Source organism: Gavia stellata, unplaced genomic scaffold (genome assembly GCF_030936135.1).
Source record: "Gavia stellata isolate bGavSte3 unplaced genomic scaffold, bGavSte3.hap2 HAP2_SCAFFOLD_34, whole genome shotgun sequence".
Lineage (NCBI taxonomy): Eukaryota > Metazoa > Chordata > Aves > Gaviiformes > Gaviidae > Gavia > Gavia stellata.
Window position 1 is genome coordinate 5220847 of NW_026776320.1, and position 71862 is coordinate 5292708.

Sequence of the window (71862 nt, forward strand, 5' to 3'; positions counted from 1 at the left end):
AAATCATCAGAAATTGAGACATATTTGGGGCATCATGAGTCATAAAAGGTATACAGTCGAGGTTGGGAGCAAATTTGGGGAGTGCGTGAGAGGTTTTTTACCTATTACCTCGCATTTGGCACAGCTGGATGGGTCATATGGCAGCTGATGCAGTCACCATGCACATTACCTTTTAAAAACTTGACAGCTACGATGTGGTTACCCTTAAAAAGCATTCCTCTCCTTTTCCTCTTCCCCCTCCCTCTGCATCTGTGCTCCTGAAACAGCTACCTGGATCTGCCAGAAGGACGGAGAAATTCAGTCAAGGTCTTGTTTGCAGGGAAAATTCCGTGTCCAAACCCCAGTATCCCTTCATGCAAATGGCAAACAGACAAGAACAAGATAGTACTCCTCTTTGATCTTCTACAAATGTACCCCTTTGATTCATATCTAAAGACAGAATAATAGAATATTGTGCTCTAGGTACAGGGCTCTTCTCTTTTTCAGGATAGGTCTTTTTTAGTTTTTCTGCACCTAGACAACAAGTTTCTGAGGAACTTACTAACTTGGGCACCTTCCGCCGTTTGAGATTGTCTTGCACATTCTGCTTCCTGTCATTTTGAGTTCCTCCTGTTCCTATTCTGGTCATTGCACTGTGTTTTGGCAGCTGTTTTCTGACAATCTCCTTTGCCTCAGGAGCAGCAGAGGTATGCCGGTCTTTAAAAAAAAAAAAAAAAACAGTCTTACCTTCCTTGCACATTAGACTTCACGTAGGGTAGACCTCAAACAAATGCTTCTCCCATATTTTTCCCTATCTTTCTGTGTACTTTAAAAGCATTTGTTTGGATACAGACTCAAATAAGTGGGAGCGCTGAGCATTGCATTTGCAGTGAGCTCAGTAAATGGTTTAGATCAAAGTAATCTTCTCAAAAAATATGTGCACCTTTGCTCTGGAACAATTTTTGAGTTTTATGCTATTGATCCTGGGAGAAGCACCTGAAAATCCAATGGCTAACGACATGTATGAGTGTTCACCTTGTATTGCGGCAGCCACCACGATGACAGTCTCGGGAACCTACCTGAGCTGGTGTGGTAGGACCCAATTTCTGTCAGTTGAAATGTTTTTGCTGTAATTAAGCCTATGTTCAGAAGCAGTCTCAAGTACGTGACATGCTGAGGAAGAACGTGCAGCTTCTTTCAGGTTCTTGTTTCCACCAGGTCGGTTCCCCGTTCGGGTTCCCTGTGTGGCGTTGCAATGGCTGTGTCAGTGTGGTGGAGGGAGGTGCGTGGGGTAGAGAGAAGGCGGGAGTAAGGGCTCTTAAACCCAGCTTCTGCAGAGCTGTTGCTGTATGTGTAAGTGCATCCACCTCCCAGAGGTGACGTGTTGTACTCAGCAGTGGTGGGGTCAGCCCAGGGGAATCTGTACGAGAATTTGGCTTCTAGCCCCAGAAGCCCCATTTCTGAGCAACAGAGCTTATTGTTGTTCTGATTCAAAACAAAAGGTCATGTTGAGCAAATACAAATATTTTCATTCAGGTTATCCTTATCTGCAAGGAAGTATTGTGGCAAAAAATCTTTCCTCCCTTTCATAGTGAGCTGAAAAATAATACCAGTTTGTTACAAATCTGCAATATAAAAACTCATGTATACACTGCATGTAGGTGAGCAGGCACTTCTTTATTGCAGCGCTGGACGCACAGGGGATCACTCCACCACGTGTGCGTGCCTAGTTTCTCTGCTACAAAAGTTATACACAATCAAAGTATACATATTCATCATATTTCCAGGAAACAATTAACATATTCATACGATTTCCGAGAACTCGTTAATATATGTAAAAGCTCGTGAGGCATGGGCCTTCAGGTACACAGGTGGTCGTCTAAGGTCCTCTGGTGGTCGTCCATAGTCTTCCTCATGGTGTCCTTTAGTTGAACGCCATCTTTGCTCAGGTTGGTTGCAAAATTCCATTCTTGGAATCTTCTTAAGTTTTCCTCGGTTTCCTGACCAGGTCTACAACTTATCATTCTCTTGACAAGCAAATCCTGCCTATTCACAGTGCTACATTGTTCAGCAGTTAGTTTATGATGAAATCACAGATAAGTCATACCTCGTTACCTTCATACAGAATATATAAAATTTAATTTTTATTAATCGCTCTCTGGATTATACTATTCTATCAATATCCATCCTTAAAATAATCAATGGTTACTTCTATGAATATCTATTGATTGGCATTCTTGATATTTGAATCAAGATGGGAAAGGTAAGGAATTTTCCAAGCAGCATCATTGGTGCATATCAGGTCACATTGTCACGGGACTCAAACCAGACTTTTCTATTCAGTTCTTCATCGTTCCATCTCATTACTGTTAGTTCCTTAGTATGGAACAGCGACTCCCTGGTGAGGTTCCTATGGTTATTGTTTCTAACGGAACAATCCTAACATATGCATTTGTATTTTATTATTTTATTGATTAATCAAATTTAACCTTTCTATATGATTAATTCTTGATTATTTTTTTTAAAAATCAGAGTATTTACAAAAGTTCCCCCCTGTGAAAGTTTTGAAAATTATTTCAATACGTTCATTTTAATCAGTTAAGCTGATTATGTGCATCAAGTATAGATGCCAAACGAGTTAATCGATTCATCATCCTCCAATTTATGATATGTAGTATTACTGAGAAAACAAGACTGATCAAAATCAGTATCAGGAGAATAACGATGGGGTGGCATAACTTATTTAGGATGCCTGTAGCAGTAGGTGACCATCCGAAAAGAGTGTCCCACCATTTATGTTCTGCACCTTTTCCACCCTCTCTAAAACACAGTGTATTTCTTCCACATTGTGATGAACAGTTATTAAAGTTCTGTGTCTGTTTCCCTTGACCTTTTTCAAAATTTTGATTAAATCCTGGTTGTTGTAGCAATTGTTTCACTAAAGTGAGATTCATTCCAATGGGTGCAGGCAACAGTTCCTGAGTTAATGTATAATTCGATTGCAAGAGCTGGTGAGATGTGACTGGAGCCAAGTAAGAAAAATCACATCCCGTGATTTCAGTGAAATTGCAAACACAAAAATTGGAGTGATTCCTAGTATGTATAACTACATCATCTACGGATATAAAATCACAAGCTGTTCTCAAACATACACAGCCCTTACCCATACATCTATATAAGCAGTGTTTCAGGGTTTTCGTCAGGGCGAGTTTCAAAATGACTCAAAATGATTTTGTTCAGTATCTAAACAGATATCCTGACCTCTGATTGCATTACCTTCACAGATGAACCCTTGTTGTTCTCGTACAATACAAGAATCCAAATCCACAGTTTGCCATTTCTGTCCCACTTCTTGGGCCCATACTCTATGTTCAAATGGATAGAGTATGGTTCCATTGTGATTCAATCCTAATGCAATAACAGGGTAGATGGAATATATTGAAGCATTATGTCTAGTTAATACAAAAGTTGTGGCTGTACTTGTGATGGGATCGTGGGTAAAGTTTACCAAATTCCACCAGGACTGGAGTTTTTTCTCTAAATCAGTGGCACTATCTCAAATTATTTTCCGAATCTCGGTGGGGAGATTGCCTTCTTCACCCTCTCTTATGATTGAAGCGGCCACTGATTGCGCCCACAGTTGAGCCTGGATACAACTGAGAACCAAAGATAGGTTATCTTGGGCCACACCGAGTGCATCTACAACGAAATTCATGGTCTTCCACATTGACCTTTTCCCATGTTGGTAATATGTTTGACAACAGCCACTGGTTAGTTTCTAAAGCCAATAGGGAAGATTGCAAAGGCCGTTGTAATTTAGCCAATTCACTAGATGGAGTAGCCAATTTGTCTCCTGACATATTTTCCTAATTTGCCTTTTTAATGTCAGAATGTTTTTAAACAAGGCCTTTTTGTTCAAGCTTTAGACATCTAAAAAGTGTCTACATGATTCACACCTGCATGAAGCTTTGCAAATCACACAGTAGTCACCAAACAGCTATATTGCACAAAGATCCACACAATACCACACCATTCTTAGCTTAGTCTACATTGTAAAGTGCTGTTTCGTAGGAAGAAACTTGTTCTGGAAAAATAAGTATCTGGACAGGCAAGTACTGTTGAACTGTATTTCTGAAAGGTGACACTTCCATCGTAGCGGAAAAAATCTGACAGTGTGTTGTCAGTGCCTCTGACAGTGTGTGTTTTTATTTAATAAGCTGGACTAAGCACCATAGAGTACTGTAATGAATGCATCCTAAGTATTCAGGTGACACCAAAAGCCAAATCAATTTTTAAACTCAGAATGAGATAGATACAAACAGACATATCAAAAGGTAGGTAAATGTTTAAAGTGGCGTCAGTCTCTGTCCAGGAGAATAAGTAATTGCATAGCAGAGCACATCTTAAAGTAATGTAAGATAAAGCTATAGCAGAAAAAAAACCCTCAATCTTTAATTTTTTACTTCTATATTGTCAAACCAGTAAAATTTAATCTTTTTAAAATAAATGAGTCTGAGAGACTGTCATCATAGCTAAGATAGTGTTCAGTTTATGAGTATTTCCATGAAAGAATGAAAGGCCAAAGCCTGGTGGTATTGGTCCAGATGCTTATAAAGAATCCAAATGTGGAACTGTGGCGTGCTAACCATGACATAAACCCTTAATTTAGACCGGTTTCTGAAGCTGAGGAATCAAAAATTATATATTTGTCTGTGGAAAGAGATTTGGTCTGGGAACAACAAATGAGAAAGTTCAACCCTATCATCTATAGCTTTAAGCCAATACTAAGTGACCAGGTAAACGAGCAGATGAAACTCAGTATTAACAAATGCAAAATAACACACCAGGTGGGGAAACCCTGTATGTGCACAGCTTGTTTACAACTCACCATCAGGATTGTGTGGAAAACACTGCAGAAGAAACTTGGTAAATGTCAGCTTAATACTCGGTATTGACCAAAAAGGCAAATACGGTTTCAGGACTATGGAAAGAAGGAAAACCCAGCATTTTGTCATCCTTCACAACAACAGAGTGTCTGTATGGAGGGCTCCTTCAGTCAGTCTCAGAAGGCAAGAGGAGAGAGAGGGGCAGCAGGATGCTCGCCAGTACAGAATGGCTTCCATCCAGCAAGAGGAAACATGAAGGGGAGGGCATAATAGGAAAGAAAGGCTATGACAACCATCTATTACAAAAAGAAATTACCTAAATGGTAACTAGCGAGGGACAATTTGCCATTTCTCCTGCAACAGGAAGTTCCAGAAGATATCCACTGCTTCACAGCTGCTGCCTGGGTCATCAAAGTGTTTCTCACACAAGTGCATAATGAAGCTGTGGAATGTACTTCCACGCAGCCTTACTAAGGCAGAAACATTTGCGGGTGAGACCCAGACAAGAAGTTGCTCTTGCCGGGCCTTTCTAGCCCCAAAAGGGCTGTCAGGCGCACTCTGTCGCAGATGGAACTTCTGCCAATTACCATTTCTGCCAATTTCTTCTGACAGTGGCCACTGGACAGGGGCTTAAGAGAGAGGACACTGGAGGGGAGTACTCCAGGTCAGATCAGTACAACAGTTCAGACAGCAAAGCACACAAAGGTTTTGCATTATGACCTACATTCATTTAAGTGTATTGTGATTTTCAGGTCCCATTTCATAGCTCTACAGCTGTATACACGTACTTAGTAAGCATACTTCACACACATTCATCAAGATGCAACACTATCCCCAAATTAGAAAGCATATCCCCAAATTAGAAAGCACCAAGTATGTATAAGAAACATCCTTCACTTTATAGCCTTATTTTTCCACAACACAAGTTAACAGTGCAAGTACCCAAATGTTTTTTTACGTAGATTTCTATAAACAGATGCAGTCCACCTCCATGCTCAGTAAGATCACCTAACAGATGCTCCTGGAAGATACGTCAAGACATATGGAAGACAGGCAGGTGATTAGAAACAGCCAACATGGGTTCACCAAGGGCAAATCATGCCTGACTCATCTAGTGACCTTCTGTGATGGAGTGACTGCACGAGTGGACAAGGGAAGAGCTACAGATGTCATATACCTGGACTTCTGTAAGGCCTTTGATACGATCCTCCACAACGTTCTTATCTCTAAATTTGAGAGAGATGGGCTTGATGTATGGACTGTTCAATGGATAAGGAATTGGCTGGATGGCCACGTCCAAAGAGTTATAGTCAATAGCTCAATGTCCAAGTGGAAACCAGTAACGAGTGGGGTCCCTCAAGGGTCTGTGCTGGCACCAATATTATTTAGTATCTTCATTAACAACGCAGACAGTGGGATTGAGTGCACCCTCAGCAAGTTTGCAGATGACACCAAGCTGAGCAGTTCATTCGCTAGAGGGAAGGGATGCCATTCAGAGGGACCTTGACAGGCCTGAGGAGCAGGCCCATGTGAACCTCATGAGTGGGCACGGTGGTGTTCTGATTTCTCCCTGCTTTATACTGTATTTTTGCAAATGTTCTTTCGTGCTGAAGGGCCCAACCCCTGGTGCTCAGGGGTTAATTGGAAAGCATTTGACCCCTCAGAGGCATTCAGGCAGATTTCTTGAAAGGAGAATGGCAATCACACGCTGTCAGCTTTGATTTCATTAAATGCAAAACTGACTATGTAAGGATTTACGTTACACAAAAGGTAGATTTCTACCCCCGAAGAGTAATTTTGGTTGCTAGTCAAACTTCTTCCCTGCTTCCCCCTGGGAAGAAAGTCTGTGGAGAAAAGCATTGCATAGATCACAAGAAAGGCAGGAGAGTTCCTGGAAGAACATTTCCCACTAGTGTGGGACGTGTCTGAACCGATTGTTTAAAAAAAGCATGACCCAGAGGCTTGTAAGCAACATGTGGACAGAATGTAATTAATCAGGAGTGAAAACTAAGGTAGAATTCTTCTGCTCTCTCTCGTCTTCCACCTCAGAACAGCAATGGGAAGAGATCACTGCACTAGATGTCGTCGTGGTACTCCCCGTACTTTGCTGTGACAGGTTCCTCAAGATGAACTGCTGCACCACCCATTAAGGCAAATGCTGGGTACATTATGCCAGAGCAGTCCACCTCGCACTCATAAAGGCATTTCATACGGCCTGCGTCGTAGAACCCCACCTTGCCTTTGTCACAGTCGAGGCAGATGCCCAAGCACGATGGCAGGGGAAGGATTCTGTTCGCTGGATCCTTGGGGGCAGCAGGTGTTGTGGGGATAAAGAACTTCTTCATGCCTAAAGTGACCAGTGTGAAAGGCTGTGGTGAGTCAAAGAAGGCATCTTCACTCCCACTGTCATGACCACTGTCTTGCTCGTATCTAGAACAGAAAAACAACCATTTGCTTTTGTCAAATTCTGAAGGGGGATCAGTGATGTGAACTGGAGAAAACATTTTTGTAAGACAAGAAACACCACATGGTCACCTGCAACACCTTGTGGGGTAAAAATATACCTAAGCCAGGAGGGAAGACGCATTTAGTAGGTGGAGAACACTCACTTGGGCCACTTCAGACAATAAATAACAGCTAAACGCTAACGAGGACAAGACCACAGAAGGCTTTACTAAGGAGCGGATGTATCTAAATGTACTCATGCTAGGTAATCATTAATGAACCTACAGGTATAGCAAATTAGTTAACTTGAAAAGTAATTTAGCGACTATGACTAATGATTACAGACAAGGTATGTTTAACTTCATTTACATAATGTTAAATGACACGAGTAAATACATTTAACATGACTGTTGTCCTATGAGTTTTCCTCACCACTGCCGTATTACATTGTCTTTAAAATTCACAACACAAAAAGTAGTGGTTTAAGTTTTTGGTTTGGTGGTTTGGTTTTTTTTAAAGTGCTCTGCCTGGAGGTTTCCATGAACCCCTGTTTCCCAGCTGGTTACTGGGGAAAGTTTGTGGCCAGATTTGTTCAGTCTACATGCTTTTGCCCCCTACTTCTGTCACCAGATGAAGACACACTGGAGAAGCACACACTCTTCTGTGCCGACAATCCCTAGCTAGGTTTGCATTTTTGGGATGTCTGGGGGGAGATTGGATTTGTGTCAGCCAAAGTTTTCCAGGTATTTGTGTGGATAAGGAAAAAGAAATCAGGAAATCAGGATCTAATTTCTCACTTTGCAAAAAGCCTCCGTCTGGCTTTAAGCAGCTCAAGACACAGGCGTTCTTACACTTTCAGTATGTTACACAGGAGGAAGCTGATACATTTTTTACATTCCTGAAAAAGTTAAGAGTCCTCAGGAGATAGCTTCCCAGCCTGCAGTTCCTAGACACATCCAGGCTTACTACAACCATACTTCAGAGCTGAAATCTTTTTATTGGTTTGTCCACTGTACTTTGGCTTGGGAACAGTAGCACTCCAGTACCATATGCAAGTGTATAGCCTGGGATAAGCCAGTGACTTGGAATCCACCGTGACGCAAGCTACAGCAAAGATACACAGATACACACAGTGAACATTGTACCTCTGAATGGCTGCCAAACCTAGTATGCTAAGGAAATTAAGGCAGAGTCTTACTATTGACAATTAAACATTGCTTCAGTCTTGCAAGTGATGCTTTTTTTTTACCTTCTTGCTTTAACTGGCACATCTTGACATCTATAGGAACCTCATTTCTTTCCCAAAAAGAATGAAAATAGGACTCTGGATAATTACAACACCTTTCTGCTAATAGCAGGGGATGAACAGGACAACCTGCTTACAGCATATCCTTCAAGCTACTTTCCACTAGTTAGGTTCACCTTGTGTACTAATTGCGACCAGACTCACTCTTAACTTATTTTTTAAAAAGCCATCTCCTTATATAAAACATGTATTGAGCAAGAGTCTGCAATTTACCTTGGGCTGGTCACATCATGGGTATTATGGAACAATTTCTGTATCTGGTTGCTAGAAACAACTCCCACTTTCACCAGGTATGAATAGGCTTCCACACGAAAAGCCCAGACGTGCTTCCCTTTGGCAATCCCGGTGTCGCCAATGATGTAATCCAGGGTTGTGTAGCATCCGATCTGCATGCGCTCAGATCCCAGCAGTAGAGGAAATCCAGCCCTGCTTTCCACAGAGGTTCTTCCTGGGTTCAGCAGGAGATGTTCGCTGTTGTACCCACATTTGTCATCAAAAAGAAAACTGAAAACTGAAAAACAGTATCCAAAAAAATTTCCTCTTAGTTAAGTATTTGGCCTTCTGTGCTTATAAACTACATTTTAAGTCATGCTGGCATCAGAATTTCTCACTTTTAAAGGCTACCGGGAACGTCATGCAAGCTAAAACGGTCTCAGCATGCCACCTACTTAACCTGTTTGTTAACAGTGCTTCTAAACATTTACGCAACCGGTAACAGTAGAGTAGAAGTCTGGGAACTACTGGAAACCACCTACAGCTCTTAACACCGACAGACACAGATTCAACACCTTGTGGACAGAAGAAAACCCAATACCTGGAGCTGGAGGCATACGCAAAATAACTTCTCGGCTCCAAGGGCTACAGATGGACCCTTTATATCCTCGAACTCTAAAGGCATAGGAGCTGTCATCATCAAGATCAGATATTACTTTGCTCTTGCTGCAAACTTTGATCTCCTGCCACGTCGCACTCTCCTCTTCTCTATTAAGCTTACGATACTCAAGAACATAGATATCAGCTGAGTCTGTCTTCCCAGGGCATTCCCAGCTGATCAGAGCTTTGTTGTACATTCTGCTCTGCTCTTCATTGATTTCTGGTATTTCTAGACCTGGAATGCCAGAGATTCAGGAGAAAAAAACCCTCAAATTTAGATACATGTTGTTTTAGAATTAACCATACAAGCCCTTTGTTGAGTGGCTATAGCACTTGGGGGGGGTGGGGGTGGGGGCAGAAATCTGACTCAATCAGTTAAAGAGTACAGATGAGGATGGTTCCATTCATGCACTTACATAAATCCCTTACTTTCTGTTTTTACTTCGAAAGTTGTATCATTTATTTTTGGTGGCAGCTAAAAAAGCATCTAAAAGCCTATTCTTTTCTGTCATGTTAACAAAAAGCTTCTAGGAAGACCTAGTATTCCTTAACTACAATGTTTTGGAAGCCAATGTAAACTGGTACTGAATGCAACGGCATCTTAGCTTCTTTTTCAAAGCTGAAGCTAGCATTGCTGCCAGGTAATGCCTTGTGGATCACAGAGACAGAAGGGACAATGCAAGTCACAAGACTGAGTTCTGCAGCTGCAGCCCTGCATAAGTTTTGCCTCTTTCCAGAGAAGCCCTTCAAGTCGTAACTTGAGAAAGACCTGATGCTCTCGCAATTTACCATTGGAATGGAAGGACAAGTCACCAAGGATCTCTTCTTGCTTAGCTATGTCCACCACAAAGTCTTCAAAAGTAGTTTCAGCTGCTGGCCTGAAGCTCTTCAGAGATTCAGTAGCTTTTTGGATTCTGAAAGCACAGAAGCAAAGGGATGGCAGAACAGAGAAAAGGGAATTCACATGTGTGCATTCCTTAAACTAAAAATGCTAGGTTTTGCTTTATAAAAAGTGCTGTTTTCATGTACTTACTGATGTCTCCCAGAAATTTCTGTCTCTCTAGACAGAATTCCAATGCAAAATTTAAGGTCTTTTGTACAGCAGTGTAAAGGTATCAGTGTAAAGATAATGAAGAGGTAATCGTTCAGCTGGTAGAGCATTTTAACAATTTGGGGCATTATGTTCAAAGAACACAATAGATGTGAAGCGCTAATGGAGAACAGCTATTAAGATCAAAGACTTTAAAGCCAGAAGAGACCTGTTAGATTAACTTGCAAATACCCGATACAATCTCTGAGCAAAGGAATGTGTCAGTGAGCTGAATGGGCTACCCTTCCAGTGCAGTCCTACTGAACAAGGCCACGTGTTGTCACAGGACAGAGCCCCTCCTGACTGCTGTTTCTTAACGCACACTGTAATGTAGCAATTTCTACTGAACGGTACTGGGACCATCTCTGAGCCTTTGCAATACAAGGTACTGCATTCAGTACTTTGCTAGCAGGTGTCAAAAGAATATGACTGACCAGACATCCTGGAACAGTATCTGTACTTCAAACAGAAGATAATGAAGATACCTGTCATGAAGCTGTTTTGCTGTTTGAACAAAACAAGATGGATCAGTTTCTTTAAGCACCTCTTGAGCATATCCTACAAGGCCATTATTTTCCAGGAGCCCTTGATATTCCTCTGCTTGCGTTTGCAATTTTTCCAGCCTTAAATTCTTAGAAGTTTCAATTGCCCTAAGAGCTGCGGACTTCTTCTCTTCTAGGACATGAGATAATTTCTCAAAGCTCTGAGATGCTTCTTCTTTAGCTCGTTCACTGTTGCACTAGGAGGGAACAAAAGACATTTTAGACAGATTCCACAGCACTGTGGCTGTGTACAGAAACATACCTCAAGTTGTTCAAGGTATCACAGCAATCTAGTCATCCATTTGACAGACAAGACTAATGAGCTTTGTTATGCCCATCAGCACTGAAAATGTGATCAGCACTGCACCCAAGCTAGTAAGCGTTTACTGGATCAACACAGAGAACGAAGAGCAGGAAAGTATTCCTCTGATTATGTCTTGAGTTACGCATAGCACGTGTCTAAACAGCTCATGGAAAAGCACTGTAAAAACAGGTCAGTTTCTGAAGTCTTCATGCCCAAGAGCTAGGTGCTCCTCCACCTTCCCCAACCACACTGAGATGGGGGTCCAGCCCAGCTTCTCACATATGCCCTCAGAACTGTAGGGTCACCTCTAACTAGTGCCCTGGATAAAAGGAACTACAAAGCACAGAGACAATCTTTATCAAGATACAGGCAGGGCCAGGAGCTCCTGCAATTTCTGCCATTGTGTTTTTCAGCTTGTACGTGAGCTCCCAGCTCTGACTCTTCTGCAGGGAGATTTTACTCTTCATTCTGACTTTATTGCAACATCCTCAAGGCGGCAAACAGCCAGTGTAAATTGTGAAGCACCGTTAATACACAAGAGCTGTAAGTCTAACCCACCTCTCTTTGATTAAGGTATCAAACAAGCTTTCTTTCAATTAAATTTACAGCAGCACCCAAAACTTAACTTCCCTCTGTATGTTGCCCATATTTCCAACACTGTCAGGATTAGGTCTTACCATTTGTGATTCAGGACTAACACAAACTGTTCAGAAATTGTTTTACTGGCTAACTGAAAAAAGCCAAAGGATTTGAAACACTTCAGTGAAAACAGTTTGAGTCTCTGCTGTGTCCCTGCAAGGGCTATCCCCAGACAACACGGAAGACACTCTTACCTCTGTTTCTTTCAGCAGCAAATCCAGCTGTGTGATGTGAGCTTTCACCTGGCTCTCCTTACTGATGAGGTACTCAATATCTTTTGAAAGCTTCTCCTGTTAAAACAAAACAGCGAGCTAGCAGAAGAAGGGTATCCCACCCAAACCGACAACCAGCACAGGCAGGTCATCCAGCTAGCACTCGCTTTATCTAGTTACAAGGACAACAGCCTGCCACCAGTTATGAGCAGCACCCCTGCGGAGAATTGCTCAGTGACCCGCAATGACTGCACAGGGACATCAGGCCACTGATGTGGGCAGGACTGGGGGCACAGCCTCTAAGGACAAGAGGTAACAGCCTCTAAGGACAAGAGGTAACAGCCTCAGCTGGCTCAGTCTTCCCCAGCCACAAGTGCCACCTTCTCTTAGGCTAGGAACATGAGGCTTCAGGACGTTACTAAAACTTACAGAAAAGCCACGTTAGTTATTAACTCATTTGTAGTAAGATTTGCTAGAAGAATGAGTGGTTCAAAGCATGAACTTATGAGTGTCTCTGCATTTCCTGACTTGCAAGAGTTAACAGCTGTACAGGAAAAGCCTTGCAAACAGGCAAGGAGGCCAAAGAGCACAAGGCAGGCTGGTCTGGTCTTCCCCCCCCCCCCCCGCCCCCCCCTTTTTTTTTTCTTGTGAGCAAGAGAGGAAGAAAAGGAAGAAGAGGAGGTAGAAGCAATCATTCTTTAACAACAAAGCAATGTTTGCAAGTCTTCCCTCTTGTACTGCGAATTAACAGCTATGCAACTTCAGAAACATACAAGGTCCCAACAGATACTTCCAATGCAAATTTTTCAGGAGTGCTTCTGAAGTATCAGCTAATCCAAGCCACAAGGACACTTACCTGAAAAAAGCTAGATTGTAAAGTATAAACTGCTTAAACCTTTTGCATTGGTCAGTACTGCTATACTTTAGTTGGCTAAAACAAGGTGGAAGCACTTTTAAGAGGTTATGTTTCAAGCCTCATAGAAAATACAGTTTCTCAGAAGTGCGCTATGTCACACTAATATAGATATTAACAGATGTTGCACAACAGCATGCCTCATGACTGGTTCAGTGTCCTCTAAACACACATCCTGGCTTCCTGCCACAGGGAGTTTGCCCTTACACCAGAAGCTCAGTACTTTTCCCCTTCTTAAGGCCAGGTCCAACAATATTTACTTTTACCTTAAGGGTTTTGTAGGCAGTTCTCATGGTTGTTACTCTATGGTTTGCATGACATCCACCCAGTTTACAAAGATGACAAACAGGCCTTCTGCAGATTTCACAGTACATGTTTACCCTCTCCATTTCATGTTCTGGACACATCAAAATCTGAAAAAAAAAGAGAGCAGAGAGAATGCAGGTGTACTTCCAAAAACTGAGGTGGCCAACAAACCATCAAAACACTAAATCACCCCACAGCAGCATCTGATTTCATCAGTGGATTCTTTATATTCAGTTTATCTTCCACCTTTTATTTTTGTCTATGCCAGTGAAAGCCAGCAGATGAACACACACAGTTTCACGAGGTTCACAGTGAGTAAACCTGTAGCGATGTCTGTGTACACATCATGTAGCCTCCATACTGCAATCAACCATTTTGCTAATCCCTGAAGTTGTTTGCGTGCCTCAAGCTCCCTACACTCCTGTTCAGAGCTGTAAATGCAATATATAACACAGCCACGCTGTCAAATTTAACTGTGTCCATGCCAGCATCTCTTGAAACAACTACGAACTGTCTTAAGGCAGGAGTTGACATAATACTGTAATGATTTAAATTTAAGCTAGACTCTGATCAGCCACATAGCCATTGCTCTTGGAGCAACAGATGAAATGCAGCCACACCACCAGTCACAGTCATTTTAAAGATAAAAGGCTCCAGTGTTTCATTTTTTCTGTCTGACTCCAATTACAAGTTGTTCATGCTGAGCGTTAATTCCAGTAGCAGCTTAAACAGCATTGCGAAAAAGCTGGTGTTTGCTAAAAGTAATCTTTCAAAAATTGAACACGTTGAAGTAACTGCTCGAAGAGGCAAAAAAAGTGCTGCTCAACTCCAAGCTCAAGCAACAGATAAAACCGTCTAAAAGGGGGTGGGTGGGGGTGGGTGGGTGTGCTTGTGCACATGTGTGCGCGTGTGTTTTAAAAAAAAAGAAATGCTTTGCCTCATTCCAGAGCACTGAAAGACATTTGGGTCCATCTACTCCATGTTACCAAAGAGAAGCTCTTGAGAAAGCTTTTCAGTGTCATGTCAAGGAGGAGAACACGACATCAGTGCCAACAGTCAAGCTTTAAAAGCATCATCTTTTAACACACGCACACACATACAAGAAAGGACAGGAAAGGGCTCAAAAATAGAAGTGAGTAGCATAAATATGGACACACTAAGCTAAAATTGCAAACCATCTCTGAAACCAACTCTCAAGCCCCAAATGTTATCTTAGTCTATGGTGAAAAGCCCAAAGACACCAGTCTCGCTAGCACCTTGGTACATAAGACTGTCATTCAGCAGAATATGCAATAAGCTATCCCATTGTCATTGACTGCTGGATTCGGGGGGAGGTGCGAGGAGGGAAGGAAACTTTCAGGAGAATCGTCTGTGCAGGCAGACATGTTCAAAACTGCAGTCATGCTGTCAGCAAGAACAAAAGCTTATGGTTCACTCAATGAATAACAGCAATAGTCAAAAAAGGAACAACGGTCCCAAAAAGCAACTACCATTGCACAGATATGTCTGAAGCTATATGCAAATGCTGCAACCCAAATTCTGTAAGATACGGGATACTTACCTTGGGTCTGAAGTTGGTGGTTGGTCCTACATGTTTATGTTGGGCTTTCACAGTTCCCCAAGGATGGTGTATTTTGAAACATTCGTTGCAATAGCTTGCCCTGCAGTCCATGCAGCTCTTTGTGGACTCTTGAGGTGGAGGTTTGCAGAAATCGCACATAATAGCAATGGCTGCCCTGGCTGCCTGTCTGTATCTTTCCACAATGGTTTCCAAAGTAAAGTTGCGAAATAAGCCATTGATGCCACGTTCTCCGAGATCAGTATCCCGCTGGCAACCCGGACAAGGAAACAGACTCGATCTAGGAGTCAGTGAATTACGTTTTCTGCCTGTGTAGACACCAAATCCTGATTTAGGAGGAGTGTAAACAGAAGAGGTTTAGATTTTAAAGGGAGAAGCACAGGAATTTATGAACCAATTTCAAACTATCGTAGCACATCATCCAAACCAGTACAATACCAATTCATATGCACTCTGCCAAGCCAAAGAGAATACATTTGCCATGACAAGGTAGTGTAATGTCTGAGTTCAGGGGGCATTACATTACTCTAAAACTTAATTCTACGGTAAGGTTAATTTAGCTATTCCAATCCTATCTTCTTCGTCTAGTTTTGCATGCACTCAAGCCGCAGCCTTTCAAAAGACTAAACACAAAACCTTCCGGAAACCAGTTGGTTTTAGGCTAACTGGCTGCCCACATAGAGAGCAACAGCTTTGTAACACACTGAAGTGTAAGATGTCTATTCCCAGAGTGAGACTGGTTATTCCCAGACAAATATAGCCAACTTGGAGCTCCCTGAAGTTTGCTTTGGCCGAGTCAAACTTATCTGGCTTACCCCAAGAGGCATCATACAAATCTAAAGAGGAAAACAAGAGAACTAGATATCACCAGTACGAAATCTCAGCCAAATCATTCAGTCAAAATACGTAGAGGCTGACTTGGCCCTTGCTGAACGGCCTTGATAAAGGAGGGCTGCTAAGTAAGCCCCGCACACCAAAGGGGATGCTGAGACGGTTATGTCTGAGAGATTCCTCTACCTTGAACTGGGGAACCACAGATCTGCATGGTTACACAAGGGTACAGCTTATCTCTTTTCATTTCAAAAGGGGACAGTAGAGAAGCTGCCCTCCTACGAAACAGCTATGCACAAATTTCCCCTCTTCTCCAAAATAAAGTGATCCAAGGCTCAAGTCAAGTCGCAAGCCTAGGGATTCTTTGGAGCCTGTTCCAGGGGATGGCTCACACAGACCCAAAAACTATTTACAGGGTAACATTCTTGAGGCTATCAAACAGAGAGTGCATCCCCATGTCTCACTCATGAACCCACAGGGCACAACTATCAAAATTAGTCCTTTATGTATTACTGAAGCAGGTTAAGCCAGTGTTTAGGCTTAACATGTATCCTCTCAGTCTCCCCTTACAAAGAAATAAAAAACCATTCTCTCGAGCTGGAGCATGGTTTTAAGATCCCCTTGAGATGACTGCATGTTGGTATAACTAATTTGTAAATAGAGGTATGACTTCAAGCTGAATTCTTAGTGTTGAAATTGGTTCTTCTTCAGAAAGTGAAATTTGGTCCCATCTGTATTTAGTGAGGATCTTCCCATCAGAAATGTTGATGCTTCATTTCTTTTTGAAGTGTCCTTTGATGCTATCCAAAAGACACTTGCCTTGTGTCACTCTTCTGTGGGTGCTTCACCCAACAATCCAAAACCTCCCTACCTCTCACGCCCTTTCCAGTCTCTTTAAAAAAACAAACCAACACTCCTGTAAGAAACTAGTTCCTTTAAAAAATCTTCAAAATGTACCCCATGGTAGTTATGCATCACTATCAGCTAAGAAGCCACAACCAGAGCATGAATAAATGTCAGTCTCAAACTCAGCTGGTCTCATGCTTTTCTGTAGGTTCTGAGCAGAACAGCTAGACTGCATTAACAGAACAGTATGGGTGACATAAAGCACCGGTATACAATTTTCTGGCTAAAGGAAGCAGAGATTTTTTTTTTTTTCTTTTTTTTTTTTTTAGTACTTACTTGAAGTGAATTAATTACCCAAACTGCACATCCTGCAGTACCTGTAACTTGGCATACACAGCAACACACACATGCAATGCACAGCAACAGCAGTGAAACGCAATCTGTATTTCCAATGTATGCTCCGAGCTAGCACTGCGCACAGGAACACAAAGAGATCTTCTACACAGACTTCTACAATGGCCTAAACAAAAAGCTGATTTTGCATGCAGTGCCATGCAGTCAACAGAAAGGGATTTGCTAAAACTGAGAAAATAATGATACCGTGTCGTATGTACAGGGACTGCCTTCAAGCAGTATGCTATAGCAGAGAGCAAGCAATGACAAAGCAAGATAACAAGAAAGAAAAACATAGTGCAGTGGTCAAGTTTGAAAATACAATCTGAAATTCGTATCCAGTCGCATGCTTTTGAAGTCTGGCCCAAGCGGCTCAAATGTGAAAGGGGTGTTTGTTTAACTCAAAGGTGAGTTCAGCTGCATCCCAATGGAGGCCTTTCATTCTGCCCACGGTGGACCAAAACAAGACCGTCATCATGAGCCATGCTCTGCAAAGACTGGTGACACTCTGCTTACGGAAAGCAATCCAGCGTCAAGGAAGTCCTGCGCACCTTCAGATGTCTCATCCCTTTTCACTGACAGAACTCTAAGAGCCCGGGATTGGTTTTTTCCCCCTGTTTTAAACCCTGGAAGTTTACTTGCTAAGCTTCTTGGCATGCTCTGCCGCTCTAATACTTCAAGTATGGGAACACTTTTTGCCTAGCAAGTGTTACAACACTAACATGCAGTAAGAATTAGCCTGCTTTCTGCTTATAGGATTTCTACACTCGTATTTTAAATAGAAAGCACTGATGAAGTGGTAAATTATTTCGAGCACTATCTTTCCTATCTGTCTTGTGTCCAGTTTGCTAAACCTGAATTCTGCTTACACACAAAAAAAAAACCCAAACCCCAAAAAAACCAAAAAAACCAAAGTCCACAAAAAACCAGCAGCAAAACCCACAGATTTTCTAGTCATAGTAAATGTGCAGCTCAGAGAAACTTAGGTCCTCCCCGTATGCTCTTTTACTCTTTGCCAATCCAGTTTACAACAAACAAGTATGTATTTTGTGAAATATTAGGAATCATCACAAGACATTTTCCACTGTGGTTTGTAAACAGACTGTTCCACTTGCAATGAATAGCTCAATCAGTAACTAAAAAATTAGTGCAACATATGCTCATGCTCACACTCCAAACTCACAAATATTACGATACAGATTGCAAAGAAGCAAGTCAAGGAGCAGTCTTAAGTATGACTTTTAAAGACAATGTTTAAATGCCCTCTTCCCAAGGAGAGGTACCAACACTTAAAATGCTGAAAAACCCAACCTGCAGCTGATGGTGTACAAAGGGATAAGGCATCTTAAAGATAAAATCGTGTTTTCCAAGTAAACAGTATCACCAGAATTCTATGGTTATGGAAGACATGGAAGTTAAATGTGTGAGAGTTTAAAAAAAAAAAAAAAAATTAAAAGTCACCTGGATTCTCATAAAAGTTTTTCAAAAAATATAAATGTATACTGCCACCCCCCCAAACTCAGTTAATGCTTTTGGACAGATTTTTAGGAAGAAAGGAAAGAAAAAAAAATGTGAGAGGAGTCAGTAGCTGCAAAATGTCATTTTCAGATACTTTAATCTTCCCCAAATCAAGGGTGCTTTCTGCAAGAAGGGCAGGTAAGGACAGCTTTCCAAGAGCTCTGACGGTGTCCTACCGTATCTTTGTTTTACGACACTTTCAGTCTGCAACTGAGGCAATTTAAACTTCCCCTTCTGATTAGCTGCTTTGTCCTCCACTGAGTGTGAAATTCAGAATTGTGTTTAGCTCAGTTCATGTCTTTCTTGAAGGACACAATATTCCTACAGATTGCTCATGTGCCTGCCAATATTATGGCAACATGGAGCTTTGGGGGTTTTTTTCCCCATTTTTGACAGAACATCTCATCAAAAAAAGAAATATTTATGTTATCAAGCCCACGCAGTGGCTGAGATGCTCAGATTAGCTCAGTTTTGGAAATTAGATGTACTTAAAACAAAGAGACACTGGCTATCCTTCAACCTGACTGCGTCACTAAGCACGCCAAACATTACAAGTGTATCAATTTAAAATACTTAGTTTTCCTCATATATTCATGTGCTGTGCTAAATTGCCAGATCCAGATCTACCTACTCAGATTAACATGGTGTAAATTTCAATCATCTGCTTCGTTATCAAATTAGGTGAGCTCAGATACAATGAAGAACCGGTATTACCTCCATTTAAAAGTGATGGCCAACCATGACCTCTCAATGTTACAAAGATCAATCTAGTCATTACACTTCACTACGAGTGAGAGAGCAGTTTTACTGAAACTTGAGCATGTAAACTCTTGAAAATTAAAAAGCATGGGGCAGGAGGGTGACTGTTGGGTTTGCCCTTTAAAGGGAAGAGAGAACGTGCGTTTTTGCACCCATCAATGTATGTTCAGTCATGCATACACACAAGAAAAAAATATAATCCAACCCTTAACTGAATTCCAGTCCAGTTGACCTTTAAGTCAGTGTTAAACAGAATGAAAAGCTTTCCTTATAGAAGTTCTTTCCTGTACCTTTGCTCACTGCAAAAGCCATTTTGTGGACTTGACCACCGACAAAAAGCTATATGCTAACCAACAATATTTAACTCGAGATCTAAATGCTAGACTATCTCTAGCCAATACAAGCAGTGAAGCATTTCTACCTCTCCACCCAAAAGACCTCCTCTGTGAGGCTGCGAACAATGAACAGAAAGCCGTTTAGAAATTGAAAAATGAGATATACCATTGGTTTACAATGGTTCAAATGAAAAGCATCAACTGTTTTCTCTCCTGTGGCTGTTAAACTGCTGCAGGGCTGAAAAGCAAGAATGTTTAATTTCCTAGCACAGGAAACAACTGTAGTATTTAAGCAGAACAGAAAAAGGGAGAAAGAAGAGATTTGGAGGGGGCACAGGGAGAAATACTTCAAATATTCAGTTTCTGCATCATCTGTCAGTGGTGCGCAAGTGTCAACATAACCACATTACATGCTTTACTCTAATTACACCAACACTGTAATTTCACTAACATTACAGAAAATGGATTAGCAATAATAAATATCCTTCATTTTAATTTTATATGCAACATTTTTTTAATAAAAAAATAGTTTATATACAACATGAACAGTGGGACTTTTTTAAGCCAACACATTAGATCTTAAGAAGCACACGCACTCCATTTCAACTGAAAAATAAAGAGTTCCGGCCTTTTACAGTAAGATAAATTGTATTTGTAAGCTCTATGTGCACAACAAATACAGAACATGGACCAGTTCCTTCTAGCATCTCAAGAATTTAAATGCCAAAATCATTTTAAATAGATGATACTCCTCATGAAGATAGCAGGGGTTCCTTAAGTGAAAGAAAGATAAAGAAAAAACCCACAGTGGGAGGAAGGAGTCTTACATACTCTCAAATACAACAGTAATGTCTTGACAGTGACATGCCCTGCACAAGGCTACCAGAAATTCCAGTGGTTTTTTGTTATACATGTGAGGCCCCACTTTGGATGTTTTCTTGTATGTTTGTTTCTCCTATGGAGCTGTTCTTTTACAAATTCCTGTAAGGATCACCAAACTACTAAGGCAAGGCAATGCACAGTATGGGTACTTCAGATGCAAGACGAGAATTGTACAAATGTAGCTTGCAAGCCGGTTGAACATTACCGGTACCAGAAGGCTGAGAGCAAATCTCACACCCCACATAGCAGTGGAGCTATAATACCTGTAACATTAGAAGCAAAGACAGTAGAACCTGAATGTCCAAATGTATTCTTTAAAGCTCCCATTTCCATGTGCTTTTCATTTTGCAAATTTGAACTGCCTGAGATGCTGATTTGCCTGTGATGTGCATCTGCCCAGTGCTCTCTGGGGGGAAGCCCATTATTTCCAAGTCTCAACACTATCTTGCTACTCATCAAACACGTGTGAAGTCTATAGGAAAGCATTCATCTCCCTCTACTAGCAGGTCAGATGAGGAGATAACACACATAACTTCCCATCAGTTTGCTGGGATGCTGGCAGACTATTGTGGATTTAAAGATTACAACCCCTGCAACAACTTGTGTGCATGTATCTCAGGGGGGCAGGAGCACGAAGAACGGGTCTTTCTTGCCCTGTCGTCAAGGACATAACGAAGCAGCAATGCTAAACCTTGCAAGCAGGGCAGCCAACAACTGTGGCAGCACTGCGAACTGAACTCTGCAGATCTAGTAGCATCTAAATGTCAGGTTCCCAAGGGAGCTCTGCCTCCTCTGTGCACAGCGTGGACGGTGCCACAGCACTGCCTGCGCACCCCATCATGCTAGATCACTATTTCTACTGCCCGACAGAGAGCAAGCTGGAGGGCAGCTTTCCACGGAAGATTAAGGATTACCTCCTTACTTACACTGCTGAAAGCAGCATGGGGGGCCTGGTCCCCACGCACAGCCTGTCTGATACTGCCACACTTGGCAAGCCACAGTTCTCACAAGGAGGTCAGGTCACCCACGGTGCGCCCACCACTCCTTAGGCACCCAACCTGGTGCCCTGATGTCCACGTTGTAAAACCATGTAGTGGACAGCTGCAGCGGAAACCGGTGACCGCTTCAGTCCATGCATACAATGCCGCGACAGAACATCATGCTTACTGAGGAAAAAAGGGACTAGACTTGGATTTGGGAGATGGCAGTCACCAGTGGGCTCTCTTCATTCAAACTTCACATAACGCTGCAGGTAGAGAGAGCTGAGAAAGCAGCTGAAATGTATGCAGAGCTAAACAGTGATTGTGGGGCTGTGCACCCCATATCCAGAAAACAGGACTGTAATGAAGACAACTAGTTATTTCGTTTGGGGATTCCCTCAAATGATGCAAGTCTCAACCTGCCAAGCTACAGCAAACACAGCATTTGCTTATCAAACTGATCCTGAAAGAGTACCAGTACTAACAACTCAAGAGTTGTTTAAAAGAAGTGGGTGAAATAAAATATTTGAGCTTTGAAAACTGGGAAGGGGATGATGAACGTTAGTAACATACGAAATACAAGACACAGCTTTAGGGTTTGTCTTGTGGGCGACTCTTCCAGATCACTGCGGACTGCGGTTTTAAAGTGGACAGTTACGTCAGAAGGAAGCCTAAAAGCCAAGATGAGGTTTCTTTCAAGAAGTACTTTCGATGTATCTGTGTAAAAGAACAACTCATCTGTGGATTACACAACAGCTGTAAGAATCTTTCTAGTGTGACATCACAAAGAGCATGAGGAGTGCTCCTTAAAGCTTCCAGAGCAGACCACACTGGAAGAGGCGGTTAGCGCAGTCTTCTTACAGTCATCTGTCTCCCAATTCTGCAACCGTGCAATAACCATCGTCTATGGAAAATGATTTATTGTAAGCGTAATGAATTGGGTAGGACAAACCCATCATTTGCAAAGTCTGCAGAGGCTCAGAAGGAAGTCGAACTACTCAATTTAGGCTGGCCGAAACCTGAGAGAACCACCTCAACAGTACCACTGACAGGCAATAAAACTGCTGAAATCTACACCTCAACATCGACGCTATTGAACATGATGCTACTGCATCTCAATGTAACTGAAATACAGGAATAAACAAATACAATGGTTACAAAGATTTACAGGACGCCACAAAGACTGATCTATTATATATGAAATAGAGTGCACTGTCCTTAAAAATATTCCCATTGTTCTTGCCACAGAATGAACAAGACTCGCACTATCCCTAAGTCATCTCTTTAACTGCATCAGGAGTACCGGGAAGACATTTTACCAATGCAGACGCAATTCGGCTCAAGTCAGTCGAACACATAAAATAAGGAAAACACGCAAAAATTCCGATACGTACCTGATCTACTAATCCTGTCCATGCTGGAAGAAGAGCTTTGAATTTGAGGGCTACTCTGATTAGAGGATTCAGAGCCTCCATCAGCGAAAGAGTCTTCAAATGCAGAGAGTATTTCTTTCACACATTTGTGACAGACATTGTGCTGGCAAGGAAGGATCAGTGGATGGGTAAATAATTCCTTGCATGCTGGGCAGATGAGCTCTCTTTCGATACCCTTAATGGTAACCTTCATGACAGAAAGAGGGAAAACCAAGTGTAAGTGCAGAAAACGTGAGCCAGCAAGACTTACTGCACAGCTGTATGTCTGTATGTCACAAAAGCCCAGCTCTCTAGAATAATCGTTCTATTCTAGAATCGCACATTCTAGCTGGTTTGAGGCATTCCGCTGGTTAACGCTGCAAACAAATCTCAATTAACATTTATGAAAGCACTGACAACATTCCTTTCAACTGAAATGAACACCGCCACTAGGCAAACTCGGTTCATCTTTAGGTCATGTCTGCCTTGCAGGGGAGGAAAGGAGAGGAGGGGAGTAGTCTTAATTCCACTCAAGGACCTAGTGAAACGAAAGCAACCATACTTCTTAACAATAGGAATCCATATGTTTAACTCAGCTCGCTCGCTCGCTTTTCAAGAAGGGGGGGTGGGGGAGGGAGAAAAAAGAAATTAAGTGTCAGACTGGTTAAACAACAGGCTTTCCTGCCGTGTAATCCACATTTAAGCACTGGAACTGCCTTGACTTCGTTAGGCTAATAGTTCCAGTCCGGAACATTATCTGTTTGTTTATTTATTTCCTGCACACAGAGCCGCCCGTGGATCTGTGCAGCTCTTCAGTAATTTAATGACCCCACAGCCATCTGGCACTGCGCTCCGAGGCCAGAGTATCTGCCGGGAGAGCCAAGGGCAACCGAAACCCAGCGAAGCATCAAGTGGTGGGCGCGGACACCGGCTGCCCAGCGCCCGCTCGTCCCCTCTCGGGTGGGTTTTCACCGTCCAGCCCGCCGCCAGACCAGACCGACTTTATTTATGCGGTTCCCCCGCCAGCACCGAGCCCCGTCTGAAGATCTAGGGGCCAGCCCTGCCCGCCGCCCCAGCACCTCGGGCTGCCGCCGGTGCCGCTCCCAGCCGGGCAGGGACGAGGCTGCCGGCGCACACCGCGGGGGGCAAACACCCCCCAATCCACCGCCCCCCCCCGCCCCCCCGCAGCACAGGGCGCAACAGCGGAGGGGACGACAAACCCCGACCCGGCGGCCGCGTCCCCAGGCTCCCCCCGGGCACCAGGGGCGTGGCGCCGGGGCGGCCACGCCCGCAGCGGCAGCGGCCACGCCCGTGATGTTTCTGCACGCCTGGTGTTACAAAGAACTAGAGAACACATGTAAAGATGTTATTTCACATCTACTTTAGAAACCACCTTCATAAAAATACAAAACACTGTGCTTGAAATGATTCTGATAATGCCAGTAATGCACAGTCTGTATTCAAACTGAAACATGTTACTTAACCGAGGCGGGGGGAGAACGGACTGGTAAGGACGTGAGTTGTCAGCCTTCCAACTATGTTTTGAGTAATAATTTGCAAGCTTCTGAATAACTCTATTACCCCTTAACCACCTCCGCCATCCCTAAACTTCCCGATGTTACAGGCAGGCTTTAAAGGATGGAGCTCTTCCTAAGCCCTTGTCTACATTGGCACACTACCCATCGCTGACATCGGATGTGGTTTATTTGGGGCCAAATAAACTAGCAGCCGCAGACCAGAACAAAGCCCCTTTGGCTCTGCTGCCACCTTTGAAACAGTGTGAAGAAATTGGTCTTTGGTGGCACAGCAAGGCAAACCATTCTGCACTTCATGCCAGAGGTGTGGATGCCAGCAGAGGTGGGTGTTGCTAGCGTGGACAAACCTAGAGCACACATTTTCCTCCTGTTGTCCCACAGCCTAAATAGCTGTTTTGGAAACTGCCTGTTAGTTACTAGAAGGTGATTGAGGAGAACTTCATGGATACATCACGTAACTTTTTACACACACGCGCGCACACGTGCACGCATGTGTCTATATCCACATCTGTAAGTGTATATGCTGTGAGCTTACAGGTTGAGAGCTTTAGGAAAAAGAGTAGTAAACTGCTGCGTACAGAAGAATGTTTGATTTGGGGCGAGAATTTTATCTAAAAATGTCTTTTACCCTTTAGGATGGCGCCAGAAGTTGCTGCAGTAGGAAGAAAAGGTGCTGCATAAATGCATCATGTTGTCCTGGTAGCATCTCTTAAATGGATGGACTTCTTCCTGCCAACTAAACAATGTCTTCAAAATTCATGTCAGATATGTACTGCCATGTAACCCACAGAAATACTGTTGGATTTTTTAGAGCGCTTCTGCTAATGATGGAAAGCAACTTCCAGCCTCCTGAATTAAAGGACAAAATGAAATGGCAAGTACTTTTCTGTTTCAGTAGATAATGATCATGTAGTTCACTGGGCAATTGATTCTCACGACTACCACTTCCTTTTACAGGTCCAATAGTTTCCATCATTCTGTGAAAATGGTACTTAGAAAAAAATCCTAAAAAAGGACCGACAGCTGAAAAGTTACTACAGGTATAAATTTATGTATGGGATTTTTTTTAAGTTCTAAAATTAAAATATGCTTAATATGAGTGGTTGGAATTTTAATCTGTGTTTTTCCTTCTGTCTTTCAGCATCCTTTTTGTTACCCAGCCATTAAATCCAAGTCTTGCTATTGAACTTTTGGATAAAATGAATAATTCTGAGCATTCCACTTACCGTGATTTTGATGACGATGATCCTGAGGTGGGAATACATTTTAATCACAGGCTCAGATTAAGTTTTCGTTTGCCGACAAAACTAAATGCTTATGATTTCTTGAGCCACAGAATGTTTTGTGATCTGGGAACAGGCTCAAGGGTTGCTTTTACTTTTGGTTGTGCTGCTCTGTCACACGTCCAGGCCCTTAGCAAAACTCATTATATTTGGGGGAGAGACACTCAAAGAGAAAGAGATGAAAACACTTTAAAATTTTGTTTGCGGTTGTCCTTCAACAATTTTGCAGCAGTATGTGTGGACTGCTTCTCCAGTCCTGAGTTCTGGCGTGCATTCTGCTTTCTGTTTCTTTGTGGAATTATGTTTCCCTTCATCTGCAAAGCAAGCATTCATAAAAATCGTGTTCTACCTCTGCAGAACTTGTTCTTTTGTTCCTGATTTGCTTTCTTATGAGAAGGAGAGAACGATCCTGTAGTTGTTTTTGTCAAGCAGTTTGGTATGTGTTTCTTGCAGATTCTATTTTCTCTCTTGGAATACTCTGAAACTCCATTTCACCTACGGTTTTGTCAGAGACAAAGTTTCTGACTTTCTGCTTTAACAGCTGGGAAGAAACAGCACGCTTATGGAAGGTGATAAGCGGTGCAGGACTGAAGTGTTTCATAAACAAGAGAAAACAGATATTCTGTTACTGCATCCTGTCTTCATACTTAACTGTATGTTAGTGAAGACTTTCCAACTATCAATACCGTTAAACTGAGAGGCCAAAAAGGAAATGTTATCTGAGCAAAGACAAATGCCGGCCAGCATTGTCTTTACTTGCTCAAATCCAGTGTTTGAAAAACCCTTGTCTTGAAGTTAAAGACACTCTACAGATAAAATGTCTCCAAATAATTCTAACTTTCATGTACTAAAAAGTACATGCAGTCTTTATTTTTAGCTTCCGCTTGATTTCTGTCTGTCTTTGTTGCTATTATGCTAAAGAAACCTGCTAAAACCCAGGTACACAATACTGGCTTTAAAGTGAATATATTTTGGAATTGAAGTATTTTATTGTTCACTTCTAGCCTCTGCTAGTGCCTCAGAGGATTCATTTGACAAGTAGAAATGGGAGAGGAGAAAAGACACGCTCTGAAATAAACTGTAAGCATGTGTACTATGACAACATTAACTATTCTTAAAATAATCATTGATATTCACTTATTTCAACTCGTATTCTGCATAGCTGACGTATATAGAAACAGTTTTAGTGATATTCAGGAAAAGAAAATCTTACGCTGTTTCACTTACGGATATAGTTTCTAGATGACTATGCAAAAGAAACATTAGTGTAAAACATTTGAATGCCCCTTTTGTCAGCACTTCAGCAAATGTCACTATTGCTTCATCTTAACAGAACAGGACGCAACCTGAGCTCTTCTGAGAGCTGTTTGGTATCCCACTGGTATCCCACTGGTATCCCTGCCACTGCAGCAGGGATATTCGGAGTGATGCCAGATTGTGCTAGGTAGCAGAATGGCAGAGGAAGATTTTTCTGCCTTAATTTAGTCTCTTGTTGTGGTTTTTGCTTTTGAACTGAAACAGTCCTGTAGAAATCAGGAAAGGAGGTGGTTGATCGCTGGCCATTAAAAGCAGACTCCATCCCCCAAACTGTGGTCATTCTTTTGCTTGAATTAAATCAGAGCAATCCTTGGAGCTTTAGTTGTCTTTTCTGAAGCTAAAATTTTGGGAAGGAGTGTTAAAGAGCGTCTGCCAAAGAGCTTTCCTAGAAGATGCGATAAGCTCTCTCCAAACTTCATTCACGGCTCTTTAGTGCTATTGAATCGCCCCAAAGAACGTGTTTTCTCTAAATTACATCTGTATTGGTGCTCTAAAGAGGGCACTTGACGGCCTTGTTTGCTGAATGGTTTTCCTCATCCTTCCTAATGAGCGGGTGGGGCAAGTGGCGATCGTGCTGCCTTTGTGACAGAAGAGTACTTTCTGTGCCCCTTAGTTTCCAGCAGGCACAAGTTGGGGGTGTGCCTGTGTCAGAAGTTTCCATCAGTGGGGCTGCGATGCACTCATTAAACTGGATTTGCCTTTTTGGTTAGCCTTTGGAGCTGAATTGGGTCTAATTACAGTCCAACTTCGATTCTTGTTTTCCTTTTCTCCTCTGTAGTTGGTCAAGTAAAATTTGGTCCACCCTTGAGGGAAGAGACAGAGCCACATCGTGAGTTTGTGAGTTACAAGCAGCGTGGGCTATGCTCTGCACATTATTCCCTGCAAATGTCTGTGGAGGAGGAGAAATCCAAGATGTGTAGCATACCTCCTTAGTGCTACTGAAGTTGGTAGTGATTTTTCTGACAAGTAGCATATTGGTCCTGGATCTTTTGGTGCCATTGCACTATATGCAGCACGACCCCTTATTTGTGGGTCTGCCAGGTGTGATGTATGTGCTAAGCAACAGCCCTTGGTCTTCTGGGTTTCCCCTATGCTTTATACCTCATTGCCAAGTATATCATTCCCTTTAATTATAGAGTTATTTTTTTAATTGTAGAATTACAGTGCATATTCAAATGTTTCTCTCCCTTGTGCTTGTATTGACACTTGAGCCACGCCGAGTCTGGCAGTTGATGTATTCTGTGAAGGTGTGTTGCCAATGTTTTCATCCTACGGACCTGTCAGTGCAAGGGGTGTGAGAACTCAAGCAGTGAGGGAAAAGGTGTCTGTGCTGCCTCACGCACACGATTGCAGCAGCTTCCTCTCTTCTGTGGAGACTGTTGCTTTCCACACTTGTGCACTTGGGCAGTTTCTTCACATTCCTGGATAAAAAAGACACTCCTTTGCTTCCTTACTGCAGACTTCTGTGTTCTCTTTGTTTTTCTAAGGCAGGTGTTGAGGTGAAAAAGTTGGCTTAGTGCATAGGTGGGAGGGACATTGGCTTTGCTCTGAGTTGGTTTTGGGAAGGGTGTGTAGCTGGGAATGTAATTCCTCTTCTGAAGGCTACAAACTACACGTGAGTGGGATTTCTGGCGTAGGTTTCCTTGTACTGCTCTGTCGTTGTACTAGAATCTCCTTCCCGGTGCCTTGTCCTTTGGTAGTGGGTCAGCTGGCTCTGGGTGTATGAGTTTGTACATGATCTTGCTCTTCCTCAGCAATGGCTGGACAGGTAGTCTGCAGGTTCTAGTGCCTGTTTGAGACAGAGGAGAATAGCTTACCACATCTCACGTAGGACTTAGGCAGTTGTTTCAGATATGTTATTTAGACCTTGACATGACTGCATACCATCTTGCCTCATCTCCCTGCCTGTAGGGAAGATCCCTGATTGCTTGTTTGGATCTTTCTGAAGAGGGCAATTAACTGGTCCACTGCTCCTATCAGAATGAAGCATGCAGTCCTGATCTGTCCTTTCCAGATAAAACAGAGCTATGATTTTGAAAATGATGATGTTGGGTCTAGAGACCAAAGAAAAACTGTATTTTGTCATTAGATATAGAACCGATGGACAATTTAAAGTGGCATGTCAAATGCGAACTAGAGCTCTGTTCACAGAATGGCTGCTCCAGCAAAGAGCCTTAGCACAAAGCAGGCTGAGGGAGAAGTTTGTAACAACCTACACGCTCTTTTAAATGCAAGCGGGAGCAAGAGGTGCCTGTCTGTTCCTCCAGCACTAACAGTGTGGATCCCTTTTCCTTACAGCAGTTCTTCTGACCCTTTTGCTTCTGTCTCACTAAAGCATGCTTAAATTTGATGTTTATAAGCCAAAGGACTGGACCGCTGCAGCATGAGGAGTTACTGGTGGTGGTGCCTGGAGATGTGGAACTGGCACATACTTGCCTCTAACTGAGGCAGTTTGTCGCTCATTGTCACAGCTCAGGTGGTGAACAATAATCCATTCTTTTGGTGTGACTCGGTAGTGTCTGGTAATGTGACCGTACCCTTCGCTGTGTTTTACCTCCATCCCCAGAACTGGCTTAACATGGTTTGAGTTTCAACTAACAACTTTTGTTTTAGCAAGAAACTTTCCCTTTGTGTCTACCTGGCTTTCAGTCACAATGTAAATAACTTGAGTGTCTTGATCTCTGTCTAACAAACAGCCTGGTAGGAGTGATTTGTGGACAATTCAGAAGAAAAATACTACACTGCAAGATCTAACCTGGTATTTTTCATCTTATACCTTTCTTTGTCAGTGTTAGTTTTGTCTTTGTTTTCCTTTTTCAAAGCTCATGTTGTGCCCTGTTGTTGTACTGGTGTTTTCATCTGTGTAAAAGCCATTCAGTGTAAGGATGAGTCTAGATGTGTGTTTCTGTAATGTAGGAAGGAATTCTTAGTATGTGCAGTACTGAAAGCATTTCACCCGTATTCATGTTTAGTTGAATCATTTGTATAGAAGGGGCTCAGTATTAGGCACTCATTCTAATTTCTTTATTTAACTGCCTTGCAAAGCATAACTTGTTAATTTTTTGAAAGTGATTAAAAATAGAAGAGACAGTCTCTTTGTATTTTTGTCTGGTAGTTCCTTTAAATAGTCGCATGAAAGACTCTGAAATTATATAAATGTAAGTCTCTGAATTCTCCAGATGGTAATTATGTGACAGAATGAATATACACTGAATAGCAATAACAGAAAGTGGTGTCCTAAGAGTTTTCAGTGGCATTTGGCATCGTTTACAGTCTGATACATTCTCGACATTTACTGCACTGCTAAAAAATTGGTTCCTAGCTTTGCAGTGTAGAAATTACTCTAGAAAGAGAGTTTTCTTATTTCTGTGCTCTTTAGGCACCGTGTAGTTCAAAATGTAATGCTTTTAAGTCTTGGACATCTTCATATACTGTTAAAGAAGTTAAAGAAATATTCTGTACTAGATGAAGAGCATTATTCTGCTAACTTTCTTTGATTTGTGAGATGTTGCATAGAAGTGCAGTGAGGGGAACATGGAAGACTGGGGTGCTTGGGAATGTCTTGGTTTGTTTTCCATGTGGTGTTTTTTGTTTTGGATTTGTTTGGTTGTTTTGGCATGAGTTGGCTTGGTGTGACGTGAATCTGCCAATACCATAGTTACTGAGAGCTTAGACTGTCTTCCCCGTTCGTGGAAGGAATTTCCTGTATTGCTTGATTATGAGAATGTTTCATAAATTGTGTTGAGATGAGTAGCTTAGATTTCTCTGTACGCGGTTGGAGCACCTCCATCGTGTGCAATTGCTCTGGTTTGGGGAGTGTAGTTTTGGTTTTTCGGTTTGGTTTTCTTTTGGTTTCATCTTTTCAGTTTAACACTTTTTAAAACCTGCCTTTTTCAGGATACTTTCAGTGTTTGTCGCATGTCTTGCTAGCCTCGTATCTGGGGGTCTGAGAGACAGCTGAGAACATGTCTCCTAACTGGACTGTCCTTTCCCATCCTTCTTTTGCCCCATGCTGTTCAGTACCCTCTTCAAAAATTATTACTATGACCAAGCTTATAAAGTACTGTTGTTGTCCCATTCGTGGGAGGGTTTTTAAAGTCAATCGACAGCACTTTCTGTGTTTCACTGCTTTCTTCACAACCTCCTGTGCTCATTGTGAATCAAAGAGGAGAATTCTGGTTTCGTGGCAATGCTTCACCCATTTGTGAGGTTTTTCCAGTAAGACCTAATCCTTCTTGAAACTAGGAGAACTATTTAGTAGTTGGTTCCTTCTTCTGTTGTGGACCAGCACACACTGATCAGACTTTCTCTCTCTGTCTCTGTCCTTCCCCACTCCCCGCTCCTGCTCTGACGGTATTGGCTTCGGCTACGTTCAGTGAGAAAAGTGATATGTGGATTTTTCAAACATCATCAAGAGGAAAAAACTACTTTTTCAGAAGCATAATATATCACCTACTACTGTTGGGGTCTTTCCCATGCTATTCTACTGGGTTTATAAAATACCTTATGAGCAGCAACTCTTTTGCTCAGCAACGTGTCTCTAAGATCCTGCCCCCAAAAAATCATCAGAAATTGAGACATATTGGGGGCATCATGAGTCATAAAAGGTATACAGTCGAGGTTGGGAGCAAATCTGGGGAGTGCGTGAGAGTTTTTTTACCTATTACCTCGCATTTGGCACAGCTGGATGGATCATATGGCAGCTTATGCAGTCACCATGCACATTACCTTTTAAAAACTTGACAGCTACGATGTGGTTACCCTTAAAAAGCATTCCTCTCCTTTTCCTCTTCCCCCTCCCTCTGCCGCTGTGCTCCTGAAACAGCTACCTGGATCTGCCAGAAGGATGGAGAAATTCAGTAAAGGTCTTGTTTGCAGGAAATTCCGTGTCCAAACCCCAGTATCCCTTCATGCAAATGGCAAACAGACAAGAACAAGATAGTACTCCTCTTTGATCTTCTACAAATGTACCCCTTTGATTCATATCTAAAGACAGAATAATAGAATATTGTGCTCTAGGTACAGGGCTCTTCTTTTTTCAGGATAGGTCTTTTTTAGTTTTTCTGCACCTAGACAACAAGTTTCTGAGGAACTTACTAACTTGGGCACCTTCCGCCGTTTCAGATTGTCTTGCACATTCTGCTTCCTGTCATTTTGAGTTCCTCCTGTTCCTATTCCGATCATTGCGCTGTGTTTTGGCAGCTGTTTTCTGACAATCTCCTTTGCCTCAGGAGCAGCAGAGGTATTCCGGTCTTTAAAAAAAAAAAAACCAGAAACAGTCTTACCTTCCTTGCACATTAGACTTCACGTAGGGTAGACCTCAAACAAATGCTTCTCCCATATTTTTCCTGTCTTTCTGTGTACTTTAAAAGCATTTGTTTGGATACAGACTCAAATAAGTGGGAGCACTGAGCATTGCATTTGCAGTGAGCTCAGTAAATGGTTTAGATCAAAGTAATCTTCTGCAAAAATATGTGCACCTTTGCTCTGGACAATTTTTGAGTTTTATGCTATTGATCCTGGGAGAAGCACCTGAAAATCCAATGGCTAACGACATGTATGAGTGTTCACCTTGTATTGCGGCAGCCATCACGATGACAGTCTCGGGAACCTACCTGAGCTGGTGTGGTAGGACCCAATTTCTGTCAGTTGAAAGGTTTTTGCTGTAATTAAGCCTATGTTCAGAAGCAGTCTCAAGTACGTGACATGCTGAGGAAGAACGTGCAGCTTCTTTCAGGTTCTTGTTTCCACCAGGTCGGTTCCCCGTTCGGGTTCCCTGTGTGGCGTTGCAATGGCTGTGTCAGTGTGGTGGAGGGAGGTGCGTGGGGTAGAGAGAAGGCGGGAGTAAGGGCTCTTAAACCCAGCTTCTGCAGAGCTGTTGCTGTATGTGTAAGTGCATCCACCTCCCAGAGGTGACGTGTTGTACTCAGCAGTGGTGGGGTCAGCCCAGGGGAATCTGTACGAGAATTTGGCTTCTAGCCCCAGAAGCCCATTTCTGAGCAACAGAGCTTATTGTTGTTCTGATTCAAAACAAAAGGTCATGTTGAGCAAATAAAAATATTTTCATTCAGGTTATCCTTATCTGCAAGGAAGTATTGTGGCAAAAAATCTTTCTTCCCTTTCATAGTGAGCTGATAATAATACCAGTTTGTTACAAATCTGTAATATAAAAACTCATGTATACACTGCATGTGGGTGAGCAGGCACTTCTTTATTGCAGCGCTGGACGCACAGGGGATCACTCCACCACGTGTGCGTGCCTAGTTTCTCTGCTACAAAAGTTATACACAATCAAAGTATACATATTCATCATATTTCCAGGAAACAATTAACATATTCATACGATTTCCGAGAACTCGTTAATATATGTAAAAGCTCGTGAGGCATGGGCCTTCAGGTACACAGGTGGTCGTCTAAGGTCCTCTGGTGGTCGTCCATAGTCTTCCTCATGGTGTCCTTTAGTTGAACGCCATCTTTGCTCAGGTTGGTTGCAAAATCCCATTCTTGGAATCTTCTTAAGTTTTCCTCGGTTTCCTGACCAGGTCTACAACTTATCATTCTCTTGACAAGCAAATCCTGCCTATTCACAGTGCTACATTGTTCAGCAGTTAGTTTATGATGAAATCACAGATAAGTCATACCTCGTTACCTTCATACAGAATATATAAAATTTAATTTTTATTAATCGCTCTCTGGATTATACTATTCTATCAATATCCATCCTTAAAATAATCAATGGTTACTTCTATTAATATCTATTGATTGGCATTCTTGATATTTGAATCAAGATGGGAAAGGTAAGGAATTTTCCAAGCAGCAGCATTGGTGCATATCAGGTCACATTGTCACGGCACTCAAACCAGACTTTTCTATTCAGTTCTTCATCGTTCCATCTCATTACTGTTAGTTCCTTAGTATGAACAGCGACTCCCTGGTGAGGTTCCTATGGTTATTGTTTCTAACGGAACAATCCTAACATATGCATTTGTATTTTATTATTTTATTGATTAATCAAATTTAACCTTTCTATATGATTAATTCTTGATTATTTTTTTTAAAAATCAGAGTATTTACAAAAGTTCCCCCTGTGAAAGTTTTGAAAATTATTTCAATACGTTCATTTTAATCAGTTAAGCTGATTATGTGCATCAAGTATAGATGCCAAACGAGTTAATCGATTCATCATCCTCCAATTTATGATATGTAGTATTACTGAGAAAACAAGACTGATCAAAATCAGTATCAGGAGAATAACGATGGGGTGGCATAACTTATTTAGGATGCCTGTAGCAGTAGGTGACCATCCGAAAAGAGTGTCCCACCATTTATGTTCTGCACCTTTTCCACCCTCTCTAAAACACAGTGTATTTCTTCCACATTGTGATGAACAGTTATTAAAGTTCTGTGTCTGTTTCCCTGACCTTTTTCAAAATTTTGATTAAATCCTGGTTGTTGTAGCAATTGTTTCACTAAAGTGAGATTCATTCCAATGGGTGCAGGCAACAGTTCCTGAGTTAATGTATAATTCGATTGCAAGAGCTGGTGAGATGTGACTGGAGCCAAGTAAGAAAAATCACATCCCGTGATTTCAGTGAAATTGCAAACACAAAAATTGGAGTGATTCCTAGTATGTATAACTACATCATCTACGGATATAAAATCACAAGCTGTTCTCAAACATACACAGCCCTTACCAATACATCTATATAAGCAGTGTTTCAGGGTTTTCGTCAGGGCGAGTTTCAAAATGACTCAAAATGATTTTGTTCAGTATCTAAACAGATATCCTGACCTCTGATTGCATTACCTTCACAGATGAACCCTTGTTGTTCTCGTACAATACAAGAATCCAAATCCACAGTTTGCCATTTCTGTCCCACTTCTTGGGCCCATACTCTATGCTCAAATGGATAGAGTATGGTTCCATTGTGATTCAATCCTAATGCAATAACAGGGTAGATGGAATATATTGAAGCATTATGTCTAGTTAATACAAAAGTTGTGGCTGTACTTGTGATGGGATCGTGGGTAAAGTTTACCAAATTCCACCAGGACTGGAGTTTTTTCTCTAAATCAGTGGCACTATCTCAAATTATTTTCCGAATCTCGGTGGGGAGATTGCCTTCTTCACCCTCTCTTATGATTGAAGCGGCCACTGATTGCGCCCACAGTTGAGCCTGGATACAACTGAGAACCAAAGACAGGTTATCTTGGGCCACACCGAGTGCATCTACAACGAAATTCATGGTCTTCCACATTGACCTTTTCCCATTTTGGTAATATGTTTGACAACAGCCACTGGTTAGTTTCTAAAGCCAATAGGGAAGATTGCAAAGGCCGTTGTAATTTAGCCAATTCACTAGATGGAGTAGCCAATTTGTCTCCTGACATATTTTCCTAATTTGCCTTTTTAATGTCAGAATGTTTTTAAACAAGGCCTTTTTGTTCAAGCTTTAGACATCTAAAAAGTGTCTACATGATTCACACCTGCATGAAGCTTTGCAAATCACACAGTAGTCACCAAACAGCTATATTGCACAAAGATCCACACAATACCACACCATTCTTAGCTTAGTCTACATTGTAAAGTGCTGTTTCGTAGGAAGAAACTTGTTCTGGAAAAATAAGTATCTGGATAGGCAAGTACTGTTGAACTGTATTTCTGAAAGGTGACACTTCCATCGTAGCGGAAAAAATCTGACAGTGTGTTGTCAGTGCCTCTGACAGTGTGTGTTTTTATTTAATAAGCTGGACAAGCACCATAGAGTACTGTAATAAATGCATCCTAAGTATTCAGGTGACACCAAAAGCCAAATCAATTTTTAAACTCAGAATGAGATAGATACAAACAGACATATCAAAAGGTAGGTAAATGTTTAAAGTGGCGTCAGTCTCTGCCCAGGAGAATAAGTAATTGCATAGCAGAGCACATCTTAAAGTAATGTAAGATAAAGCTATAGCAGAAAAAAAACCCCTAAATCTTTAATTTTTTACTTCTATATTGTCAAACCAGTAAAATTTAATCTTTTTAAAATAAATGAGTCTGAGAGACTGTCGTCATAGCTAAGATAGTGTTCAGTTTATGAGTATTTCCATGAAAGAATGAAAGGCCAAAGCCTGGTGGTATTGGTCCAGATGCTTATAAAGAATCCAAATGTGGAACTGTGGCGTGCTAACCATGACATAAACCCTTAATTTAGACCGGTTTCTGAAGCTGAGGAATCAAAAATTATATATTTGTCTGTGGAAAGAGATTTGGTCTGGGAACAACAAATGAGAACGTTCAACCCTATCATCTATAGCTTTAAGCCAATACTAAGTTTGGTAGATGAACAGACAAATGGTGATTATACAATGGGAGAAGTCACAGCTACTGCAGAGAGAATCCTGCCTCCTGGGTCTATTTGACTACTGGGCTCACACACACAAGAACATGACTCATCTACTCAACAGAGTGTACTAACATGTAGAAGTTCTCAGTGCTTGACTTGCTAGTCATGGTTTAATAAATGACTGAGGGGAAAAAAAGTGGAAGAAACGATAAATTTTAACAGCAGAAAGAGATTTGCTGCATCTGACTACAACTGAAGTTGCTCCAAGATCTGGAAAAGCAAGCCAACAAAAGAATGATCACGTTTGTGTTACCTATGAAGCTACTCAGGAACATTCAAGTCTAGAAGTGACTGAAGAGCTGCAGGAGGCCCTCAGGACTAAGTGACCAGGTAAACGAGCAGATGAAACTCAGTATTAACAAATGCAAAAGAACACACCAGGTGGGGAAACCCTGTATGTGCACAGCTTGTTTACAACTCACCATCAGGATTGTGTGGAAAACACTGCAGAAGAAACTTGGTAAATGTCAGCTTAATACTCGGTATTGACCAAAAAGGCAAATACGGTTTCAGGACTACGGAAAGAAGGAAAACCCAGCATTTTGTCATCCTTCACAACAACAGAGTGTCTGTATGGAGGGCTCCTTCAGTCAGTCTCAGAAGGCAAGAGGAGAGAGAGGGGCAGCAGGATGCTCACCAGTACAGAATGGCTTCCATCCAGCAAGAGGAAACATGAAGGGGAGGGCATAATAGGAAAGAAAGGCTATGACAACCATCTATTACAAAAAGAAATTACCTAAATGGTAACTAGCGAGGGACAATTTGCCATTTCTCCTGCAACAGGAAGTTCCAGAAGATATCCACTGCTTCACAGCTGCTGCCTGGGTCATCAAAGTGTTTCTCACACAAGTGCATAATGAAGCTGTGGAATGTACTTCCACGCAGCCTTACTAAGGCAGAAACATTTGCGGGTGAGACCCAGACAAGAAGTTGCTCTTGCCGGGCCTTTCTAGCCCCAAAAGGGCTGTCAGGCGCACTCTGTCGCAGATGGAACTTCTGCCGATTACCATTTCTGCCAATTTCTTCTGACAGTGGCCACTGGACAGGGGCTTAAGAGAGAGGACACTGGAGGGGTGTACTCCAGGTCAGATCAGTACAACAGTTCAGACAGCAAAGCACACAAAGGTTTTGCATTATGACCTACATTCATTTAAGTGTATTGTGATTTTCAGGGCCCATTTCATAGCTCTACAGCTGTATACACGTACTTAGTAAGCATACTTCACACACATTCCTCAAGATGCAACACCATCCCCAAATTAGAAAGCATATCCCCAAATTAGAAAGCACCAAGTATGTATAAGAAACATCCTTCACTTTATATCCTTATTTTTCCACAACACAAGTTAACAGTGCAAGTACCCAAATGTTTTTTTACGTAGATTTCTATAACAGATGCAGTCCACCTCCATGCCCAGTAAGATCACCTAACAGATGCTCCTGGAAGATACGTCAAGACATATGGAAGACAGGCAGGTGATTAGAAACAGCCAACATGGGTTCACCAAGGGCAAATCATGCCTGACTCATCTAGTGACCTTCTGTGATGGAGTGACTGCACGAGTGGACAAGGGAAGAGCTACAGATGTCATATACCTGGACTTGTGTAAGGCCTTTGATACGATCCTCCACAACATTCTTATCTCTAAATTTGAGAGAGATGGGCTTGATGTATGGACTGTTCAATGGATAAGGAATTGGCTGGATGGCCACGTCCAAAGAGTTATAGTCAATAGCTCAATGTCCAAGTGGAAACCAGTAACGAGTGGGGTCCCTCAAGGGTCTGTGCTGGCACCAATATTATTTAGTATCTTCATTAACAACACAGACAGTGGGATTGAGTGCACCCTCAGCAAGTTTGCAGATGACACCAAGCTGAGCAGTTCATTCGCTAGAGGGAAGGGATGCCATTCAGAGGGACCTTGACAGGCCTGAGGAGCAGGCCCATGTGAACCTCATGAGTGGGCACGGTGGTGTTGGTTGATGGTTGGACTTGATGATCTTACAGGTCTTTTCCAACCTTAGTGATTCTGTGATTCTGTGAGATTCACCAAGACCAAGTGCAAGGTCCTGCACTCGGGTCCAGGCAATCCCCAGTATCAGTACAGACTGGGGGATGTAAAATGGGCCACAAAAATGGTCAGAGTGCTGGAACACCTTCCCTGTGAAGAAAGGCTGAGAGGGTTGGGGTTGCTCAGCCTGGAGAAGGCTCCAGGGAAGACTTCATTGCAGCCTTTCAATATATAAAGAGGGCTTAAACAGAAAGAGGGAGATTTAGATTAGATAGAAGGAAGAAATTTCTAATGGTGAGGGTGGTGAGACCCTGGAACAGGTTGCCCAGAGAAGCTGTGGCTGTCCCATCCCTGGAAGTGTTCAAGGTTATGTTGGACAGGGCTTTGAGCAACCTGATCTAGCGAAAGATGTCCCTGCCCATGGCAGGGGGATTGGACTAGATGATCTTTACAGGTCCCTTCCAAACCAAACCATTCTGTGGTTCTATGATTCTACGCAAAACTACTATGTGATACAGTTTTTAAAAGGAGAGGAACAGAAATTTGAGGTGAGACATCCTTTAAGGCAGAAATCGGGTCTCAGAACTTAATCAGTGCATTTTTAACATTCTTACTAAAAAACCAAGCTGCTACTAGATCAAAAAATTAACTTATAGAAACAAGTATTAAAAGAAATACCTGATTTTTTTTTCACATATTATTACTCATGTCAGTAACTCATATGCTTTTGCCTAAATACCAGGTACAATTACTCACACATGCAAACACTTCTGATTTTGGACTCTAAAGTGAGTCTGATGTTTAAGGTAGAATTGCACTTTATATATTTTTATATAGCCTATAGTAAAAGCCTGGAAGAGTCAAGAAACTTACCATTATGCCACCAACTACACGACACCAGGTGTCAGAATTAGAGTTTTAGCTTACAGTCACATTAAAGGTATATGACATGCAATCAGATTCTAGTTCACCCTCCTCTTTCCAAATAAAACCTAAACGTTCAGCTGCAGTTCTGATTTCTCCCTGCTTTATACTGTATTTTTGCAAATGTTATTTCGTGCTGAAGGGCCCAACCCCTGGTGCTCAGGGGTTAATTGGAAAGCATTTGACCCCTCAGAGGCATTCAGGCAGATTTCTTGAAAGGAGAATGGCAGTCACACGCTGTCAGCTTTGATTTCATTAAATGCAAAACTGACTATGTAAGGATTTACGTTACACAAAAGGTAGATTTCTACCCCCGAAGAGTAATTTTGGTTGCTAGTCAAACTTCTTCGCTGCTTCCCCCTGGGAAGAAAGTCTGTGGAGAAAAGCATTGCACAGATCACAAGAAAGGCAGGAGAGTTCCTGGAAGAACATTTCCCACTAGTGTGGGACGTGTCTGAACCGTTTGTTTAAAAAAAGCATGACCCAGAGGCTTGTAAGCAACATGTGGACAGAATGTAATTAATCAGGAGTGAAAACTAAGGTAGAATTCTTCTGCTCTCTCTCGTCTTCCACCTCAGAACAGCAATGGGAAGAGATCACTGCACTAGATGTCGTCGTGGTACTCCCCGTACTTTGCTGTGACAGGTTCCTCAAGATGAACTGCTGCACCACCCATTAAGGCAAATGCTGGGTACATCATGCCAGAGCAGTCCACCTCGCACTCATAAAGGCATTTCATACGGCCTGCGTCGTAGAACCCCACCTTGCCTTTGTCACAGTCGAGGCAGATGCCCAAGCACGATGGCAGGGGAAGGATTCTGCTCGCTGGATCCTTGGGGGCAGCAGGTGTTGTGGGGATAAAGAACTTCTTCATGCCTAAAGTGACCAGTGTGAAAGGCTGTGGTGAGTCAAAGAAGGCATCTTCACTCCCACTGTCATGACCACTGTCTTGCTCGTATCTAGAACAGAAAAACAACCATTTGCTTTTGTCAAATTCTGAAGGGGGATCAGTGATGTGAACTGGAGAAAACATTTTTGTAAGACAAGAAACACCACATGGTCACCTGCAAAACCTTGTGGGGTAAAAATATACCTAAGCCAGGAGGGAAGACGCATTTAGTAGGTGGAGAACACTCACTTGGGCCACTTCAGACAATAAATAACAGCTAAACACTAACGAGGACAAGACCACAGAAGGCTTTACTAAGGAGCGGATGTATCTAAATGTACTCATGCTAGGTAATCATTAATGAACCTACAGGTATAGCAAATTAGTTAACTTGAAAAGTAATTTAGCGACTATGACTAATGATTACAGACAAGGTATGTTTAACTTCATTTACATAATGTTAAATGACACGAGTAAATACATTTAACATGACTGTTGTCCTATGAGTTTTCCTCACCACTGCTGTATTACGTTGTCTTTAAAATTCACAACACAAAAAGTAGTGGTTTAAGTTTTTGGTTTGGTGGTTTGGTTTTTTTTAAAGTGCTCTGCCTGGAGGTTTCCATGAACCCCTGTTTCCCAGCTGGTTACTGGGGAAAGTTTGTGGCCAGATTTGTTCAGTCTACATGCTTTTGCCCCCTACTTCTGTCACCAGATGAAGACACACTGGAGAAGCACACATTCTTCTGTGCCGACAATCCCTAGCTAGGTTTGCATTTTTGGGATGTCTGGGGGGAGATTGGATTTGTGTCAGCCAAAGTTTTCCAGGTATTTGTGTGGATAAGGAAAAAGAAATCAGGAAATCAGGATCTAATTTCTCACTTTGCAAAAAGCCTCCGTCTGGCTTTAAGCAGCTCAAGACACAGGCGTTCTTACACTTTCAGTATGTTACACAGGAGGAAGCTGATACATTTTTTACATTCCTGAAAAAGTTAAGAGTCCTCAGGAGATAGCTTCCCAGCCTGCAGTTCCTAGACACATCCAGGCTTACTACAACCATACTTCAGAGCTGAAATCTTTTTATTGGTTTGTCCACTGTACTTTGGCTTGGGAACAGTAGCACTCCAGTACCATATGCAAGTGCATAGCCTGGGATAAGCCAGTGACTTGGAATCCACCGTGACGCAAGCTACAGCAAAGATACACAGATACACACAGTGAACATTGTACCTCTGAATGGCTGCCAAACCTAGTATGCTAAGGAAATTAAGGCAGAGTCTTACTATTGACAATTAAACATTGCTTCAATCTTGCAAGTGATGCTTTTTTTTTACCTTCTTGCTTTAACTGGCACATCTTGACATCTATAGGAACCTCATTTCTTTCCCAAAAAGAATGAAAATAGGACTCTGGATAATTACAACACCTTTCTGCTAATAGCAGGGGATGAACAGGACAACCTGCTTACAGCATATCCTTCAAGCTACTTTCCACTATTTAGGTTCACCTTGTGTACTAATTGCGACCAGACTCACTCTTAACTTATTTTTTAAAAAGCCATCTCCTTATATAAAACATGTATTGAGCAAGAGTCTGCAATTTACCTTGGGCTGGTCACATCATGGGTATTATGGAACAATTTCTGTATCTGGTTGCTAGAAACAACTCCCACTTTCACCAGGTATGAATAGGCTTCCACACGAAAAGCCCAGACGTGCTTCCCTTTGGCAATCCCGGTGTCGCCAATGATGTAATCCAGGGTTGTGTAGCATCCGACCTGCATGCGCTCAGATCCCAGCAGTAGAGGAAATCCAGCCCTGCTTTCCACAGAGGTTCTTCCTGGGTTCAGCAGGAGATGTTCACTGTTGTACCCACATTTGTCATCAAAAAGAAAACTGAAAACTGAAAAACAGTATCCAAAAAAATTTCCTCTTAGTTAAGTATTTGGCCTTCTGTGCTTATAAACTACATTTTAAGTCATGCTGGCATCAGAATTTCTCACTTTTAAAGGCTACCGGGAACGTCATGCAAGCTAAAACGGTCTCAGCATGCCACCTACTTAACCTGTTTGTTAACAGTGCTTCTAAACATTTACGCAACCGGTAACAGTAGAGTAGAAGTCTGGGAACTACTGGAAACCACCTACAGCTCTTAACACCGACAGACACAGATTCAACACCTTGTGGACAGAAGAAAACCCAATACCTGGAGCTGGAGGCGTACGCAAAATAACTTCTCGGCTCCAAGGGCTACAGATGGACCCTTTATATCCTCGAACTCTAAAGGCATAGGAGCTGTCATCATCAAGATCAGATATTACTTTGCTCTTGCTGCAAACTTTGATCTCCTGCCACGTCGCACTCTCCTCTTCTCTATTAAGCTTACGATACTCAAGAACATAGATATCAGCTGAGTCTGTCTTCCCAGGGCATTCCCAGCTGATCAGAGCTTTGTTGTACATTCTGCTCTGCTCTTCATTGATTTCTGGTATTTCTAGACCTGGAATGCCAGAGATTCAGGAGAAAAAAACCCTCAAATTTAGATATATGTTGTTTTAGAATTAACCATACAAGCCCTTTGTTGAGTGGCTATAGCACTTGGGGGGAGTGGGGGTGGGGGCAGAAATCTGACTCAATCAGTTAAAGAGTACAGATGAGGATGGTTCCATTCATGCACTTACATAAATCCCTTACTTTCTGTTTTTACTTCGAAAGTTGTATTATTTATTTTTGCTGGCAGCTAAAAAAGCATCTAAAAGCCTATTCTTTTCTGTCATGTTAACAAAAAGCTTCTAGGAAGACCTAGTATTACTTAACTACAATGTTTTGGAAGCCAATGTAAACTGGTACTGAATGCAACGGCATCTTAGCTTCTTTTTCAAAGCTGAAGCTACCATTGCTGCCAGGTAATGCCTTGTGGATCACAGAGACAGAAGGGACAATGCAAGTCACAAGACTGAGTTCTGCAGCTGCAGCCCTGCATAAGTTTTGCCTCTTTCCAGAGAAGCCCTTCAAGTCGTAACTTGAGAAAGACCTGATGCTCTCGCAATTTACCATTGGAATGGAAGGACAAGTCACCAAGGATCTCTTCTTGCTTAGCTATGTCCACCACAAAGTCTTCAAAAGTAGTTTCAGCTGCTGGCCTGAAGCTCTTCAGAGATTCAGTAGCTTTTTGGATTCTGAAAGCACAGAAGCAAAGGGATGGCAGAACAGAGAAAAGGGAATTCACATGTGTGCATTCCTTAAACTAAAAATGCTAGGTTTTGCTTTATAAAAAGTGCTGTTTTCATGTACTTACTGATGTCTCCCAGAAATTTCTGTCTCTCTAGACAGAATTCCAATGCAAAATTTAAGGTCTTTTGTACAGCAGTGTAAAGGTATCAGTGTAAAGATAATGAAGAGGTAATCGTTCAGCTGGTAGAGCATTTTAACAATTTGGGGCATTATGTTCAAAGAACACAATAGATGTGAAGCGCTAATGGAGAACAGCTATTAAGATCAAAGACTTTAAAGCCAGAAGAGACCTGTTAGATTAACTTGCAAATACCCGATACAATCTCTGAGCAAAGGAATGTGTCAGTGAGCTGAATGGGCTACCCTTCCAGTGCAGTCCTACTGAACAAGGCCACGTGTTGTCACAGGACAGAGCCCCTCCTGACTGCTGTTTCTTAACGCACACTGTAATGTAGCAATTTCTACTGAACGGTACTGGGACCATCTCTGAGCCTTTGCAATACAAGGTACTGCATTCAGTACTTTGCTAGCAGGTGTCAAAAGAATATGACTGACCAGACATCCTGGAACAGTATCTGTACTTCAAACAGAAGATAATGAAGATACCTGTCATGAAGCTGTTTTGCTGTTTGAACAAAACAAGATGGATCAGTTTCTTTAAGCACCTCTTGAGCATATCCTACAAGGCCATTATTTTCCAGGAGCCCTTGATATTCCTCTGCTTGCGTTTGCAATTTTTCCAGCCTTAAATTCTTAGAAGTTTCAATTGCCCTAAGAGCTGCGGACTTCTTCTCTTCTAGGACATGAGATAATTTCTCAAAGCTCTGAGATGCTTCTTCTTTAGCTCGTTCACTGTTGCACTAGGAGGGAACAAAAGACATTTTAGACAGATTCCACAGCACTGTGGCTGTGTACAGAAACATACCTCAAGTTGCTCAAGGTATCACAGCAATCTAGTCATCCATTTGACAGACAAGACTAATGAGCTTTGTTATGCCCATCAGCACTGAAAATGTGATCAGCACTGCACCCAAGCTAGTGAGCGTTTACTGGATCAACACAGAGAACGAAGAGCAGGAAAGTATTCCTCTGATTATGTCTTGAGTTACGCATAGCACGTGTCTAAACAGCTCATGGAAAAGCACTGTAAAAACAGGTCAGTTTCTGAAGTCTTCATGCCCAAGAGCTAGGTGCTCCTCCACCTTCCCCAACCACACTGCGACGGGGGTCCAGCCCAGCTTCTCACATATGCCCTCAGAACTGTAGGGTCACCTCTAACTAGTGCCCTGGATAAAAGGAACTACAAAGCACAGAGACAATCTTTATCAAGATACAGGCAGGGCCAGGAGCTCCTGCAATTTCTGCCATTGTGTTTTTCAGCTTGTACGTGAGCTCCCAGCTCTGACTCTTCTGCAGGGAGATTTTACTCTTCATTCTGACTTTATTGCAACATCCTCAAGGCGGCAAACAGCCAGTGTAAATTGTGAAGCACCGTTAATACACAAGAGCTGTAAGTCTAACCCACCTCTCTTTGATTAAGGTATCAAACAAGCTTTCTTTCAATTAAATTTACAGCAGCACCCAAAACTTAACTTCCCTCTGTATGTTGCCCATATTTCCAACACTGTCAGGATTAGGTCTTACCATTTGTGATTCAGGACTAACACAAACTGTTCAGAAATTGTTTTACTGGCTAACTGAAAAAAGCCAAAGGATTTGAAACACTTCAGTGAAAACAGTTTGAGTCTCTGCTGTGTCCCTGCAAGGGCTATCCCCAGACAACACGGAAGACACTCTTACCTCTGTTTCTTTCAGCAGCAGATCCAGCTGTGTGATGTGAGCTTTCACCTGGCTCTCCTTACTGATGAGGTACTCAATATCTTTTGAAAGCTTCTCCTGTTAAAACAAAACAGCGAGCTAGCAGAAGAAGGGTATCCCACCCAAACCGACAACCAGCACAGGCAGGTCATCCAGCTAGCACTCGCTTTATCTAGGTACAAGGACAACAGCCTGCCACCAGTTATGAGCAGCACCCCTGCGGAGAATTGCTCAGTGACCCGCAATGACTGCACAGGGACATCAGGCCACTGATGTGGGCAGGACTGGGGGCACAGCCTCTAAGGACAAGAGGTAACAGCCTCTAAGGACAAGAGGTAACAGCCTCAGCTGGCTCAGTCTTCCCCAGCCACAAGTGCCACCTTCTCTTAGGCTAGGAACATGAGGCTTCAGGACGTTACTAAAACTTACAGAAAAGCCACGTTAGTTATTAACTCATTTGTAGTAAGATTTGCTAGAAGAATGAGTGGTTCAAAGCATGAACTTATGAGTGTCTCTGCATTTCCTGACTTGCAAGAGTTAACAGCTGTACAGGAAAAGCCTTGCAAACAGGCAAGGAGGCCAAAGAGCACAAGGCAGGCTGGTCTGGTCTTCCCCCCCCCCCGCCCCCCCTTTTTTTTTCTTCTTGTGAGCAAGAGAGGAAGAAAAGGAAGAAGAGGAGGTAGAAGCAATCATTCTTTAACAACAAAGCAATGTTTGCAAGTCTTCCCTGTTGTACTGCGAATTAACAGCTATGCAACTTCAGAAACATACAAGGTCCCAACAGATACTTCCAATGCAAATTTTTCAGGAGTGCTTCTGAAGTATCAGCTAATCCAAGCCACAAGGACACTTACCTTAAAAAAGCTAGATTGTAAAGTATAAACTGCTTAAACCTTTTGCATTGGTCAGTACTGCTATACTTTAGTTGGCTAAAACAAGGTGGAAGGACTTTTAAGAGGTTATGTTTCAAGTCTCATAGAAAATACAGTTTCTCAGAAGTGCGCTATGTCACACTAATATAGATATTAACAGATGTTGCACAACAGCATGCCTCATGACTAGTTCAGTGTCCTCTAAACACACATCCTGGCTTCCTGCCACAGGGAGTTTGCCCTTACACCAGAAGCTCAGTACTTTTCCCCTTCTTAAGGCCAGGTCCAACAATATTTACTTTTACCTTAAGGGTTTTGTAGGCAGTGCTCATGGTTGTTACTCTATGGTTTGCATGACATCCACCCAGTTTACAAAGATGACAAACAGGCCTTCTGCAGATTTCACAGTACATGTTTACCCTCTCCATTTCATGTTCTGGACACATCAAAATCTGAAAAAAAAAGAGAGCAGAGAGAATGCAGGTGTACTTCCAAAAACTGAGGTGGCCAACAAACCATCAAAACACTAAATCACCCCACAGCAGCATCTGATTTCATCAGTGGATTCTTTATATTCAGTTTATCTTCCACCTTTTATTTTTGTCTATGCCAGTGAAAGCCAGCAGATGAACACACACAGTTTCACGAGGTTCACAGTGAGTAAACCTGTAGCGATGTCTGTGTACACATCATGTAGCCTCCATACTGCAATCAACCATTTTGCTAATCCCTGAAGTTGTTTGCGTGCCTCAAGCTCCCTACACTCCTGTTCAGAGCTGTAAATGCAATATATAACACAGCCACGCTGTCAAATTTAACTGTGTCCATGCCAGCATCTCTTGAAACAACTACGAACTGTCTTAAAGCAGGAGTTGACATAATACTGTAATGATTTAAATTTAAGCTAGACTCTGATCAGCCACATAGCCATTGCTCTTGGAGTAACAGATGAAATGCAGCCACACCACCAGTCACAGTCATTTTAAAGATAAAAGGCTCCAGTGTTTCATTTTTTCTGTCTGACTCCAATTACAAGTTGTTCATGCTGAGCGTTAATTCCAGTAGCAGCTTAAACAGCATTGCGAAAAAGCTGGTGTTTGCTAAAAGTAATCTTTCAAAAATTGAACACGTTGAAGTAACTGCTCGAAGAGGCAAAAAAAGTGCTGCTCAACTCCAAGCGCAAGCAACAGATAAAACCGTCTAAAAGGGGGTGGGTGGGGGTGGGTGGGTGTGCTTGTGCACATGTGTGCGTGTGTGTTTTAAAAAAAAAGAAATGCTTTGCCTCGTTCCAGAGCACTGAAAGACATTTGGGTCCATCTACTCCATGTTACCAAAGAGAAGCTCTTGAGAAAGCTTTTCAGTGTCATGTCAAGGAGGAGAACACGACATCAGTGCCAACAGTCAAGCTTTAAAAGCATCATCTTTTAACACACGCACACACATACAAGAAAGGACAGGAAAGGGCTCAAAAATAGAAGTGAGTAGCATAAATATGGACACACTAAGCTAAAATTGCAAACCATCTCTGAAACCAACTCTCAAGCCCCAAATGTTATCTTAGTCTATGGTGAAAAGCCCAAAGACACCAGTCTCGCTAGCACCTTGGTACATAAGACTGTCATTCAGCAGAATATGCAATAAGCTATCCCATTGTCATTGACTGCTGGATTCGGGGGGAGGTGCGAGGAGAGAAGGAAACTTTCAGGAGAATCGTCTGTGCAGGCAGACATGTTCAAAACTGCAGTCATGCTGTCAGCAAGAACAAAAGCTTATGGTTCACTCAATGAATAACAGCAATAGTCAAAAAAGGAACAACGGTCCCAAAAAGCAACTACCATTGCACAGATATGTCTGAAGCTATATGCAAATGCTGCAACCCAAATTCTGTAAGATACGGGATACTTACCTTGGGTCTGAAGTTGGTGGTTGGTCCTACATGTTTATGTTGGGCTTTCACAGTTCCCCAAGGATGGTGTATTTTGAAACATTCGTTGCAATAGCTTGCCCTGCAGTCCATGCAGCTCTTTGTGGCCTCTTGAGGTGGAGGTTTGCAGAAATCGCACATAATAGCAATGGCTGCCCTGGCTGCCTGTCTGTATCTTTCCACAATGGTTTCCAAAGTAAAGTTGCGAAATAAGCCATTGATGCCACGTTCTCCGAGATCAGTATCCCGCTGGCAACCCGGACAAGGAAACAGACTCGATCTAGGAGTCAGTGAATTACGTTTTCTGCCTGTGTAGACACCAAATCCTGATTTAGGAGGAGTGTAAACAGAAGAGGTTTAGATTTTAAAGGGAGAAGCACAGGAATTTATGAACCAATTTCAAACTATCGTAGCACATCATCCAAACCAGTACAATACCAATTCATATGCACTCTGCCAAGCCAAAGAGAATACATTTGCCATGACAAGGTAGTGTAATGTCTGAGTTCAGGGGGCATTACAAACTACTGCTCTAAAACTTAATTCTATGGTAAGGTTAATTTAGCTATTCCAATCCTATCTTCTTCGTCTAGTTTTGCATGCACTCAAGCCGCAGCCTTTCAAAAGACTAAACACAAAACCTTCCGGAAACCAGTTGGTTTTAGGCTAACTGGCTGCGCACATAGAGAGCAACAGCTTCGTAACACGCTGAAGTGTAAGATGTCTATTCCCAGAGTGAGACTGGTTATTCCCAGACAAATATAGCCAACTTGGAGCTCCCTGAAGTTTGCTTTGGCCGAGTCAAACTTATCTGGCTTACCCCAAGAGGCATCATACAAATCTAAAGAGGAAAACAAGAGAACTAGATATCACCAGTACGAAATCTCAGCCAAATCATTCAGTCAAAATACGTAGAGGCTGACTTGGCCCTTGCTGAACGGCCTTGATAAAGGAGGGCTGCTAAGTAAGCCCCGCACACCAAAGGGGATGCTGAGACGGTTATGTCTGAGAGATTCCTCTACCTTGAACTGGGGAACCACAGATCTGCATGGTTACACAAGGGTACAGCTTATCTCTTTTCATTTCAAAAGGGGACAGTAGAGAAGCTGCCCTCCTACAAAACAGCTATGCACAAATTTCCCCTCTTCTCCAAAATAAAGTGATCCAAGGCTCAAGTCAAGTCGCAAGCCTAGGGATTCTTTGGAGCCTGTTCCAGGGGATGGCTCACACAGACCCAAAAACTATTTACAGGGTAACATTCTTGAGGCTATCAAACAGAGAGTGCATCCCCATGTCTCACTCATGAACCCACAGGGCACAACTATCAAAATTAGTCCTTTATGTATTACTGAAGCAGGTTAAGCCAGTGTTTAGGCTTAACATGTATCCTCTCAGCCTCCCCTTACAAAGAAATAAAAAACCATTCTCTCGAGCTGGAGCATGGTTTTAAGATCCCCTTGAGATGACTGCATGTTGGTATAACTAATTTGTAAATAGAGGTATGACTTCAAGCTGAATTCTTAGTGTTGAAACTGGTTCTTCTTCAGAAAGTGAAATTTGGTCCCATCTGTATTTAGTGAGGATCTTCCCATCAGAAATGTTGATGCTTCATTTCTTTTTGAAGTGTCCTTTGATGCTATCCAAAAGACACTTGCCTTGTGTCACTCTTCTGTGGGTGCTTCACCCAACAATCCAAAACCTCCCTACCTCTCACACCCTTTCCAGTCTCTTTAAAAAAAACAAACCAACACTCCTGTAAGAAACTAGTTCCTTTAAAAATCTTCAAAATGTACCCCATGGTAGTTATGCATCACTATCAGCTAAGAAGCCACAACCAGAGCATGAATAAATGTCAGTCTCAAACTCAGCTGGTCTCATGCTTTTCTCTAGGTTCTGAGCAGAACAGCTAGACTGCATTAACAGAACAGTATGGGTGACATCTAGTAGCATCTAAATGTCAGGTTCCCAAGGGAGCTCTGCCTCCTCTGTGCACAGCGTGGACGGTGCCACAGCACTGCCTGCGCACCCCATCATGCTAGATCACTATTTCTACTGCCCGACAGAGAGCAAGCTGGAGGGCAGCTTTCCACGGAAGATTAAGGATTACCTCCTTACTTACACTGCTGAAAGCAGCATGGGGGGCCTGGTCCCCACGCACAGCCTGTCTGATACTGCCACACTTGGCAAGCCACAGTTCTCACAAGGAGGTCAGGTCACCCACGGTGCGCCCACCACTCCTTAGGCACCCAACCTGGTGCCCTGATGTCCACGTTGTAAAACCATGTAGTGGACAGCTGCAGCGGAAACCGGTGACCGCTTCAGTCCATGCATACAATGCCGCGACAGAACATCATGCTTACTGAGGAAAAAAGGGACTAGACTTGGATTTGGGAGATGGCAGTCACCAGTGGGCTCTCTTCATTCAAACTTCACATAACGCTGCAGGTAGAGAGAGCTGAGAAAGCAGCTGAAATGTATGCAGAGCTAAACAGTGATTGTGGGGCTGTGCACCCCATATCCAGAAAACAGGACTGTAATGAAGACAACTAGTTATTTCGTTTGGGGATTCCCTCAAATGATGCAAGCCTCAACCTGCCAAGCTACAGCAAACACAGCATTTGCTTATCAAACTGATCCTGAAAGAGTACCAGTACTAACAACTCAAGAGTTGTTTAAAAGAAGTGGGTGAAATAAAATATTTGAGCTTTGAAAACTGGGAAGGGGATGATGAATGTTAGTAACATACAAAATACAAGACACAGCTTTAGGGTTTGTCTTGTGGGCGACTCTTCCAGATCACTGCGGACTGCGGTTTTAAAGTGGACAGTTACGTCAGAAGGAAGCCTAAAAGCCAAGATGAGGTTTCTTTCAAGAAGTACTTTCGATGTACCTGTGTAAAAGAACAACTCATCTGTGGATTACACAACAGCTGTAAGAATCTTTCTAGTGTGACATCACAAAGAGCATGAGGAGTGCTCCTTAAAGCTTCCAGAGCAGACCACACTGGAAGAGGCGGTTAGCGCAGTCTTCTTACAGTCATCTGTCTCCCAATTCTGCAACCGTGCAATAACCATCATCTATGGAAAATGATTTATTGTAAGCGTAATGAATTGGGTAGGACAAAACCATCATTTGCAAAGTCTGCAGAGGCTCAGAAGGAAGTCGAACTACTCAATTTAGGCTGGCCGAAACCTGAGAGAACCACCTCAACAGTACCACTGACAGGCAATAAAACTGCTGAAATCTACACCTCAACATCGAAGCTATTGAACATGATGCTACTGCATCTCAATGTAACTGAAATACAGGAATAAACAAATACAATGGTTACAAAGATTTACAGGACGCCACAAAGACTGATCTATTATATATGAAATAGAGTGCACTGTCCTTAAAAATATTCCCATTGTTCTTGCCACAGAATGAACAAGACTCGCACTATCCCTAAGTCATCTCTTTAACTGCATCAGGAGTACCGGGAAGACATTTTACCAATGCAGACGCAATTCGGCTCAAGTCAGTCGAACACATAAAATAAGGAAAACACGCAAAAATTCCGATACGTACCTGATCTACTAATCCTGTCCATGCTGGAAGAAGAGCTTTGAATTCGAGGGCTACTCTGATTAGAGGATTCAGAGCCTCCATCAGCGAAAGAGTCTTCAAATGCAGAGAGTATTTCTTTCACACATTTGTGACAGACATTGTGCTGGCAAGGAAGGATCAGTGGATGGGTAAATAATTCCTTGCATGCTGGGCAGATGAGCTCTCTTTCGATACCCTTAATGGTAACCTTCATGACAGAAAGAGGGAAAAACAAGTGTAAGTGCAGAAAACGTGAGCCAGCAAGACTTACTGCACAGCTGTATGTCTGTATGTCACAAAAGCCCAGCTCTCTAGAATAATCGTTCTATTCTAGAATCGCACATTCTAGCTGGTTTGAGGCATTCCGCTGGTTAACGCTGCAAACAAATCTCAATTAACATTTATGAAAGCACTGACAACATTCCTTTCAACTGAAATGAACACCGCCACTAGGCAAACTCGGTTCATCTTTAGGTCATGTCTGCCTTGCAGGGGAGGAAAGGAGAGGAGGGGAGTAGTCTTAATTCCACTCAAGGACCTAGTGAAACGAAAGCAACCATACTTCTTAACAATAGGAATCCATATGTTTAACTCAGCTCGCTCGCTCGCTTTTCAAGAAGGGGGGGTGGGGGAGGGAGAAAAAAGAAATTAAGTGTCAGACTGGTTAAACAACAGGCTTTCCTGCCGTGTAATCCACATTTAAGCACTGGAACTGCCTTGACTTCGTTAGGCTAATAGTTCCAGTCCGGAACATTATCTGTTTGTTTATTTATTTCCTGCACACAGAGCCGCCCGCGGATCTGTGCAGCTCTTCAGTAATTTAATGACCCCACAGCCATCTGGCACTGCGCTCCGCTCCTGCTCTGACAGTATTGGTTTCGGCTATGTTCACTGAGGGAAGTGTTATATGGATTTTTCAAACATCATCAAGAGGAAAAGACTACTTTTTCAGAAGCATAATATATCACCTACTACTGTTGGGGTCTTTCCCATGCTGTTCTACTGGGTTTATAAAATACCTTACGAGCAGCAACTCTTTTGCGCAGCAACGTGTCTGTAAGATCCTGCCCCAAAAAGTCATCAGAAATTGAGACATATTTGGGGCATCATGAGTCATAAAATGTATACAGTCGAGGTTGGGAGCAAATCTGGGGAGTGAGTGAGACTATTTTTACTTATTACCTCGCATTTGGCACAGCTGGATGGATCATATGGCAGCTTATGCAGTCACCATGCACATTACCTTTTAAAAACTTGACAGCTACGATGTGGTTACCCTTAAAAAGCATTCCTCTCCTTTTCCTCTTCCCCCTCCCTCTGCATCTGTGCTCCTGAAACAGCTACCTGGATCTGCCAGAAGGACGGAGAAATTCAGTAAAGGTCTTGTTTGCAGGGAAAATTCCGTGTCCAAACCCCAGTATCCCTTCATGCAAATGGCAAACAGACAAGAACAAGATAGTACTCCTCTTTGATCTTCTACAAATGTACCCCTTTGATTCGTATCTAAAGACAGAATAATAGAATATTGTGCTCTAGGTACAGGGCTCTTCTCTTTTTCAGGATAGGTCTTTTTTAGTTTTTCTGCACCTAGACAACAAGTTTCTGAGGAACTTACTTGGGCACCTTCCACCGTTTGAGATTGTCTTGCACATTCTGCTTCCTGTCATTTTGAGTTCCTCCTGTTCCTATTCCGGTCATTGCACTGTGTTTTGGCAGCTGTTTTCTGACAATCTCCTTTGCCTCAGGAGCAGCAGAGGTATGCTGGTCTTAAAAAAAAAATAAAAAAATCTTCCCTGCACATTAGACTTCACATAGGGTAGACCTCAAACAAATGCTTCTCCCATATTTTTCCCTATCTTTCTGTGTACTTTAAAAGCATTTGTTTGGATACAGACTCAAATAAGTGGGAGCGCTGAGCATTGCATTTGCAGTGAGCTCAGTAAATGGTTTAGATCAAAGTAATCTTCTGCAAAAATATGTGCACCCTTGCTCTGGAACAATTTTTGAGTTTTATGCTATTGATCCTGGGAGAAGCACCTGAAAATCCAATGGCTAACGACATGTATGAGTGTTCATCTTGTATTGCGGCAGCCATCACGATGACAGTCTCGGGAACCTACCTGAGCTGGTGTGGTAGGACCCAATTTCTGTCAGTTGAAAGGATTTTGCTATAATTAAGCCTATGTTCAGAAGCAGTCTCAAGTACGTGACATGCTGAGGAAGAACGTGCAGCTTCTCCAGATGGTAATTATGTGACAGAATGAATATACACTGAATAGCAATAACAGAAAGTGGTGTCCTAAGTGTTTTCAGTGGCATTTGGCATCGTTTACAGTCTGATACATTCTCGACATTTACTGCACTGCTAAAAAAATTGGTTCCTAGCTTTGCAGTGTAGAAATTACTCTAGAAAGAGAGTTTTCTTATTTCTGTGCTCTTTAGGCACTGTGTAGTTCAAAATGTAATGCTTTTAAGTCTTGGACATGTTCATATACTGTTAAAAAAGTTAAAGAAATATTCTGTACTAGATGAAGAGCATTATTCTGCTAACTTTCTTTGATTTGTGAGATGTTTCATAGAAGTGCAGTGAGGGGAACATGGAAGACTGGGGTGCTTGGGAATGTCTTGGTTTGTTTTTCATGTGGTGTTTTTTGTTTTGGATTTGTTTGGTTTTTTTGGCATGAGTTGGCTTGGTGTGACGTGAATCTGCCAATACCATAGTTACTGAGAGCTTAGACTGTCTTCCCCGTTCGTGGAAGGAATTTCCTGTATTGCTTGATTATAAGAATGTTTCATAAATTGTGTTGAGATGAGTAGCTTAGATTTCTCTGTACGCTTTTTAAAACCTGCCTTTTTCAGGATACTTTCAGTGTTTGTCGCATGTCTTGCTAGCCTCGTATCTGGGGGTCTGAGAGACAGCTGAGAACATGTCTCCTAACTGGACTGTCCTTTCCCATCCTTCTTTTGCCCCATGCTGTTCAGTACCCTCTTCAAAAATTATTACTATGACCAAGCTTATAAAGTACTGTTGTTGTCCCATTCGTGGGAGGGTTTTTAAAGTCAATCGACAGCACTTTCTGTGTTTCACTGCTTTCTTCACAACCTCCTGTGCTCATTGTGAATCAAAGAGGAGAATTCTGGTTTGGTGGCAATGCTTCACCCATTTGTGAGGTCTTTTCCAGTAAGACCTAATCCTTCTGGAAATTAGGAGATCTATTTAGTAGTTGGTTCCTTCTTCTGTTGTGGACCAGCCCACACTGATCAGACTTTCTCTCTCTGTCTCTGTCCTTCCCCCACTCCCCGCTCCTGCTCTGACAGTATTGGCTTCGGCTACGTTCAGTGAGAAAAGTGATATGTGGATTTTTCAAACATCATCAAGAGGAAAAAACTACTTTTTCAGAAGCATAATATATCACCTACTACTGTTGGGGTCTTTCCCATGCTATTCTACTGGGTTTATAAAATACCTTATGAGCAGCAACTCTTTTGCTCAGCAACGTGTCTCTAAGATCCTGCCCCCAAAAAATCATCAGAAATTGAGACATATTTGGGGCATCATGAGTCATAAAAGGTATACAGTCGAGGTTGGGAGCAAATTTGGGGAGTGCGTGAGAGGTTTTTTACCTATTACCTCGCATTTGGCACAGCTGGATGGGTCATATGGCAGCTTATGCAGTCACCATGCACATTACCTTTTAAAAACTTGACAGCTACGATGTGGTTACCCTTAAAAAGCATTCCTCTCCTTTTCCTCTTCCCCCTCCCTCTGCCGCTGTGTTCCTGAAACAGCTACCTGGATCTGCCAGAAGGATGGAGAAATACAGTCAAGGTCTTGTTTGCAGGGAAAATTCCGTGTCCAAACCCCAGTATCCCTTCATGCAAATGGCAAACAGACAAGAACAAGATAGTACTCCTCTTTGATCTTCTACAAATATACCCCTTTGATTCATATCTAAAGACAGAATAATAGAATATTGTGCTCTAGGTACAGGGCTCTTCTTTTTTTCAGGATAGGTCTTTTTTAGTTTTTCTGCACCTAGACAACAAGTTTCTGAGGAACTTACTAACTTGGGCACCTTCCGCCGTTTGAGATTGTCTTGCACATTCTGCTTCCTGTCATTTTGAGTTCCTCCTGTTCCTATTCTGGTCATTGCACTGTGTTTTGGCAGCTGTTTTCTGACAATCTCCTTTGCCTCAGGAGCAGCAGAGGTATGCCGGTCTTTAAAAAAAAAAAAAAAAACAGTCTTACCTTCCTTGCACATTAGACTTCACGTAGGGTAGACCTCAAACAAATGCTTCTCCCATATTTTTCCCTATCTTTCTGTGTACTTTAAAAGCATTTGTTTGGATACAGACTCAAATAAGTGGGAGCGCTGAGCATTGCATTTGCAGTGAGCTCAGTAAATGGTTTAGATCAAAGTAATCTTCTCAAAAAATATGTGCACCTTTTCTCTGGAACAATTTTTGAGTTTTATGCTATTGATCCTGGGAGAAGCACCTGAAAATCCAATGGCTAACGACATGTATGAGTGTTCACCTTGTATTGCGGCAGCCACCACGATGACAGTCTCGGGAACCTACCTGAGCTGGTGTGGTAGGACCCAATTTCTGTCAGTTGAAATGTTTTTGCTGTAATTAAGCCTATGTTCAGAAGCAGTCTCAAGTACGTGACATGCTGAGGAAGAACGTGCAGCTTCTTTCAGGTTCTTGTTTCCACCAGGTCGGTTCCCCGTTCGGGTTCCCTGTGTGGCGTTGCAATGGCTGTGTCAGTGTGGTGGAGGGAGGTGCGTGGGGTAGAGAGAAGGCGGGAGTAAGGGCTCTTAAACCCAGCTTCTGCAGAGCTGTTGCTGTATGTGTAAGTGCATCCACCTCCCAGAGGTGACGTGTTGTACTCAGCAGTGGTGGGGTCAGCCCAGGGGAATCTGTATGAGAATTTGGCTTCTAGCCCCAGAAGCCCCATTTCTGAGCAACAGAGCTTATTGTTGTTCTGATTCAAAACAAAAGGTCATGTTGAGCAAATAAAAATATTTTCATTCAGGTTATCCTTATCTGCAAGGAAGTATTGTGGCAAAAAATCTTTCCTCCCTTTCATAGTGAGCTGAAAAATAATACCAGTTTGTTACAAATCTGCAATATAAAAACTCATGTATACACTGCATGTAGGTGAGCAGGCACTTCTTTATTGCAGCGCTGGACGCACAGGGGATCACTCCACCACGTGTGCGTGCCTAGTTTCTCTGCTACAAAAGTTATATACAATCAAAGTATACATATTCATCATATTTCCAGGAAACAATTAACATATTCATACGATTTCCGAGAACTCGTTAATATATGTAAAAGCTCGTGAGGCATGGGCCTTCAGGTACACAGGTGGTCGTCTAAGGTCCTCTGGTGGTCGTCCATAGTCTTCCTCATGGTGTCCTTTAGTTGAACGCCATCTTTGCTCAGGTTGGTTGCAAAATTCCATTCTTGGAATCTTCTTAAGTTTTCCTCGGTTTCCTGACCAGGTCTACAACTTATCATTCTCTTGACAAGCAAATCCTGCCTATTCACAGTGCTACATTGTTCAGCAGTTAGTTTATGATGAAATCACAGATAAGTCATACCTCGTTACCTTCATACAGAATATATAAAATTTAATTTTTATTAATCGCTCTCTGGATTATACTATTCTATCAATATCCATCCTTAAAATAATCAATGGTTACTTCTATTAATATCTATTGATTGGCATTCTTGATATTTGAATCAAGATGGGAAAGGTAAGGAATTTTCCAAGCAGCAGCATTGGTGCATATCAGGTCACATTGTCACAGGACTCAAACCAGACTTTTCTATTCAGTTCTTCATCGTTCCATCTCATTACTGTTAGTTCCTTAGTATGGAACAGCGACTCCCTGGTGAGGTTCCTATGGTTATTGTTTCTAACGGAACAATCCTAACATATGCATTTGTATTTTATTATTTTATTGATTAATCAAATTTAACCTTTCTATATGATTAATTCTTGATTATTTTTTTTAAAAATCAGAGTATTTACAAAAGTTCCTCCCTGTGAAAGTTTTGAAAATTATTTCAATACGTTCATTTTAATCAGTTAAGCAGATTATGTGCATCAAGTATAGATGCCAAACGAGTTAATCGATTCATCATCCTCCAATTTATGATATGTAGTATTACTGAGAAAACAAGACTGATCAAAATCAGTATCAGGAGAATAACGATGGGGTGGCATAACTTATTTAGGATGCCTGTAGCAGTAGGTGACCATCCGAAAAGAGTGTCCCACCATTTATGTTCCGCACCTTTTCCACCCTCTCCAAAACACAGTGTATTTCTTCCACATTGTGATGAACAGTTATTAAAGTTCTGTGTCTGTTTCCCTTGACCTTTTTCAAAATTTTGATTAAATCCTGGTTGTTGTAGCAATTGTTTCACTAAAGTGAGATTCATTCCAATGGGTGCAGGCAACAGTTCCTGAGTTAATGTATAATTCGATTGCAAGAGCTGGTGAGATGTGACTGGAGCCAAGTAAGAAAAATCACATCCCGTGATTTCAGTGAAATTGCAAACACAAAAATTGGAGTGATTCCTAGTATGTATAACTACATCATCTACAGATATAAAATCACAAGCTGTTCTCAAACATACACAGCCCTTACCCATACATCTATATAAGCAGTGTTTCAGGGTTTTCGTCAGGGCGAGTTTCAGAATGACTCAAAATGATTTTGTTCAGTATCTAAACAGATATCCTGACCTCTGATTGCATTACCTTCACAGATGAACCCTTGTTGTTCTCGTACAATACAAGAATCCAAATCCACAGTTTGCCATTTCTGTCCCACTTCTTGGGCCCATACTCTATGCTCAAATGGATAGAGTATGGTTCCATTGTGATTCAATCCTAATGCAATAACAGGGTAGATGGAATATATTGAAGCATTATGTCTAGTTAATACAAAAGTTGTGGCTGTACTTGTGATGGGATCGTGGGTAAAGTTTACCAAATTCCACCAGGACTGGAGTTTTTTCTCTAAATCAGTGGCACTATCTCAAATTATTTTCCGAATCTCGGTGGGGAGATTGCCTTCTTCACCCTCTCTTATGATTGAAGCGGCCACTGATTGCGCCCACAGTTGAGCCTGGATACAACTGAGAACCAAAGATAGGTTATCTTGGGCCACACCGAGTGCATCTACAACGAAATTCATGGTCTTCCACATTGACCTTTTCCCATGTTGGTAATATGTTTGACAACAGCCACTGGTTAGTTTCTAAAGCCAATAGGGAAGATTGCAAAGGCCGTTGTAATTTAGCCAATTCACTAGATGGAGTAGCCAATTTGTCTCCTGACATATTTTCCTAATTTGCCTTTTTAATGTCAGAATGTGTTTAAACAAGGCCTTTTTGTTCAAGCTTTAGACATCTAAAAAGTGTCTACATGATTCACACCTGCATGAAGCTTTGCAAATCACACAGTAGTCACCAAACAGCTATATTGCACAAAGATCCACACAATACCACACCATTCTTAGCTTAGTCTACATTGTAAAGTGCTGTTTCGTAGGAAGAAACTTGTTCTGGAAAAATAAGTATCTGGATAGGCAAGTACTGTTGAACTGTATTTCTGAAAGGTGACACTTCCATCGTAGCGGAAAAAATCTGACAGTGTGTTGTCAGTGCCTCTGACAGTGTGTGTTTTTATTTAATAAGCTGGACTAAGCACCATAGAGTACTGTAATGAATGCATCCTAAGTATTCAGGTGACACCAAAAGCCAAATCAATTTTTAAACTCAGAATGAGATAGATACAAACAGACATATCAAAAGGTAGGTAAATGTTTAAAGTGGCGTCAGTCTCTGTCCAGGAGAATAAGTAATTGCATAGCAGAGCACATCTTAAAGTAATGTAAGATAAAGCTATAGCAGAAAAAAAACCCTCAATCTTTAATTTTTTACTTCTATATTGTCAAACCAGTAAAATTTAATCTTTTTAAAATAAATGAGTCTGAGAGACTGTCGTCATAGCTAAGATAGTGTTCAGTTTATGAGTATTTCCATGAAATAATGAAAGGCCAAAGCCTGGTGGTATTGGTCCAGATGCTTATAAAGAATCCAAATGTGGAACTGTGGCATGCTAACCATGACATAAACCCTTAATTTAGACCGGTTTCTGAAGCTGAGGAATCAAAAATTATATATTTGTCTGTGGAAAGAGATTTGGTCTGGGAACAACAAATGAGAAAGTTCAACCCTATCATCTATAGCTTTAAGCCAATACTAAGTGACCAGGTAAACGAGCAGATGAAACTCAGTATTAACAAATGCAAAATAACACACCAGGTGGGGAAACCCTGTATGTGCACAGCTTGTTTACAACTCACCATCAGGATTGTGTGGAAAACACTGCAGAAGAAACTTGGTAAATGTCAGCTTAATACTCGGTATTGACCAAAAAGGCAAATACGGTTTCAGGACTATGGAAAGAAGGAAAACCCAGCATTTTGTCATCCTTCACAACAACAGAGTGTCTGTATGGAGGGCTCCTTCAGTCAGTCTCAGAAGGCAAGAGGAGAGAGAGGGGCAGCAGGATGCTCGCCAGTACAGAATGGCTTCCATCCAGCAAGAGGAAACATGAAGGGGAGGGCATAATAGGAAAGAAAGGCTATGACAACCATCTATTACAAAAAGAAATTACCTAAATGGTAACTAGCGAGGGACAATTTGCCATTTCTCCTGCAACAGGAAGTTCCAGAAGATATCCACTGCTTCACAGCTGCTGCCTGGGTCATCAAAGTGTTTCTCACACAAGTGCATAATGAAGCTGTGGAATGTACTTCCACGCAGCCTTACTAAGGCAGAAACATTTGCGGGTGAGACCCAGACAAGAAGTTGCTCTTGCCGGGCCTTTCTAGCCCCAAAAGGGCTGTCAGGCGCACTCTGTCGCAGATGGAACTTCTGCCAATTACCATTTCTGCCAATTTCTTCTGACAGTGGCCACTGGACAGGGGCTTAAGAGAGAGGACACTGGAGGGGTGTACTCCAGGTCAGATCAGTACAACAGTTCAGACAGCAAAGCACACAAAGGTTTTGCATTATGACCTACATTCATTTAAGTGTATTGTGATTTTCAGGTCCCGTTTCATAGCTCTACAGCTGTATACACGTACTTAGTAAGCATACTTCACACACATTCATCAAGATGCAACACTATCCCCAAATTAGAAAGCATATCCCCAAATTAGAAAGCACCAAGTATGTATAAGAAACATCCTTCACTTTATAGCCTTATTTTTCCACAACACAAGTGAACAGTGCAAGTACCCAAATGTTTTTTTACGTAGATTTCTATAAACAGATGCAGTCCACCTCCATGCCCAGTAAGATCACCTAACAGATGCTCCTGGAAGATACGTCAAGACATATGGAAGACAGGCAGGTGATTAGAAACAGCCAACATGGGTTCACCAAGGGCAAATCATGCCTGACTCATCTAGTGACCTTCTGTGATGGAGTGACTGCACGAGTGGACAAGGGAAGAGCTACAGATGTCATATACCTGGACTTGTGTAAGGCCTTTGATACGATCCTCCACAACATTCTTATCTCTAAATTTGAGAGAGATGGGCTTGATGTATGGACTGTTCAATGGATAAGGAATTGGCTGGATGGCCACGTCCAAAGAGTTATAGTCAATAGCTCAATGTCCAAGTGGAAACCAGTAACGAGTGGGGTCCCTCAAGGGTCTGTGCTGGCACCAATATTATTTAGTGTCTTCATTAACAACGCAGACAGTGGGATTGAGTGCACCCTCAGCAAGTTTGCAGATGACACCAAGCTGAGCAGTTCATTCGCTAGAGGGAAGGGATGCCATTCAGAGGGACCTTGACAGGCCTGAGGAGCAGGCCCATGTGAACCTCATGAGTGGGCACGGTGGTGTTGGTTGATGGTTGGACTTGATGATCTTACAGGTCTTTTCCAACCTTAGTGATTCTGTCATTCTGTGAGATTCGCCAAGACCAAGTGCAAGGTCCTGCACTCGGGTCCAGGCAATCCCCAGTATCAGTACAGACTGGGGGATGTAAAATGGGCCACAAAAATGGTCAGAGTGCTGGAACACCTTCCCTGTGAAGAAAGGCTGAGAGGGTTGGGGTTGCTCAGCCTGGAGAAGGCTCCAGGGAAGACTTCATTGCAGCCTTTCAATATATAAAGAGGGCTTAAACAGAAAGAGGGAGATTTAGATTAGATAGAAGGAAGAAATTTCTAATGGTGAGGGTGGTGAGACCCTGGAACAGGTTGCCCAGAGAAGCTGTGGCTGTCCCATCCCTGGAAGTGTTCAAGGTTATGTTGGACAGGGCTTTGAGCAACCTGATCTAGCGAAAGATGTCCCTGCCCATGGCAGGGGGATTGGACTAGATGATCTTTACAGGTCCCTTCCAAACCAAACCATTCTGTGGTTCTATGATTCTACGCAAAACTACTATGTGATACAGTTTTTAAAAGGAGAGGAACAGAAATTTGAGGTGAGACATCCTTTAAGGCAGAAATCGGGTCTCAGAACTTAATCAGTGCATTTTTAACATTCTTACTAAAAAACCAAGCTGCTACTAGATCAAAAAGTTAACTTATAGAAACAAGTATTAAAAGAAATACCTGATTTTTTTTAAAAGTTCACATATTATTACTGATGTCAGTAACTCATATGCTTTTGCCTAAATACCAGGTACAATTACTCACACATGCAAACACTTCTGATTTTGGACTCTAAAGTGAGTCTGATGTTTAAGGTAGAATTGCACTTTATATATTTTTATATAGCCTATAGTAAAAGCCTGGAAGAGTCAAGAAACTTACCATTATGCCACCAACTACACGACACCAGGTGTCAGAATTAGAGTTTTAGCTTACAGTCACATTAAAGGTATATGACATGCAATCAGATTCTAGTTTACCCTCCTCTTTCCAAATAAAACCTAAACGTTCAGCTGCAGTTCTGATTTCTCCCTGCTTTATACTGTATTTTTGCAAATGTTCTTTCGTGCTGAAGGGCCCAACCCCTGGTGCTCAGGGGTTAATTGGAAAGCATTTGACCCCTCAGAGGCATTCAGGCAGATTTCTTGAAAGGAGAATGGCAATCACATGCTGTCAGCTTTGATTTCATTAAATGCAAAACTGACTATGTAAGGATTTACGTTACACAAAAGGTAGATTTCTACCCCCGAAGAGTAATTTTGGTTGCTAGTCAAACTTCTTCCCTGCTTCCCCCTGGGAAGAAAGTCTGTGGAGAAAAGCATTGCACAGATCACAAGAAAGGCAGGAGAGTTCCTGGAAGAACATTTCCCACTAGTGTGGGACGTGTCTGAACCGTTTGTTTAAAAAAAGCATGACCCAGAGGCTTGTAAGCAACATGTGGACAGAATGTAATTAATCAGGAGTGAAAACTAAGGTAGAATTCTTCTGCTCTCTCTCGTCTTCCACCTCAGAACAGCAATGGGAAGAGATCACTGCACTAGATGTCGTCGTGGTACTCCCCGTACTTTGCTGTGACAGGTTCCTCAAGATGAACTGCTGCACCACCCATTAAGGCAAATGCTGGGTACATTATGCCAGAGCAGTCCACCTCGCACTCATAAAGGCATTTCATACGGCCTGCGTCGTAGAACCCCACCTTGCCTTTGTCACAGTCGAGGCAGATGCCCAAGCACGATGGCAGGGGAAGGATTCTGCTCGCTGGATCCTTGGGGGCAGCAGGTGTTGTGGGGATAAAGAACTTCTTCATGCCTAAAGTGACCAGTGTGAAAGGCTGTGGTGAGTCAAAGAAGGCATCTTCACTCCCACTGTCATGACCACTGTCTTGCTCGTATCTAGAACAGAAAACCAACCATTTGCTTTTGTCAAATTCTGAAGGGGGATCAGTGATGTGAACTGGAGAAAACATTTTTGTAAGACAAGAAACACCACATGGTCACCTGCAAAACCTTGTGGGGTAAAAATATACCTAAGCCAGGAGGGAAGACGCATTTAGTAGGTGGAGAACACTCACTTGGGCCACTTCAGACAATAAATAACAGCTAAACACTAACGAGGATGTCTACATCTAAATGTACTCATGCTAGGTAATCATTAATGAACCTACAGGTATAGCAAATTAGTTAACTTGAAAAGTAATTTAGCGACTATGACTAATGATTACAGACAAGGTATGTTTAACTTCATTTACATAATGTTAAATGACACGAGTAAATACATTTAACATGACTGTTGTCCTATGAGTTTTCCTCACCACTGCTGTATTACATTGTCTTTAAAATTCACAACACAAAAAGTAGTGGTTTAAGTTTTTGGTTTGGTGGTTTGGTTTTTTTTAAAGTGTTCTGTCTGGAGGTTTCCATGAACCCCTGTTTCCCAGCTGGTTACTGGGGAAAGTTTGTGGCCAGATTTGTTCAGTCTACATGCTTTTGCCCCCTACTTCTGTCACCAGATGAAGACACACTGGAGAAGCACACATTCTTCTGTGCCGACAATCCCTAGCTAGGTTTGCATTTTTGGGATGTCTGGGGGGAGATTGGATTTGTGTCAGCCAAAGTTTTCCAGGTATTTGTGTGGATAAGGAAAAAGAAATCAGGAAATCAGGATCTAATTTCTCACTTTGCAAAAAGCCTCCGTCTGGCTTTAAGCAGCTCAAGACACAGGCGTTCTTACACTTTCAGTATGTTACACAGGAGGAAGCTGATACATTTTTTACATTCCTGAAAAAGTTAAGAGTCCTCAGGAGATAGCTTCCCAGCCTGCAGTTCCTAGACACATCCAGGCTTACTACAACCATACTTCAGAGCTGAAATCTTTTTATTGGTTTGTCCACTGTACTTTGGCTTGGGAACAGTAGCACTCCAGTACCATATGCAAGTGCATAGCCTGGGATAAGCCAGTGACTTGGAATCCACCGTGACGCAAGCTACAGCAAAGATACACAGATACACACAGTGAACATTGTACCTCTGAATGGCTGCCAAACCTAGTATGCTAAGGAAATTAAGGCAGAGTCTTACTATTGACAATTAAACATTGCTTCAATCTTGCAAGTGATGCTTTTTTTTTACCTTCTTGCTTTAACTGGCACATCTTGACATCTATAGGAACCTCATTTCTTTCCCAAAAAGAATGAAAATAGGACTCTGGATAATTACAACACCTTTCTGCTAATAGCAGGGGATGAACAGGACAACCTGCTTACAGCATATCCTTCAAGCTACTTTCCACTATTTAGGTTCACCTTGTGTACTAATTGCGACCAGACTCACTCTTAACTTATTTTTTAAAAAGCCATCTCCTTATATAAAACATGTATTGAGCAAGAGTCTGCAATTTACCTTGGGCTGGTCACATCATGGGTATTATGGAACAATTTCTGTATCTGGTTGCTAGAAACAACTCCCACTTTCACCAGGTATGAATAGGCTTCCACACGAAAAGCCCAGACGTGCTTCCCTTTGGCAATCCCGGTGTCGCCAATGATGTAATCCAGGGTTGTGTAGCATCCGACCTGCATGTGCTCAGATCCCAGCAGTAGAGGAAATCCAGCCCTGCTTTCCACAGAGGTTCTTCCTGGGTTCAGCAGGAGATGTTCACTGTTGTACCCACATTTGTCATCAAAAAGAAAACTGAAAACTGAAAAACAGTATCCAAAAAAATTTCCTCTTAGTTAAGTATTTGGCCTTCTGTGCTTATAAACTACATTTTAAGTCATGCTGGCATCAGAATTTCTCACTTTTAAAGGCTACCGGGAACGTCATGCAAGCTAAAACGGTCTCAGCATGCCACCTACTTAACCTGTTTGTTAACAGTGCTTCTAAACATTTACGCAACCGGTAACAGTAGAGTAGAAGTCTGGGAACTACTGGAAACCACCTACAGCTCTTAACACCGACAGACACAGATTCAACACCTTGTGGACAGAAGAAAACCCAATACCTGGAGCTGGAGGCGTACGCAAAATAACTTCTCGGCTCCAAGGGCTACAGATGGACCCTTTATATCCTCGAACTCTAAAGGCATAGGAGCTGTCATCATCAAGATCAGATATTACTTTGCTCTTGCTGCAAACTTTGATCTCCTGCCACGTCGCACTCTCCTCTTCTCTATTAAGCTTATGATACTCAAGAACATAGATATCAGCTGAGTCTGTCTTCCCAGGGCATTCCCAGCTGATCAGAGCTTTGTTGTACATTCTGCTCTGCTCTTCATTGATTTCTGGTATTTCTAGACCTGGAATGCCAGAGATTCAGGAGAAAAAAACCCTCAAATTTAGATATATGTTGTTTTAGAATTAACCATACAAGCCCTTTGTTGAGTGGCTATAGCACTTGGGGGGGTGGGGGTGGGGGCAGAAATCTGACTCAATCAGTTAAAGAGTACAGATGAGGATGGTTCCATTCATGCACTTACATAAATCCCTTACTTTCTGTTTTTACTTCGAAAGTTGTATTATTTATTTTTGCTGGCAGCTAAAAAAGCATCTAAAAGCCTATTCTTTTCTGTCATGTTAACAAAAAGCTTCTAGGAAGACCTAGTATTCCTTAACTACAATGTTTTGGAAGCCAATGTAAACTGGTACTGAATGCAACGGCATCTTAGCTTCTTTTTCAAAGCTGAAGCTAGCATTGCTGCCAGGTAATGCCTTGTGGATCACAGAGACAGAAGGGACAATGCAAGTCACAAGACTGAGTTCTGCAGCTGCAGCCCTGCATAAGTTTTGCCTCTTTCCAGAGAAGCCCTTCAAGTCGTAACTTGAGAAAGACCTGATGCTCTCGCAATTTACCATTGGAATGGAAGGACAAGTCACCAAGGATCTCTTCTTGCTTAGCTATGTCCACCACAAAGTCTTCAAAAGTAGTTTCAGCTGCTGGCCTGAAGCTCTTCAGAGATTCAGTAGCTTTTTGGATTCTGAAAGCACAGAAGCAAAGGGATGGCAGAACAGAGAAAAGGGAATTCACATGTGTGCATTCCTTAAACTAAAAATGCTAGGTTTTGCTTTATAAAAAGTGCTGTTTTCATGTACTTACTGATGTCTCCCAGAAATTTCTGTCTCTCTAGACAGAATTCAAATGCAAAATTTAAGGTCTTTTGTACAGCAGTGTAAAGGTATCAGTGTAAAGATAATGAAGAGGTAATCGTTCAGCTGGTAGAGCATTTTAACAATTTGGGGCATTATGTTCAAAGAACACAATAGATGTGAAGCGCTAATGGAGAACAGCTATTAAGATCAAAGACTTTAAAGCCAGAAGAGACCTGTTAGATTAACTTGCAAATACCCGATACAATCTCTGAGCAAAGGAATGTGTCAGTGAGCTGAATGGGCTACCCTTCCAGTGCAGTCCTACTGAACAAGGCCACGTGTTGTCACAGGACAGAGCCCCTCCTGACTGCTGTTTCTTAACGCACACTGTAATGTAGCAATTTCTACTGAACGGTACTGGGACCATCTCTGAGCCTTTGCAATACAAGGTACTGCATTCAGTACTTTGCTAGCAGGTGTCAAAAGAATATGACTGACCAGACATCCTGGAACAGTATCTGTACTTCAAACAGAAGATAATGAAGATACCTGTCATGAAGCTGTTTTGCTGTTTGAACAAAACAAGATGGATCAGTTTCTTTAAGCACCTCTTGAGCATATCCTACAAGGCCATTATTTTCCAGGAGCCCTTGATATTCCTCTGCTTGCGTTTGCAATTTTTCCAGCCTTAAATTCTTAGAAGTTTCAATTGCCCTAAGAGCTGCGGACTTCTTCTCTTCTAGGACATGAGATAATTTCTCAAAGCTCTGAGATGCTTCTTCTTTAGCTCGTTCACTGTTGCACTAGGAGGGAACAAAAGATATTTTAGACAGATTCCACAGCACTGTGGCTGTGTACAGAAACATACCTCAAGTTGTTCAAGGTATCACAGCAATCTAGTCATCCATTTGACAGACAAGACTAATGAGCTTTGTTATGCCCATCAGCACTGAAAATGTGATCAGCACTGCACCCAAGCTAGTGAGCGTTTACTGGATCAACACAGAGAACGAAGAGCAGGAAAGTATTCCTCTGATTATGTCTTGAGTTACGCATAGCACGTGTCTAAACAGCTCATGGAAAAGCACTGTAAAAACAGGTCAGTTTCTGAAGTCTTCATGCCCAAGAGCTAGGTGCTCCTCCACCTTCCCCAACCACACTGCGACGGGGGTCCAGCCCAGCTTCTCACATATGCCCTCAGAACTGTAGGGTCACCTCTAACTAGTGCCCTGGATAAAAGGAACTACAAAGCACAGAGACAATCTTTATCAAGATACAGGCAGGGCCAGGAGCTCCTGCAATTTCTGCCATTGTGTTTTTCAGCTTGTACGTGAGCTCCCAGCTCTGACTCTTCTGCAGGGAGATTTTACTCTTCATTCTGACTTTATTGCAACATCCTCAAGGCGGCAAACAGCCAGTGTAAATTGTGAAGCACCGTTAATACACAAGAGCTGTAAGTCTAACCCACCTCTCTTTGATTAAGGTATCAAACAAGCTTTCTTTCAATTAAATTTACAGCAGCACCCAAAACTTAACTTCCCTCTGTATGTTGCCCATATTTCCAACACTGTCAGGATTAGGTCTTACCATTTGTGATTCAGGACTAACACAAACTGTTCAGAAATTGTTTTACTGGCTAACTGAAAAAAGCCAAAGGATTTGAAACACTTCAGTGAAAACAGTTTGAGTCTCTGCTGTGTCCCTGCAAGGGCTATCCCCAGACAACACGGAAGACACTCTTACCTCTGTTTCTTTCAGCAGCAGATCCAGCTGTGTGATGTGAGCTTTCACCTGGCTCTCCTTACTGATGAGGTACTCAATATCTTTTGAAAGCTTCTCCTGTTAAAACAAAACAGCGAGCTAGCAGAAGAAGGGTATCCCACCCAAACCGACAACCAGCACAGGCAGGTCATCCAGCTAGCACTCGCTTTATCTAGTTACAAGGACAACAGCCTGCCACCAGTTATGAGCAGCACCCCTGCGGAGAATTGCTCAGTGACCCGCAATGACTGCACAGGGACATCAGGCCACTGATGTGGGCAGGACTGGGGGCACAGCCTCTAAGGACAAGAGGTAACAGCCTCTAAGGACAAGAGGTAACAGCCTCAGCTGGCTCAGTCTTCCCCAGCCACAAGTGCCACCTTCTCTTAGGCTAGGAACATGAGGCTTCAGGACGTTACTAAAACTTACAGAAAAGCCACGTTAGTTATTAACTCATTTGTAGTAAGGTTTGCTAGAAGAATGAGTGGTTCAAAGCATGAACTTAGGAGTGTCTCTGCATTTCCTGACTTGCAAGAGTTAACAGCTGTACAGGAAAAGCCTTGCAAACAGGCAAGGAGGCCAAAGAGCACAAGGCAGGCTGGTCTGGTCTTCCCCTCCCCCGCCCCCCCCTTTTTTTTTTCTTGTGAGCAAGAGAGGAAGAAAAGGAAGAAGAGGAGGTAGAAGCAATCATTCTTTAACAACAAAGCAATGTTTGCAAGTCTTCCCTGTTGTACTGCGAATTAACAGCTATGCAACTTCAGAAACATACAAGGTCCCAACAGATACTTCCAATGCAAATTTTTCAGGAGTGCTTCTGAAGTATCAGCTAATCCAAGCCACAAGGACACTTACCTGAAAAAAGCTAGATTGTAAAGTATAAACTGCTTAAACCTTTTGCATTGGTCAGTACTGCTATACTTTAGTTGGCTAAAACAAGGTGGAAGGACTTTTAAGAGGTTATGTTTCAAGCCTCATAGAAAATACAGTTTCTCAGAAGTGCGCTATGTCACACTAATATAGATATTAACAGATGTTGCACAACAGCATGCCTCATGACTAGTTCAGTGTCCTCTAAACACACATCCTGGCTTCCTGCCACAGGGAGTTTGCCCTTACACCAGAAGCTCAGTACTTTTCCCCTTCTTAAGGCCAGGTCCAACAATATTTACTTTTACCTTAAGGGTTTTGTAGGCAGTGCTCATGGTTGTTACTCTATGGTTTGCATGACATCCACCCAGTTTACAAAGATGACAAACAGGCCTTCTGCAGATTTCACAGTACATGTTTACCCTCTCCATTTCATGTTCTGGACACATCAAAATCTGAAAAAAAAAGAGAGCAGAGAGAATGCAGGTGTACTTCCAAAAACTGAGGTGGCCAACAAACCATCAAAACACTAAATCACCCCACAGCAGCATCTGATTTCATCAGTGGATTCTTTATATTCAGTTTATCTTCCACCTTTTATATTTGTCTATGCCAGTGAAAGCCAGCAGATGAACACACACAGTTTCACGAGGTTCACAGTGAGTAAACCTGTAGCGATGTCTGTGTACACATCATGTAGCCTCCATACTGCAATCAACCATTTTGCTAATCCCTGAAGTTGTTTGCGTGCCTCAAGCTCCCTACACTCCTGTTCAGAGCTGTGAATGCAATATATAACACAGCCACGCTGTCAAATTTAACTGTGTCCATGCCAGCATCTCTTGAAACAACTACGAACTGTCTTAAAGCAGGAGTTGACATAATACTGTAATGATTTAAATTTAAGCTAGACTCTGATCAGCCACATAGCCATTGCTCTTGGAGCAACAGATGAAATGCAGCCACACCACCAGTCACAGTCATTTTAAAGATAAAAGGCTCCAGTGTTTCATTTTTTCTGTCTGACTCCAATTACAAGTTGTTCATGCTGAGCGTTAATTCCAGTAGCAGCTTAAACAGCATTGCGAAAAAGCTGGTGTTTGCTAAAAGTAATCTTTCAAAAATTGAACATGTTGAAGTAACTGCTCGAAGAGGCAAAAAAAGTGCTGCTCAACTCCAAGCTCAAGCAACAGATAAAACCGTCTAAAAGGGGGTGGGTGGGTGTGGGTGGGTGTGCTTGTGCACATGTGTGCGTGTGTGTTTTAAAAAAAAAGAAATGCTTTGCCTCATTCCAGAGCACTGAAAGACATTTGGGGCCATCTACTCCATGTTACCAAAGAGAAGCTCTTGAGAAAGCTTTTCAGTGTCATGTCAAGGAGGAGAACACGACATCAGTGCCAACAGTCAAGCTTTAAAAGCATCATCTTTTAACACACGCACACACATACAAGAAAGGACAGGAAAGGGCTCAAAAATAGAAGTGAGTAGCATAAATATGGACACACTAAGCTAAAATTGCAAACCATCTCTGAAACCAACTCTCAAGCCCCAAATGTTATCTTAGTCTATGGTGAAAAGCCCAAAGACACCAGTCTCGCTAGCACCTTGGTACATAAGACTGTCATTCAGCAGAATATGCAATAAGCTATCCCATTGTCATTGACTGCTGGATTCGGGGGGAGGTGCGAGGAGGGAAGGAAACTTTCAGGAGAATCGTCTGTGCAGGCAGACATGTTCAAAACTGCAGTCATGCTGTCAGCAAGAACAAAAGCTTATGGTTCACTCAATGAATAACAGCAATAGTCAAAAAAGGAACAACGGTCCCAAAAAGCAACTACCATTGCACAGATATGTCTGAAGCTATATGCAAATGCTGCAACCCAAATTCTGTAAGATACGGGATACTTACCTTGGGTCTGAAGTTGGTGGTTGGTCCTACATGTTTATGTTGGGCTTTCACAGTTCCCCAAGGATGGTGTATTTTGAAACATTCGTTGCAATAGCTTGCCCTGCAGTCCATGCAGCTCTTTGTGGCCTCTTGAGGTGGAGGTTTGCAGAAATCGCACATAATAGCAATGGCTGCCCTGGCTGCCTGTCTGTATCTTTCCACAATGGTTTCCAAAGTAAAGTTGCGAAATAAGCCATTGATGCCACGTTCTCCGAGATCAGTATCCCGCTGGCAACCCGGACAAGGAAACAGACTCGATCTAGGAGTCAGTGAATTACGTTTTCTGCCTGTGTAGACACCAAATCCTGATTTAGGAGGAGTGTAAACAGAAGAGGTTTAGATTTTAAAGGGAGAAGCACAGGAATTTATGAACCAATTTCAAACTATCCTAGCACATCATCCAAACCAGTA

General features: G+C 42.2%; 3 protein-coding genes across 3 annotated transcripts in view; all 3 read right to left on the reverse strand.

Moving 5' to 3' along the window:
- Positions 1-6940: 6940 nt before the first annotated feature.
- On the reverse strand, positions 6941-24631 carry LOC132320875 (E3 ubiquitin-protein ligase TRIM36-like). The gene is made up of 12 exons (XM_059834500.1): positions 24623-24631; positions 23013-23226; positions 19843-19872; positions 16769-16778; positions 15057-15378; positions 13456-13602; positions 12259-12354; positions 11065-11318; positions 10279-10403; positions 9431-9724; positions 8830-9127; positions 6941-7295 (listed from the first exon to the last, which is right to left on the reverse strand). The coding sequence occupies exons 1-12, from the start codon at positions 24629-24631 to the stop codon at positions 6941-6943; spliced, it is 2154 nt and encodes a 717-aa protein (XP_059690483.1).
- A 15466-nt stretch (positions 24632-40097) lies between these two features.
- Positions 40098-52013, reverse strand: LOC132320880 (E3 ubiquitin-protein ligase TRIM36-like; the record flags this gene model as incomplete). Its single annotated transcript, XM_059834506.1, has 9 exons — positions 40098-40452; positions 41987-42284; positions 42588-42881; positions 43436-43560; positions 44222-44475; positions 45416-45511; positions 46611-46757; positions 48212-48555; positions 51797-52013. Coding segments are annotated over 9 exons (2130 nt in total), but the record flags the coding sequence as incomplete, so codon positions are not given.
- An 11316-nt stretch (positions 52014-63329) lies between these two features.
- Positions 63330-71862, reverse strand: part of LOC132320881 (E3 ubiquitin-protein ligase TRIM36-like) — an 11890-nt gene continuing 3357 nt past the window's right edge. Inside the window, exons 2-9 of the mRNA XM_059834507.1 lie at positions 71413-71734; positions 69812-69958; positions 68619-68714; positions 67425-67678; positions 66639-66763; positions 65792-66085; positions 65191-65488; positions 63330-63684 (exon numbers count right to left, since the gene is read on the reverse strand). Coding sequence (XP_059690490.1) covers positions 63330-63684; positions 65191-65488; positions 65792-66085; positions 66639-66763; positions 67425-67678; positions 68619-68714; positions 69812-69958; positions 71413-71734 — 1891 coding nt within the window. The remainder of the gene's footprint in view (positions 63685-65190; positions 65489-65791; positions 66086-66638; positions 66764-67424; positions 67679-68618; positions 68715-69811; positions 69959-71412; positions 71735-71862) is intronic.

What these genes read in the sequence shown, in the direction of transcription:
- LOC132320875 (XM_059834500.1), bottom strand. An exon ending in GCAAAACAGCTTCATGACAG is followed by an intron (nt 10,404 to 11,064) that starts GTATCTTCATTA and finishes CTGTGCTTTCAG; the next exon opens with AATCCAAAAAGCTACTGAAT. An exon ending in GCGTATGCCTCCAGCTCCAG is followed by an intron (nt 9,128 to 9,430) that starts GTATTGGGTTTT and finishes ACTGTTTTTCAG; the next exon opens with TTTTCAGTTTTCTTTTTGAT.